Here is a 72,089-nt window from a genome sequence, read left to right on the forward strand (position 1 = left end):
CATCACCCGAGCCACAGACTTTTTTTTTTTTTTTTTTTGGCAAATAAGAGATTTATTACCAAAAGGAGGAAATAGGCAAACTGCCTCAGTTACAGCACAAGCAAAACAGCAACACAGCCCCTAATACACTTATCTACTCAAGTTTAACAAAGTAGAACTTAAAGCATCAGAAGATCTACTAGCTACATGGAACTGAATCTGCCTAAACAATCTCTCAGGAGTTTTACACACCTGATTGTACACAACATCATTCCTGTTCAACCAAATGAAGTAGATACATTCAGCAAAAAACATACCCAACAGCTTGTGTCTGCTTCCACTTCTTTTACAGCTCTTAATCAACCATTGCATCTCATTATCAAAGGATTATGGCCTTCTCTTGAAATGCAGCAGATCCAAAACTTTCTGCCAAACTCTGCAGGATAGGGTGCAAGCAAAGGACAAGTGCTCAATAGTTTCAGTACCCATGGAGCAAACAGGACATACTTCAGAATCAACAACCCCCCATTTAAACAATATGTCCAAAGTAGGAAGCCTTTTCCAGATAGCAATCCACATGATGAAGATACTTTTAGGGATAGCCAAGTTGTTACATAAGAGTCTTCTCCATGGAACTTTAGGATGATCTCCACACAGCTTTCTATACATCAGTTTGATTGAGAAACAACTACCCTTCTCAACAGCTGACCATCCACCTACATTAGTGACCAACTCCTGACAACCAATAATCTTTTTAAGTGACCAGGACATAGTAGAAGGGCAACGAACATCAGCAATAGACCTCCCTTTCATATAATACCCATCTACCCATCTGGACCACAACCTGTCTTTCTTGTGAGTGATGGCCCATAAAAGCTTACACACAGCTGCCTTATTCCATATCTCCATATCTTTAATGTTCCAACCACCAGCAGTTTTAGGCAAACACATATGAGACCAAGCAACAAGGGCTTTCTTGGAGCAATCAGTACCACCTGTCCATAAGAAAATTCTGCAGTAGCTTTGTACTTCCTTAATGACTTTCTTAGGTAACACAAAGATCTGACACCAGAAGGATTGTAGGCTAAGAAGAATGGTTTTAACTAGCTGCAGCCTGCCAGCATAGGAAAGATATTTAACAGTCCAAGTCTTAGCTCTACTCAAAACTTTATCAACTAAGGGTTTACATTGAGCATAGGACAGTTTCTTGGTAGACAAGGGAACACCCAAGTACCTAAATGGAAACTCACCAGAAGGAATATTCAAGGTGAGCATGATTTGATGCTGAATGTCTGAATTTACACCACAAATATAGGCATTACTCTTATCCAGGTTGGCTTCCAACCCTGAAGCTTTTGAGAACAACAGGAACTTCTGAAACAACATATTAGTTGAAATAGGATCTGCTATGGCAAACATAAGCAAGTCATCTGCAAACATGAGATGAGTGATATTCAGCTTCTCACATTTTGGATGAAAGTTGAAGTTAGGATCAGCTTTCAACTGGCTAAGACTTCTGGAGAGGTACTCCATACCAATAGCAAAGAGAAAGGGGGACAAAGGATCATCTTGTCTTAACCCTTTTTTAGCAGGAAAGGGAACACAAGGCTGACCATTAATAAGAATGCTATAAGAAACAGAAGAGATACACTCCAGAATCCACCCAAGAAACACCTCTGGGAAGCCTAATTCCTTCATAACATCCATTAAGTAACTCCATTCAATAGAGTCATATGCTTTCTTTAAGTCAACCTTAATCATGCATCTGGAAGAGAGGTTCTTCCTGTTGTAACCTTTCACAAGCTCAGTGGCCAAAAGAATGTTATCTGAAATGATACTTCCTGGGATAAACCCTGCTTGACAGTCACTAACAATAGAGCCAATCACCTTTTGAAGTCTACTAGTCAAGATTTTAGAAATAATCTTGTAAATAGTAGTACAACAAGCAATATGTCTAAATTCCTTAACCTTAGAAGGGTTAGGAACTTTAGGAACTAAGGTCACAGTAGTACAATTCACTTGCTTCAACATCCTCCTATTATCAAAAAAACCCATAATAGCAGCATACATGTCAGTTTTAATTATCCCCCATGTCTTTTTGAAGAAGACTGCATTGAATCCATCAATTCATGGTGCCTTATTGTCATCAATCCCCTTCAAAGCTAGATTAATCTCCCCTTCAGTTACTGGCTGGCATAAAGAAAGCCTAGCAGAATTACTCAGTGTGGGCCCCTCTCTCATAGTGGGAAGATCAATCAAAGGCAAAGAGCTAGCCCTTGTACCAAGCAACTGCCCATAGAACTTCAAAACCTCATCCTGAATAGCAGCTGGTGTCACTAATTTATTGTTATCATCATCAATTAATTAAGTGATCCTGTTGATCCTGTGCCTCTCCTTGACTGAAGCAAAGAAGAATCTGCTATTAGAATCACCCACTTGTAACCATTGGAGCCTAGATTTCTGTCTCAAAGCCACTTCTTCAATTCTCAACCACTTCTTCAAATCTGCAGAGCAACTGTGTTCCTGACTCAGCAGGAAACTATCAGAATGATTCTGCTGAAGTTGATTCTGAATAGAATCAAGTTGCACCCTTGCTTGATCTATCTTATTTGCAATACCTTGGAACTCCTGTTTATGAATGGACTTCAGTTTCAGTTTCACCAACTTCAGTTTTTTCCACACAAGTAACATACCAGATTCTGGCATAGATTCCTTCCAACAATGCTCCACTGAAGGAAGAAAGCTATCATGATCAACTAAATAATTTAAGAACCTGAAAGGCCTACCACCACCAAGAGATTCTGGAATGCACTTAACCAAGATAGGACAATGGTTAGAAAGGGAGGAATTAAGGTATTCAGAACACACATCACCCTTCATACTCATCCACTCCCCATTGCCTAAACATCTATCAATTCTGCTAGCAGTTTTAGTATTATCTCCCCCCTTATGCCAAGAATAAAAGTGATCTTTGCTCTGCAACTCATAGAGCTGATAGGCATCCACAAAATCAGCAAAATCTTTAATTTCTGCTAAAGTCACAACCCCCCATTTACTCTCTACTGGAAACCCATGATAGCATTAAAGTCACCAGAAATCAACCAAGGAGAACTACCCATTGTAGCATTAATATCACCTAAATCATGCCACAAAGCTTTCTTGTCATCTAGTTAGATGATTAAACTAGTACGTTGAACATTTATTAATTACGCATTATAATGGATAAATATTTCAATTAAATATTTTACAAAAAAGATGGTCAAATAATAATTTTCGAATATTCGTGCGTGTACGAGACCTAATCTAGTTATGAAATAAAAAGGTAACGGATAAGCATTTTAATTAAATGATTTCCTTTTTACATCATTAGTAATTTTGAATGAATAATTGTTATTAAAATAAAAATAAAATTATCACTAATAAATACATAAATTTTATACATATTTAGGGTGAGTTTGAGTAGATACTCTTATTTTCTCTCGAATCATAGTAAGGCTCTGTTCTCTTCACCTTATTTTCACTTATTTCAGGTCTGATAAGATAAGATAAGATAAAATAAGATAAGTTCAGGGTCAATAAGATAAGATAAGATAAGTTCAGGATCAATAAGATAAGACACTACAAAAAAAAATCTCGTATAGCAACGGATATTTAGCGACGGATTTATATCCGTTTCTAATTTAGAGACGGAATATTCAACATCTGTCTCTAAATTTATTTAGAGACGGATATTGGAAATCCGTCGATACTTTTATCGAGGGATTTATAAATCCGTCTCTAATTTAGGGACGGATTTCAAATCCGTCTCTAAGTTAGGGACGGATTTTGAAATCTGTCTCTAAGTTAGGGACGGATTCCAAAATTCGTCTCTAAGTTAGGGACGGATTCCAAAATCCGTCTCTAAGTTAGGGACAGATTTTAAAATCCGTCCCTAATATGTTTTAGCAATTTCAAAACGTAAAGTCCACTAGCAATTTCTCATAGACTCTTCGTAGAAAGTTAGATCTAAATTAGAGACGGAATTTTAAAATTCGTCCCTAATGTGTTTTAGCAATTTCTCTAAATTAGAGACAGACTTTTATATCCGTCCCTAATTTAAAGACGGAATGTTAAATCCGTCCCTAGTTTAGAGACGAATTTTCTAGATCCGTTTCTAATATTTCTTTTAATTATTATCAATTTTACACATAGAAGTATACAAGTTGTATTTGGTGTAGTTGGTTAGAGTTTCTCCTCGCGACTTTGAGGTCACAAGTTCGAATCCCCTTATCCCTTCCCCTTGCAAAGCTGGACCGGGTTAACCTAAGCGAGATTTCGAACCGGTAATGGGACCGAGTTGAACCAAACATCTAACAATAGTTAGTAATTATTTTTACTTGCTAAATTTAGAGACGGATTTTTGAATCCGTCCCTAAATTTTAGAGACGGGTTTTGGAATCCGTCCCTAAATTTAGGGACGGATTTTAGAATCCGTCTCTGAATTTAGGGACGGATTCAAATATCCGTCTCTAAATATTAGATACGGATTTTATGGAATCGGTCCCTAAATTGAATTAGCGACAAGGTTTTTAGTAACGGATGTAATCCGTCCCTAAATCCGTCCCTAAGCACACATAGCGACGGATTTGACCCATTTAGAGACGGATTTGGTCCGTCGCTATATGAGCTTTTTTTTGTAGTGAGATAAGATAAGATAAGATAAGTTCAGGGCCAATAAGATAAGATAAGATAAGATAACATAAGATAAGATAAGGTAAATATTACATAAGGTTATACTATAAGTTTCAATAAGATAAGGGTCAATAAGATAAGATAAGGGTCAATAAGTTCAGATAAGATAAGATAAGATAAGATAAGATAAGGGTCAATAAGATAAGATAAGATAAGATAAGATAAGTTCAGGGCCAATAAGATAAGATAAAATAAGATAAGTGAAATTCAGGTGAAGAGAACACTACCTAATATTTTACAAAATTGATCATACATTTGAATCATTTATTTCTCTTGAAATCTCTTCAATTCTTTTTTCTAGACGCGTCTTTTTTTAAGAGGCCTACAGCCATTATACGGCATAGGGATTACGTCTCGCACGAAACTTAATAGTATACCGCTTCTACGAATAGTCCTCTAACACCTTTAAGAATTTGGGTAGGAAATAATCCGTTATTTTTCCCTAACGCAATTTCTAATAGAACTAGAGCGATTTCCTTCAATATTGCATAAAGATCCAATAATTCCCTAAATACGTTACTTTTTAAGTTATTTCCCACCATACTGTCCACGTAAGCAAGGGAGAAAGAGAAGTAATTTTTTTTTTCCGGTTCAGCATTGAACCGCCATATGAGATAGCGATTTCGTTTTAAAGCAAACCGCCATCTGAGATGGCGGTTCAATGTTATAAACTGCTATCTGAGATAGCGCTTTGCTTTAAAACAAAACCGCTATCTCAGATGGCGGTTTGCTTTGTAAATAATTTTTAACATGAATTACAGTTTAAATAGAAATATAACTTAGAAGTAACCTCTCGTTACATCAATTGTGTCTGTAGCTCAGTGGTGGAAAGATTATGTTTCTAAGCGGAAGGTCTTGGGTTCGATCCCTGTCTAATGCCTAAGTAGAAGGTCCTAGAACTAGGGGTGTCGTAAATCGTAATCTATAGGTTATCTATAAATATATCTCCTTCCTCATTAAAATCCTCCAACAAAACCAGTAGCTTAATGGAAAAATCATGTCGTATTTTGTCGAGAACGCTTCCATTGACTCCTTCGCTTTTGATCAGCAGTACAACACTTTTCACTCACATGGTTACGCTGCCGACCCTTCCGCTTCCGCCGTTAACCGTTATGTTGGTGATTCCGACGCTTTAAAGAAGAAGCGGCGTCGTCTCGAGAAAAAGAGGGTTGTCGATAAGGAGAAGGATGAGGTTCTTGATAAGGAGGAGGTTGAGAATCTTGCAATTAGATTCTTCCCCAAATATGGGCATTTGATTTTGTCAGCTGGGATGGATACCGAAGTTAAGATTTGGGATGTTTATGGGTCTGGAAAGTGTATGAGGACTTACATGGGGCATTCGAAGGCGGTGCGAGATATATGTTTTTCGAATGATGGCACTAAGTTCTTGAGTGCTGGGTATGATAAGAATATCAAGTATTGGGATACTGAGACTGGTCAGGTAATCTCTACTTTCTCTACTGGCAAACTTCCTTATGTTGTTAAGCTTAATCCTGATGATGATAAACAGAATCTACTTTTATCTGGTATGAGTGATAAGAAAATTATGCAATGGGATATGAATACTGGTGAGATTACACAGGAGTATGATCAGCATTTAGGGGCGGTTAATACAATCACCTTTGTTGATAATAATCGAAGGTTTATTACCTCAAGTGATGATAAATCTCTTAGAGTGTGGGAGTTTGGTATTCCTGTTGTGATAAAGTATATTAGTGAGCCTCATATGCATTCCATGCCGGCTATTTCTGTGCACCCTAACTCCAATTGGTTAGCTGCACAGAGTTTGGATAATCAGATTTTGGTTTATAGCACTAGTGACCGATTTCAGCTTAATAAGAAGAAGAGGTTTGCAGGCCACATTTCTGCAGGGTATGCTTGCCAGGTGAATTTCTCGCCTGATGGTAGGTTTGTCATGTCGGGAGATGGTGATGGTAAGATGTGGTTTTGGGATTGGAAGACTTGTAAGGTTTTCAGGACATTGAAATGTCATCAAGGGGTTTCTATTGGTTGTGAGTGGCATCCCTTAGAACAGAGCAAGGTGGCTACATGTGGCTGGGATGGACTGATCAAATTTTGGGACTAAAACATTCAATTGGATGAGTAATTGAGCTGTCATGATATGTACTTCCTCCTTTCCTTTTTAGTTGACACGTTTTGATCTTTGACGCTATTCACATACACTACTCGGACTATATTTTGTGACTTAGAAAGAATATAGTCATGTGAGATCTTGTTAGATTCTTCTCATTGTATATACTCTATGTTGACTTTACCACACAAAGCTAATAGTAAAATCAGATTTCGTTGAATTACTTGTAGCTTTTAAATGGTGTTTGTGTCATGCTAATTTTATTTAAAGGGATTTATTTTTCCTGTGGTGTGTGATGTTCAACCTCTGCCTAGCTGGTATATGCTTTATAATACTTCTGTTTAGACTACATCTAAAGTATTGCCAATAATCACCTACTGTAACCTATGTTGTTATAGGAACTCTTTATTGTTCATGTTTTTGTGAATTGTGAGGCATTCGGACATAAGATGTTGGCTTTATGAAGTGTCGTTTAGAATGAGGTTGTTAAAACTGGGATCTAGCAGTAGATTAGTAGGTGGATAGACTCTACAGTTAAACCTACCCAAATCTCGCCTTTGTAGCTGCAGGATTGAGTTGGTACCAGGAATATGTGTAATATCCTCTACATAACTCTGGTTTAGCCTAAAACGATCACGAAGATCACAGAACTTTAATTACCCTTCACCCGAAATCTATCACAGTTCTTTTATATATATATATTTTTTTTTGAGATCGGAATGTGACAAGACTGACTAGAATAGAAAATTTTATCATCTTTGATAAGAAAACAAATAACTCATAGTCCATGTGCAGACCATCTTACAATAGAGTGCTAATAACAGCCGTTATAGTAACTACGGTAACTTATTGGTGGAGGTAGACAAGGATTATAAAACCCAAGTTGGTATTTTTTTTTTTATTTGTTTTATGTGATGGATTTTGTCCCTAGATGACATATCAACTTGGCTGTTGTCTCGACATTTGTCTCAATGATTCTTACTAAAGCAATTCACATCTTCTTTCCGCCGTCCACTGAACTATCAGCACCCAAGATAGCAACAAAAGAACAAGCTTTTTGAGAAAACAAAGTTGACAGCAACATAAGAGATTCTAGTATGGGGGTGGGGGGGGGAGATAATTGTAATCTTTGTACTCTTACTAACACTTGGAATGATAATACAAAAGGGTTGCTCAATTAACAATTGATGTATGATTTGTTACGTACTTATGCATGACTAGTCTTTGCAGACTTAATAGAAGGCATTTTGGGAATCTTGAGGATTAGAAGGTACGCAGTTTGGTTACTCGGGGCAACAATATGTAATTACAGCTTTCAATTTGGAATTTCTCTTATTCACTAGTTAGGTTTTCCTTTCTAACTTGGTGTTCTTGTGGTCCAAGTAGCAACATTAGCAAAGGGTAAACCTGTGTATGTCTGCGTCATTGAGTGGTCATGTGCGAGTTTTTCTTTTTTACTGCAGGGTTACTAGTTGTTCTTCTGACTATTTAAGAACCCAAAAAAGATTCTATAAAAAAATAGGTTTTTGTCTACTGGTCTTATTTCAGTTGATAGTTTGATACATATAAAACAAGCATTGATATTGGTAGGCCCTAGTGCAGTGGTGATAGTACAAAGGGCAATAATTCAGATTCCTATACCATCAATATAACTCCTAAAACTCTGGAAGAATTTAAGCCTTCCTCAAATGTATTCATTCTTCATGTTCTTCATGGTTCTGTAGTTACTCTTAATTTCAATTCTTGCAGTTTTTTTTTTGTTTTGTTTTTCTTCTTCTGTTTTCTGTATGTGGGAAAAAGAGTTGAATTTTTCATTTTGCAGCAAAACAAATATCATTATTATCAGTAATTGATACTTTCTTGTAATAAGTATTTGAAGTGTACCTGATGTTGCAGTGGAAACTTGGATTTGGCATGGCATTGTCATTTTCATTATCTGCTTCAAATTATCCCTTGAATGTTGTTAACGATGTAAAAAACAACAATAAAAACAAGCGTAGTATGATAAGATCACTTCCTTTTTCACCTTGGTCTTCCCTGCTGTCATCTTCTCTTCCTATCAAAACTGGCCAAGAAACGAAAAGCTCAGAACCTCAGAAAATTTACAGCTCCTTGAGTGGTCCTCTTTGTTACAACCAAGAAAATACTGTCGGGATCATTGGAGGTGTGTCTGTTCTTTCTACATTGATCTTCCTCGAGAAGTTTGTGTTATGGAGTTCAAGAGATAAACATGAAACTGTCCCTTTCATTGTCTGCAGTGATCCAGCATCACCTTCGAGGTGTGACTATATTTCTGACAGCAATAATGGTGGCATCTCTTCAGGATTAGACAAAATTAGGGTGGTTGAGAATCTAAGATGTAAGAGGATGTTTCTTGAACAAGGGGGAGCGCGATGCATAGTCATGCCTTGTCATCTTTCTCATGCTTGGTACGGTGAAATATCACAAGGGTGTAAGCAGCCTTTTCTTCATGTTGCTGACTGTGTTGCTAGGGAACTTAAGGAAGCAAGATTTAGGCCTCTGGAGGCTGGGAGTAGTGTCAAAGTTGGAGTTATTGCAACTGAAGCTACTCTAATGGCAGGATTCTATCAGGAAAAACTACAGGATCAGGTTAAATTCTTTTTCTGAATTATTGTGTGATACAATACTGATGTTTATGCTGTTGATAATGGATTCTATATCTCAAGTCAAATTTTGTAGTAGTATAATTCCTCTGAAATAGAAACGAGGTTTGTGAAAAAAAGAAATAGCTGTCTATTGTAGACTGATTTGAAAAAGATATACTCTGTATCAAATATTACCTAAAATTTCTTAGTATGAAGCATCAACCTATAATCTGTTTTCAATGTTTTTCCTGCTATTTTAGTGTGCTGGATCAGTTGTGTGTCTGTCAATCTCCATTTGGGTTTGAAGTCATTCGAGATGGATCAGCTTTTTGTCTTGATTATTATTATAGTGCATGTTAACCATTTTAATTCTTGACACAACTAGTCATCTTACAAAACATTGACTTCTGAGTTATGACAATTAATAAATACAGGGGTTTGAGGTAATGTTGCCAGATAAATCAACAATGGAGCACATCATAAACCCGGCTATAAACTCCTTGAAGAGAAAAGACATGAAGGGAGCACGTAACCTGTTAAGAATCGCGATTCAGCTCCTCCTAGTGAAATCTGTGAATACTGTGATCCTTGCCTCCCATGAACTGCAGTGTTTGTTACCTCATGACGACCCCCTTGTTAAGAAATGCATTGATCCTATGGATGCTTTAGCAAGATCAGCTATAACATGGGCTAAATCTGCACAAGGGAGGAATTAATCGCGTGTTCTTGCTAATTTATCTTGTACAGTTTGCCCAACCACTGTGGACTCTCCTTGGTTCAACTGGATGCTGGCATGCTGCCCTTTCTTCTGAACATAAGTGTATAAGTTTAATTTGAGTTGCCATTTCTATTTGAAGGTATACAAACAGACCTTCCTCATCAAGCTTGTTCTAGTTGGTGAGGTTAAATAGATATCGAGTGCCATCTTTCCCCAATTAGGACAGATTTCCTTATCCCTTCCACTCATCTCAAGGGCGCAACATGTAAATTTGGGGTAAATTGATCCTTGAGAGGGCTTGTTTAGCCGTCATGTAGTTTTTGGGCCCCTATTTGAAAAATGTACCGTTTATATAATTATATCACCTATATAATGAAGAAAATTTGTGTGCGAGCCAAAAAAGCGACTTTATATGAGAAATTATATTCATGTTATTCTTTTGCTTTTTTCGTGTCAAATCATATTTTTTTGTATGGTGTACAAGATGGGCGTTGAGGCTGGGCTGACTTAGTGCTATGTCTAATTATATTGGATCCATGTACATCTTCTCTCTGCAATCTCGTTGTTCTGTTGTAGTTGATGGCTTGCAAATCGACATTAGAGTAAGAAGAGAAAATCCTTATGTTTAATGATTCTAGAAAGTATTCCGAAGTAGATGATGATATCATAAGAGACGCTATGAGAGAGCAACAAAAAGTAAACATATATAGACCGTATTTGGTAGTTGGTACACATTTAGATTCTACTCGGTCAACCCGGCATCTGATGCTCCCTATATTTTTTATCTTTTAAAAAAAAGTACCACCGCGCCACGGGTTCACGTGATGTAGCATCCCTAACCCAACCCGTACCTACCTGAAGTTACTAACAAAAAATCCGATTATGACCGAAATGACCCAAATTGATCCATTTATCATATTTTGTTGTAATCCTAATGAGCTACCCAAATCCTCTGAATTGTATTATTTCTGATATTTTTCACAGCCCAAAACGGACCAAAATTCAAACCCGAATTGACACCCAAATTAACCAAGCTTTTACTACAGTGTGCACCAGATTTTTTTTTTTCCCCTTTTTACACTCTCCTTTGATCTCTTTATACGGAGTACTCATCATTTTTCTCTTGTCTTCTCCAGCTTAAACCCTCGTATTTTCTCTTTTGTGATCTGAGAAAATGTCGCTGTTTTTCAGAAGATTAGCAAAAGCTGCTCCCTTTACATTCTCAAATGCATTTAAGGGTTCTCAAAGCTCCACTAAAACCTCTTCTGGAGTGATTGCCGCAGCAATTTCTGGTGGAATCTCACTTTACTACTTTACTTCTTTCCCTAATTTGGTAACCTTTCGACTTGATTTCATCTGCGTTTTCCTTCCATTCCTCATTACTATGCTATATCCCTATTTTTGGTTGATTTTCTTGATGTTGTTTAATTGAATGTTGGACGGTTTTCAATCCTTGGTATGTTGGTTTCGATGGATGATTTGTGTTTATTGTGATTGAATGTGGAAACAGAAAAATGGGTTAGTGGTTAATCGTATTTGGTTGAATTTCGCATTACTGTATTTTTGTTGTTTGCAATTCCAGCTCCTTTGTCTTTGATTTGTTAATTTACAAGGTTACAAATTCTTGCTTTTCCTGTGAAAATGGTATGTATAGTTGATGTATTGATATGATTAGTGATGATGGAACTGTTATCTATGGTGTTATGTTCCATTTCGGGTTCTGGATGATTTGTGAGAACTGGGAAGCATTTAGGTGTTATTTTGTTGTGATATCAAAATGGGTACTGGCCAGATGATTCTTGGTTAATTTGACAGATTCTAGGAATAAATCTTTTAAATTGCGGATACTTATTTCGCTTGTTGGTGCTTATCTTGTCAGGTTGAGTTTTCGATAATGTTTCTTGCCCTCTTTTCAATACGATATTTCCTGACCCCTTTGACCGGGGTTGCAAAGTTATTTGGGGGTGTATGATCAAATACATTACTTCCTCCCTGCAATTATCCACTGTACTAGTTTTGGAAAAAGAAATTGAGCTAGGATTTGTTTGGTTTCTTTTGACGTTTATTGACTAAGTCACATAATGGCTTTCATAATTTACCATGGGTTTCCGATGTATGTTTTTTCAGGCTCATCTAGATTCAATAAATGAAGAAACACAGAAGAAAATAGGTGAGTTTTCCATAAGCCGTGCTTAATTGTAGTGATTTTCAACTTCTATGATTCTATTAATTGTTTTGCCTATGATGTTTCAATCTGTAATTGTTTATAGGGAGTCGTACAAGTTTCTGTAAAGAAGCTGAGTTATTTAGGTTGCCATAGATAAGCTTAATTTTAGTGATTGACGATTTCTATGATTCTATGAATTATTTTGTCTATCAATCTATCATGTGTCAATCTTTGATTGTTTATAGGGAAGTCTTACACGTTTCTATAAATAAGCTAACTTATTTAGGTTGCTATAGATGCATTTGATGCATTGTTTTTGTTTTTCTTTCTACGTACCCCTCGTTACTTTATTCTTACAATGGCTATTGCTTTCAGCTGTAAACAAGATTTATAAGTTGTGTGATTTTCAGTGCTGAATCCAAAGGAATGGCTTGAATTCAAACTTCACGAGACTGCAAATGTCAGTCATAATACTAAGCTTTTCAGGTTAGTATTTGAAAGAATTTCATTTGCTTCTTATCGATCCAGAAGAGTATTTGGAACAATTCCTTTTCTTTTACTTCTTAAATATCAGAAGAATATGTTGATCAATTTCATGTAATAATGCTAGACAAGGATGCTATCATCAACTAATGCTTTAATTGTACTCCAACAAGAAGCACAATTCAATCCAAAAATCCCCTAATCAATCATTAACCTCTTGATTAGACTACTTACTAATCATGGTGAAATCTAAAATTAATCAACAATACATTAATCACGATTCTAATTGAAAAAATTAACAAGAAGTAAGATATTAATTCAAAGAGATTTTCCCATTACCCCAAAAATGTTTAATGGTGGATTGGATATTGGGATTTCAATATCGAATGAGTTTCAACTTACTTAGGTACATTTATTTACCACCTCTCAGAGATACCTATTTGAGTATAGTAGAAAAGGCATATTTGATTCATGAATTAGCCTTATGGCGATTTTTTTGATATGCTTTGCTTTTGTTTCATACTTATCTTTGTTAAGTTTTTATTTTTGGAACAATTAGTAAGAGCAAATATTTGCTCAAGTTGCTTCCGTATTTGATGTACATTGCTCAAAAACATTATGGATTTCTTTATTATGATTTTATTGAAAACAGGACAAAAGAATCCACGAGATTATCATGTTGTTGCATGTATCCTAAGCTATTCCTTTTACTACCTCCTACTTCACTGGTTGCATCTGTACTTATTTGGCATGTAACAAAGCCTAACTTTCTTTCCGGAGAAGAGCAATCTCCATAGTTCTCTTCCCTGTAGTTTGTCTATGGACTAGTTGCCTCTATGGTAGTCATTTCTTCTTTCTAACTGTGTTATAGTTCAATGATGAAAACTTTGGAAGATAATTTGAATATTTAAAGAAAATTTCACTGATGTGCAGGAATATGTAAAAGTTATAGGTATGATTTTCAGGAATGAAAGGAACGTAGAGAGATATATTTATCCCAGTTTTGATTTTAGTAAGGAAAGAAATATAGAGAGATTATATCTATCCCAACCTGACTCTGTTACCATGAAAACAAAAACACATAAAAGATTCTTAAGTATAAGTTGATTGCATCAAAACCAGCCTTTCATTCATTCATTTTGTGATGATTATTACTATACTGTTTTGTGCCTTAAATAGAAAAACAACTCCTTTCATTCCAGGACTACTGTCCATTCCAGGATCTACCTAGAAGAAAATAAAATAAACGGCCCTTAGATCCAGCTGCACACTGTATGCAGCTTTACAAGCTGGAAAACAAATTTAATAAACAGTTAATCATTTGCTGCAGTCTGCTGTACAAAATATTTTCTTGGAAGAATCTTTTGAAATAGGTTCACTGATCCTTTGCTGCTTTGTCATGCTATGCTGACTGTATTGCATACCTTGGTCTTCAACAGCTATCTGACACCTGAACATCTGATGCAGTTGTAATATCTTATGTCTGGTGTTTTGATATTGTAGATTCTCATTCGATTCGGATGCCGAGTTGGGTCTTGACATTGCTTCTTGCATCCTCACAAGGTACAGTTGTCAATTCCAACGTGTGGAGCAACTGGGTGCATCAGTTTGTTCCATATTAAAACGAGAACTTGTTAGGCATTTGCCGCCACTTCATTCTTTGCGTGGATATTTTTAACAAACATGTTTTTTGTGTGTGTAGAGCTCCCACCGGGAAAAATGATGAAGGGAAAACAAAATATGTCATTCGACCGTAAGTTTCTTTTTGAACCAACATGCGTTTTTATGATTACCTTCTCCCTTTATCTCTCCTGCCTTAGAGGTCTAAGACGAGTATATTGTACAGCATGTCTAAAATGAATCACGAGTCTCATGATTCATGAACTGTTTTTTCATTTGTTCAATATATACTCCGTATCTGACTACAGCTTGCACTTACATTCTGTATTTCCATCATCATGGACTTGAACTTGATTTTCTCGTTTTGTATATATGTATCCTCTGTGAAAAATCTTGGATATGTACAGCTTGATTAACTCAACACCAATAGTTATCATTCTTATGTCTCAGGCTCTCGGCGATTATCCAAAGATAATTACACAGTAACACTCCAGTAGTCCAGTTGTAGTTCTTTATCTGCTTCTTAGGGTCATAATCATCATTGTCATTCAGGTTGAACATCCTAATTCTAAGAATTAACTAAACATAAGCAATAGCTGTGAGTAGGACGGTTATCTATTTTGACTTTAGTCTTGTATGCGAGAGCAAAATAGTAATTTGGGATGAGGAAGCTTCTTTCCTCTATGGAATTCTTGAAGGTTGGTTATCTTCATTTTTTAAGAGTGAAAAGAGAGTGGCAGGAGGCTCCTTGTACAACTTTGGTACTACTATCTTCAATTGCAGCATGTGGATCTCTATTATCCAAATGAACGCTTTCTATAAGCTTACCGAATTACGAGTTCACCTTTGCTTTACTAGTGCACCTTTCAGGGCCTTTTTAATGAGATACTCTGGAAACTTTAGTTGTTACAGTCTTTCTTTAATCACCTGGTTTTACAAGGTAGAATTTGACTTTTGACTCTCTTTTTTTGTTTCAAGGAAAAGTACACAAAGTTAGGATAGTCTTCTCTAGTTTTTTTTTATCTATTGAGGGGATTGGGAAATGGCACAAACAGACTAACGACTTTTAGGCAAGTCAAATGTCCATATTCATCTTTGGTGGGTACATGTTTAGTAGCATGATTGTTGGTAGATCTGTAGAATCACTTGAAAATGTCATGCGCTTCCATTTCTTTTCAGTATCACATTATTCTGTTAGTGCTTGAAAGTTGAAACTAGATCTGAATTTCTGTCCATGGTAAGTCAGAACTTTTTATATTAGAGGCTCTTCAAAAATTGTTGTTAGACCAATGTTCAGTGGAAACATTTGTCATTTGATGGAATGCCCTATTTCTCCCTGCCTTACTTGCAGAGTCATCAATTAGGGTTCTGTATCAATAGCTTTCTGTTATGAGTATCTGATGCACTCAGCTAGAGAGGTGTTAAATGGATGGTATTTTTGGTCTATAATTTAATTCCTGATATGCAAATTATTTTCAGGTACACTCCCATTTCTGACCCAGAAGCTAAAGGCTACTTTGATTTAATGATCAAGGTCTGTCGGTAACTTATATTGTAGACCTATTACACAATTTATTTTTATTTTATTATTTTATTGTTGGCTAACTACTCTAATTTGTCCAAATACAGATGTATCCAGAAGGTAAAATGAGCCAGCATTTTGCAAAACTCAAGCCAGGAGATGTTGTGGAAGTCAAAGGGTAAGCTGTTCCACCATTTATATTGTTGTTTAGGATTACATTGCAATTTTTCATGGAGATGCTTATTTAATTGTGCAGACCCATTGAAAAGCTCAGGTATACTCCCAATATGAAGAAACACATTGGCATGGTAAGAAATGGTTATCCTGAAGTTGTAGAATTCAATCAAAGAGAATTATTGTGATTTGTTTTTAAATCATAAAATAAGCAATTGAGCGTGGAATTTTTTCTGTGTATTTAAAAAGAACAAATGTGGTATCCTTTCTTGCTATGTGTATTTGAGAGTATGTAAGATTTGATTTCAGGTGTCAGATGACTAGGAGAGAAAAATATACTTCGTATTAGTCCTTTTTACTTGCATACCCCTTATTATAGTGAATTGGCTCTTATCTAACTTATCTAAACTTATTCATAGTTGTGACTTGAACTTATTAGAACCTATTTTTCTTGAAACTTTTCTTGTAAGGTTTAAAGAACATGCCTCGATCTTGCCTTTTAATCCGCTAGCTGTACTTATGTTAAATTTTCATCATCTTAAAAAAAGGAGCAACGGCTCTTGATTCCATAATGTTATTTGCTTGTAGTGATTCTCTTATAATGTTGAAGAATTGAATTCATTAAAAAATATACGTCGTACTTCGTATTAAATTAGAAAATAACACATTAAGCTGAGACTTGCATGTTTTAATTGAAGTGTTTTCTACTTTTACATTGATGTGATGCTTTGTGGCGCAAAGAAAAGCCATCGTAGTAGGCTCCAGGCAGTATCTGTGGATTTGAATGTTGAGCCAACTGGAAATTTGATTTTTATATTCTGATGATTCACCTAACTCGTAAAAGTTTAGGTGTGGGTGGGCGAATGTTTTGACAATTGATCTGTGTCCTATAAGGAGATAAAGTTTAAATTTTAAAATAGTCTGAGCCAACAGTGTAGAGGACCCATTCCATGTACCTGAAACTTGGAGAAAAAAATTAGAAGTAGGTTGTCACTGACAGTGGAACCTGTAAATGGAATGGCTAATCTTATATCAAGTAGCACTATGTCGTGAAGATGGCCTTATTATCCACATCCCTAGTATGGAAAATTGTGGACCAACCGAGACCCGTGTTCTCAAGAGCATTGGTGGGTCCTGGAGTGCGTTATTTACCAAAAATATGATATTTCAGTAGTGATCTTCTTAGGCAAGTTGAAGTAGCAGAGATGTGTATGTTAATATGGTTTTGAGGGTTCACCTAAGATATTAGGAGGAAAGTTGGTGTTGCAGATAGTAAGGATAAAATAAGGGAGAACCAAGTGTGCTTGTTTGCAAATGTAATACGGATGTTAGAAGATACGCGGTAAGGAAAGTAGAGGGTTTTGATCAAGGGAATCTTAGAAGTAATCGAGGGAGATCGGAGATGTCTTGGATGGAAGGAGTTAAGAACTATATGAAGAAGTTGGGCATACAAAAACGTATAACACTTGATAGAAAGGCATAGAGGAGAGGATCATGGTTGACGATCACAACAGACAAAATCTTAAAATCTTGGTTCATGTAGCGGACCCGTCGTTGGGATTAAGGCTTCGATATTGTAGTAGTGGTCTTTCTTCATAGACCTGGTTTGTGTAAACTCTTTAATATTCTCATGTCTGCATTCTCTGTTGGCGTTCAGATTGCTGGTGGAACTGGTGTTACTCCAATGCTTCAAGTAGTTGAGGCTATATTGAAGAATTCAGATGATAAAACCCAGGTTAGCTACCCTTTTGCCTTTGGTTCTATGAAAACAATACTTTTAGCATTCCTTTTATGGGTTAATACTTCAAAAAAAAGGACAAATATTTCATATATATCTTCTAAAAAGATTGATCTTTGATGTCAATATTATACCAGTTATGAATGACGCTTTTGCATAGTTATTAGCTATCACTTGATGTGACAGGTGTCACTAGTCTACGCAAATGTCTCTCCTGATGATATTTTACTGAAGCAAAAGCTTGACATTCTTGCCACGAGACACCCTAATTTTAAGGTACTGTTTCATTTCTAGTCAACTTCATTAGACAGAATGCGATGCTGAAGGTTTCAGTGAAAAATATACAGGTATTCTACACTGTTGACAATCCATCAAAAGAATGGATAGGAGGATTAGGCTATGTTTCAAAGGATGTGGTCACAAAAGGCTTACCTGGTCCTGGGGACGATACTCTAATCATGGTAAGATAAAAACAGTTGTTTCAACTAATAATCATTTTCTGACTTTGATCTTTGAATCTCTGGAACTGGTGAATTGAAGCCATTGTACTCCGTAGTAGTTTATACTTTGGATATTAATTGTTGTCTCTCATACTATTTTTAAATCAGGTATGCGGTCCTCCTGGGATGATGCAACACATATCTGGTGACAAGGCTAAAGATTATTCACAAGGAGAGGTATCATCAACATTTCCATTAATTAATTGTCTTCAAATTTTGCGTAAGCTAAACTACAGTTCTGGTTTAATTTTCTACCCCCTCCGCCCTAGCTAATAGGAAATGTTGTCAAACACCATAACTTTACTATCACTTATTGAGATTTTATATAATTATATGTCCACAACACTAATGTAGTCTTTATTTGAAATTCTTGGTTAACGGTGTCATCAAGGGTAACATAAGAAAGTGATTTACGTAATTTAGAAAGTTGACATAGTATTTCGAGATTTGTAGCCTGTTATTTTTGGAGTAGGAGTAGTATTTGGTTGAGTCACGTAAGGGCTTTCGCTTTTTCTTAAATGCACGAGTTTGTTGACCGCCTACATTAATATTCGTATTTTGTGTCAGTATTATAAAGTCATGGTAATGTTTTGCTGTTTTGCAGCTAACTGGAATACTCAAGGAACTTGGATACACAGAAGAAATGGTCTACAAATTTTGAGGGATACTACCAATTTACACAAGTAGGAAATCAATTTGGATAACGCAATGCATCTTGTAGCTTGAGAGCACGAATGTGTCGTAACTGGAAATAATTTGTTCTTGGTGTGTTGTCAGTATGGGTTTCATCCCGTACACTTATTTCAGCGCATTTTTTGCCCTTGATAATTGTTAACGTAACGTTATACGTAGGTACGGAGTACTTGGTAAGTAATGCTACGAATTTGACTGTAGTCATATTTTTGTAGCATGACACAAACTTACAAAAAAGACTCTGATGGCTGTTTTAATATCCGGATAATGTCTATATTTGTTCTCCGTTGTTACTTTTATATACCCTTGCCTAGTCCACTTAAATAGTTTTATGTTGTACTCCCTCTGTCCCTTAATACTCGCACCATTTTGATTTTTTGCACCATTCACAAAATTCACTTTAACCCTACTTTATTTCTAGTATATGAAAACAAATGTTAGTATATATACTCCCTCCGTCCCGGAATACTCGACCCGGTTTGACCGGCACAGAGTTTAAGAGACTTGAATTGACTTATTTAATTTAATAGGTAGTAGTTGATAGTGGGTATTATTTTAATGTAGTTAGTGGGAGGTGGGTTAAGATGTGGGTTGGGGGAGAGTAGGGGTTGAATTTTTAATTATTTTTTGTATGGAGTAAGGGGTAGGTGGGTTAATAGGGGTGGAGTGAGAAATAATATAATATTGTTAGGATATTTTCATTTTTAGAAACAGGTCAAGTATTAAGGGACGGCCCGATAAGGAAAACAGGTCAAGTATTCCGGGACGGAGGGAGTAAAATATTGTTGGCTTCATCTTAATATATATTTTCAAAGTATTAGAACATCTCCAATGGTTATAGCTAGGGACTAGCTTGAAATTTATAAAAGTTTCAAGCTAATAGCTAGACCATTGGAGTGAAACTAATAAATTAGCTTGACCAAGCAAATTAGCTAACTAGCTCCCAAAATTGTCAAATAATTAATTGACAAGTGGACAAGTGGGACAAATTTAAATAACAAGCTAGTTGCTAGCCATTGGAGCACAAATTAGCTAAACAATAAAATAGCTTGAAATCTTATGTGGCATAACAAGCTAATTATCAAATTAGCTTACCTATGTAGATGCTCTTATATTTTTATAAATTTTTATAATATGTAGTTAAAGATATTGATGGTCAAAGTTGTGAATTGGCAAGCGTGTCCAGTCAAAACGGTGCGAGTATTAAGGGACGGAGGGGGTAAACTTGTAATAATGGCTATTTCTACTAAGTATTGCATTAGGCCTTCAAATAGTTCAATCATGTACGGAGTAATTGGTTATCCTGCACTCAAAAAGTAGGCATGAAAATGTAGTCCGAGTTTGATTCAGATTCAAAATTACGGAGTAGAAAATTTAAAGGATTGCTCGTTGCAAATTAAAATCCAAGTTCGATTTATAAAAATAAAAGCAAGAATTGGACAAAATAAGAACAATTTCGAGGAATCTTGATGTCCAACTAGGTCATGACATTTCTTCTTGCTTTCAAGGTACATTTGTCAAAGAATACGAGCAACGCATTATTGTTTTTCTGTAATCAAAAGGTCTTGTGCGCACAAGATGTACAATAAATTTATTGTACACCAAGATAACTTTTACCTATTTTTTTGTATCTTTAACCTAATTTTAATTAACTTTTATATTAATAAAAAAAAAAAGTTGATATATAAACATTTTAAAAGGTTAAATGATTAATGTTATACATTATTAGTTATTTTGAAGAAATAAGTTTTACTACAATGAAAAAATTTATCACTAAAAAGTAGATAACTTTACATATAAAGCTTAACTTTTAAGCATTTTGAGTTAACTTTTACTCAGTTGTACAATATTTATTTTACACCCTTTGTAAATAAGAATTTGTGTTCTGTAATTTGCGTGAAGATTTGGAGTCCGGATCCTCTAGAGTTTTAATAAAACTCTACAAGGTAGAGTTGTATCTAAACCGTACATTTTAAAACCAATGGCTCATATTGATGAGAAAAAATAGGGGAAATTTTGGAAAGATAATATATGAACCATTGATTTTTCATTCAATGGTTGAGATGTTCAAACTCTATCTTGTAGATTTATTTTAGAACTCTAGAGGATCCAAAACCGAAGGTTTGTAGTAATTGTTGTTTAGGGCACTATTGTTCGGGACCCAACAATGTCTTTGGAGTGTTGGTGGAAAGTAGGAGTATTCGTGGATTAAAGAACGTGTGAGAACAATTTTTAGAAATTATAGCCCACTGCTCTACATTGGGCACGACTCACCACTACCCTTGAATGTACTTGAATATGTAAATACTAATCTTATATGCACGCGGTAAATGCGAAGATATGTGAAAAAGAAAAATGAGGTTATGTGGAAAAAATTATTCACAAAATTTCTCTACTGAAAAAATAAACATCAAAATGATTGGGCGATAAATTTTAAATTTTTATTATGGGATAGTACATTTGTTTGATTGATTTTGTTTAAAAAATATAAATTAAAATACGGATTTTTCATGAAATACCCCTGAGTTTTGACGTAATTCACCAAATGCCCCTCGACTTTCAGAAATACACCAAATGCCCCTCACAAATAACTTAATACACCAAATACCCATAATGACGTCATCATCCCCATAATCAACCAATTATGATCTAATAAACCCATTAATCCCCCAATTAACTCACCTATTGACCCATTTACCCATTTACCCATTTATTGTTCTCTTTTCTTTCTTTCTCCATGGCTTCCATGGAAGCCACCTCCAACATCTTCCAACCACATTCCGGCCACCGGCCACCACCAACACACCATCCCCCTACCACTAATCTCTCTCTTCTTTCGCTCCATTTGCTCACACCAAACCCCGATCGACCAACCACTGCACCGTCGCCTACCTCACACCATACCTCCTCCCTTTTTCCTCCTCCCTCCTCACCCATAACAATCAAGAATCACAGGAAAAAAAACCAGCCCCCTAGCTAATTCTCCCTCCTATTTTTTTCCAGCACCCTAAATTTCTTTGATACTCTCTTTTACTTTTCATACATCCATCAATTTATAAAGATATTATTGTCAATTCAAATACAAAAATGTTAATGCATTAAAAATTAGAAAATTTTATCTAATCCTCAATTCAGTTTTTATTCCCAAATTACACAAACCATAATTTAGGAATTGAGCACGAGACATTTCCCCAATTCAAGTGAACCACCAAACACAACAAACCCATATGAGCAATTACGGGTCAGGACTCATGATGAAAGCTCCATCAAAATTGGGCTATTGGGTTGAGAAGGGAGATACGGGAAGCAGTAATCCCACGCCGGAAAATCAAAATTCGACGGAATCTTGCCACAAGTGAGGTTGCAATTGGAGGTGGGGCTGCGTGGAGCTTCGAGCGATGATTTTGTGGTGGAGGAATTGGTGCAGAGGTTGAATGAGAGTGGATTTGAGGCGAAGAAAAGAAGTGGTGGTAATGGAATAGGAGAGAGAGTGAAGAAGCGGAAAGAAGCAGAGGGAGGGGAGGCGTTGTGGGCGGATTTGCTGCTTTGGTGGGTGTCGACAAGGGTGGAGGTAGAGGTGGCCGGAGTCGGAGGTAGGGGGATGGTGTGTTGGTGGTGGCCGGTGGCCAGGTTAATGGGTGGGTTAATTAGGTGGGTTAATGGTGGTTGATTAGGGGGGTTAATTAGGGATTAACTGGGTTAATTGGATCGTAATTGGTTGATTATGGGGATGATGACGTCATTAGGGATATTTGGGGTATTAAGTTATTTGTGAGGGGCATTTGGTGTATTTCTGAAAGTCGATGGGCATTTGGTGAATTACGGTAAAATTCGGGGGTATTTCATGAAAACTCCGATTAAAATATGATTTATTTGTGACAATATGAAAATGTGGCATAAGTATGGGTGTTTTAGACTAATAGGGGAATACCAAAAAGTCATTTACAATAAAGACCTTAGGAGTTCCCTTGTAGAATAGGGATTGACTAATTTTCTTTAATATCTTTTTATTTTATTTTACAATTAACCTAATATTATTATTTGTAAGTAGTACGTATGGGCGTTTTAGATTATTCTATAGTAGAACACCAAAAGATCATTTATAATAATGACCCCGATAGTTCCCTTATGGAATAGAGAGTTTTCTCGTGTTGTTACACTCAATCAATGGGTCTAGTAAATTTTTACAACTTTTACAAATGCTTAAATAGAGTTATTAATGTCTAAAGATCTCTATTATATGAGGAACGTTTGAGTCAATGTAAATATAAATTGAATATTTTACCATTTACTTAAATTAGAAAATAAAAATAAATTAAACACAAAAACATTATATAATACGGAGTACAATATAAAAGGAAATCAATTTAAAGAAATTTATTAAAATCACCAAATATTAAAACTTACAAAAAAATTTAATTAAGTATACTCCGTATATTTTTAATTAATTAAAAGCACGTATCAAGTACATATTTCGTAGTTTATATTTCCTTAATACAAATACTTTATTTTTTAAAACTCAATCGCTCTTTTAATTTTGGACTAAAGTATTTTATCAATATACTTTGTATCTTTCTTCTGCATACTTGACCTGTTTTCTTTATCGGGCCGTCCCTTAATACTTGACCTGTTTCTAAAAATGGAAATATTCTAACAATATTATATTATTTCTCACTCCACCCCTATTAACCCACCTACCCCCTACTCCATACAAAAAATAATTAAAAATTCAACTCCTACTCTCCCTCAACCCCACCTCTTAACCTACCTCCCACTAACTACATTAAAATAATACCCCACTATCAACTACTATCTATTAAATTAAATAAGTCAATTCAAGTCCCTTAAACTCTGTGCCGGTCAAATCGAGTCGAGTATTTCGGGACGGAGGGAGTAATTATCTGGCTAGTACGAAGAGAAGAAAAAAAAAAAAAAAAAAAATTATATTGACAGACGTGAAAAGATAGAAAAGATAGAGGGTAACCATTGTTTGGAAACATGATGAGTACCACTAAAAGCCCAAACCCAAATTCGTAAACACAAAACCTCTCCCCATCACCTCCTTCCCCTACGCAAATGTTCTGAATCAGTTTCTCGTAACATCCATGAATCCCCTTCCTTTCTCCAATTCCACTCCTCACTAACGACGCCCAACAAGATTTGTCGAAGAGAGAGAAAATACAAAAAGCTCCAATCAACGACAATGGAGGACGAATTGTTGAAGCGTAATACTGATTGTGTCTATTTCTTGGCCTCCCCTTTCACATGCAAGAAGGTTTATTCTTCTCCTCCTTTTTGAATTTCCCCTCCTTTTAGCCTTCCACTTTAGTTTTCGTTCATTATTTTTTGCCCTTTTCCTTTGAATTTATTTGATTGCTTAAAATTTGATTTTTTCCCGTTAAATTTGTTTGTACTAGATCATCTTCTAATCTGTTGTTTTTTCGGGGTCTTTTTGGTGTTCTGTAGGGTTAGGGTTTCGGTTTTGAATCATACAATTGAAGAATTTTTTGTTATTTTATCATACATTTTGTTTCTATTTTTGGATTGTTTGAAGTTAGGGGAGAATGTAGCGGTTGGCGGACTTAAATTGTTGTTTTTACTGGTTAATTTTGGTCGTATGAGTAGATTCTGCAATTTATGTGATAAAATTATGTAGTTTTCCGGTGTGCATTAGGGTTAGGGTTTTGATTCATTTGACTGAAGGTTCTTGTGTTATCTTGTCTTATTTATTGTTTGATTTTTGAATTGCTTGGAGTTTTTACAGATTATAGCCGTTGGTGGATGTAAATTGTTGTTTTACTGTTCTATTTTACTGAGGATTGAGAACATTCTGCGTTCTATTACATTGACAGGGTGTAGAGTGTGAATATCGGCATAGTGAAATGGCGAGGTTGAACCCACGGGATTGTTGGTTTTGGTTATCTGGGACTTGCTTCAATCCGACTTGTGCATTTCGCCATCCAGTGAGTTTTCTGTATTGTCATTTTAAATTTGTCGAATTTTGGTGTATTAGGAGATTATAATGAATGCGAAGTTGTACAATGACTTGATTGAAGTGTTGACTAGCTCTCTTTGAACTAGTAATACCATATATGTGGCATGGGTTCATGAAATTTTTGGCATATACTCTATATTGCTTGGACTGAGCTGGATATGTCGTCTACACTCTACAAATCTACAATTATACTCGTGAACTCGTCTACCAACATGTGTGCCATGGGTTCTCTGATTTTGTTTACATAAGTTTTGGGTCTAATCTGGAATTTTTATGAGTTATGCTGTGTTTAAATTAAAATTGCTTCTCACATAATTTGGTGTGAATGAAGGTTCTTTAATCTAAGTCGAGATAGATGAAAAGATAAACAGTGTCCACAATATAGACGCATAAGAAATTATAGTATAGCCGTCTGAGTCATGGTGTCCATGTTCTTGTTATTCGTTCTCGGCCTTAGCAACTCTGAATTACCCACATTAGCTACTAGCTACACATAATTTTCTTCTGCCAAAAGCTTGATCACTCCTTCTTCTGAAATTGTTTGTTGGTGACAAATGACAATATGGCTCATATAGTTGGGTCTTCTTTTTTGCTCTGGAAATTGCATATAACATACATTATAACCCTTAGGGCATGCTTGGATCGAGGGTAATGCATTAAGGGGTTAATAAAAGTCAAACTAAAAAAAAAAGGTAATTGAAGGTGGTGATGAGGGGATGAAGTGGTGGCAAAGATAACAAGCTAGTGTTGGCAAGAAGAAAATAAAAGGAAAGGAGGAACAAATACCCTCGTTAGGGGGGAATAGTTTCCCACCATCCCACTAGGGTGATTTTTACCCTCATTTTGGGGGTAATAACTTCCCTCTTCCTCCGTTCTCCTCACAACACCACCACTACCACAACTTCTCATCACAATACCACCACACCATCCTCCTTGCAACCACCTCAATTCACCTTCATTGTGCTTTTATTAAGGTGGTTTGACTTTTATTACCACATAATCCATTACACCCAATTCAAGCATGCCCATAATATAATAAACTAGGTAAAAGATACTACTGTATTAGTAAAAAAGATTCTGAACAGTTTCATCTTTCTCATGTCCTTTCTTGCTGTATCAGACACTATCCCTTATTTAATTGACTCTGGTAAAGAAATCCTCTTGGAAGTTGGAACTCTTGTGGAAATCACCCCTTTGTAGATCTGTACATTTGGTATCCTTTTGCCTGTCATGATGGGCAGATATATTTTCCGATCCCTATTTCTTTTTAAGGTCTTCTGTTTCTGAGGAAGTCCATTTGGAAACAACTTGTTTGTGTTTAGAGGTAACTAGGTAAGGTTGATTACATTGGCCTCACAAAACTTGCTGGTACCTGGAAGGACACGCACTTATTGTACGTAGTATAGAAGAACTGAATTGATATAAGAATGAAAGTTGATATGTTTGAAGCATACGAATAAACAATTAGCATGTAAACCTATATGCAGTTCTAGAGGCGAAGTTGCACTGATTAGGTTTCTAAGGTTATTGCATGACTAATATATTGGCCCTTGAATTCATATGATCCTTGTTATTTCTAGTACTGTTTTATTGATTAACCTACAATCAACCAGTGAAATGTGCTAGTTGAATCTTGCTTCATACGATAAAAGAAACACGGCTTATTCTCTTAGTTGTGTATGTACAGCCCTTGGAATCGCATAATGAAGCATCAACTGATGGTGCTCCACCTCTGCTGAACCAGTCATCTGTGCCTGCAACAAAGACCAAAGTCCCATGCTACTATTACTACAATGGATTTTGCAACAAAGGTGACAGATGTCCATTCCTACATGAACCTGGTGAGGCAATAGGTTTGAAAACAAAGATAGCTAATGCAGTTGCTGATTCACCAGTGCTTCCCTTGGATAGTAAGACATCTGGAAGAGCTGATAGAGAGCCTGTAACAGCTGAAAAACATTCAATTCTATCTGAAATGGCAATGAAAAGTAGCAGTGGCTTGCATAATGGGCATAAACAGCAGGCTCAACATCCAGCTAATGCTATTATTCCGGAACCAAGTATATCAAAACAAACTTATATTCCTCAATGTGAAGAAACTGTTGCTGTTAAAACTGTGTCTTTGGAGCCTGCAGAATGCTCAATTAAGAGTGAGTGTGAGCCTAGCTTGGATTCTGACCAAAGTTCAGAGGGGATAATTGATGGCAACATTGTGCGAGATGAGTGGTGGGAATCATCCCCTGGTTTTGATGTTCTTGTTGAAGGGGAGGATGAAGAAATGATGGATGACCCAGAGTATTTGCCTGCCCTTGATGGAAATGATGGAGATAGCAAGCATCTATTTATGCCCCATGATTTTGCTCATCGGGCTGAGTATGATGAAAGAGTGTTCTTTGACAATGGACATTATGAGCCTTCTGAATATTTTAAAGATGAGCTGAGAAATAGTGTTCCAGAATATTCTTCAAGACGCACACAAGACAGAGAGGCAAAACGCATTGTGGAACGCAAGAGAAATATTTTGTGTGTGGAGTCCCCAGTTGGTGGCCGCCATGATGTTGATCTTCGAGACTACTTGAGTAAACGAAGGATGCATGGTGGTTATCAGGAGACGTGTGACTTGAGACATGTAAGAGATGGCAGGCCAGAGAGCCTTCAAAGGCATGCTTCAATTCCACGATTACATGGAAGGATAGCATCAAAGGTGGAAAGACATGGTGTTAGACTTTCTAGGAGAATGAATGATGCAGAACATCGAGGCAGACCTAGAAACTCACATCATAATGGATACAGGCAGCATAATGGGATGCATTCGTGGCAGTCTTCATCTGAAAGAAGGTCATACTCGAAGAGAGATAGATATGCTCAGGAGTCCACAACATTCTGTGAACCCAAGACTCTTGCTGCGACTAAAGTAGACAGGAATCGTTCAAGCAACAATTGTTCTGCGGACTTTGAAGGTCCCAAACCTTTGAGCGAAATCCTCAAGGATAAGAAGAAGACAGTCTCCTCTGCTGATGTTTAACAAGCAGTAGTACTTGACCTTTGCTGTCTATGACAATTGACAAGTAAGCTTACTAAGTAGAGGCTGCTAAGTTGGCGTTTTGGCTTCAAGCTACAATATCTGGGTTAGTTTTTTTTTTTTTGGGTTTACACTTCACTTCTGTGTGCAATATATAGTCAATTCTTAGCGAATGACTTGCACTTCCTTTTTTATTTTTCAAATTTTAGGTATATGGGGTTGTTTGTGGTTGTTGCCTGTATGCCTATGTGGCAGTATTTTGTCGCCTCTATTTTCTGTAGGTTCAGATTTCGGAATTTCTTTTATTCCATTTAGATGTGACCAGTTGTTTGGATTGCTCATAAGGTACAAGCCTGTAAATAAGCTAATGATGAGTTTTTACTTTTTAGTAATGCATTTATGGAAGAGAGAAAGTAAATCAGTGGGACTTTTGTGTTATCTCTTAGATGTTTGATACTGTTTGTTTAAAGATTTTCTGTAGTCTCTTGTCTCGAGTATTTGGTTGAGCAAAAATGTCAGAAAAGGCCATACATGGTATATTTGTATGTGGAACTTTCGGGAACATAATAGGTCTTCCTTTTGTCTTCCCTTGACACTTGTGTGTTTTTGTGCTGGGAAATTAAATTTTGTTTGCAGTGTTAGGCCATGTTTGGTTTACATTTAGGTCAAGCGAACCGAGAAAACATGCTGCTTTAGATTATTTTGTGGAGAATACTGTACTACACTGTGACTTAGATAGTTAGATGTGTGGATAATTTTGTATGTCTGTAAAGAACTTCATGAAAAATATACCATGATACCAACATGGCAACATCTATGGAACCAGAAATGTCTTGTATAGTTCTCTTCAGTTTTATTTATTTAGTTCGTTTTAATGTATTATCCTCTCCTGTCCCAAAATACTTAAATGTAAATCTTTTAGGGACGGAGGGAGTATTTTCAAGTCTAGCTATGGGTTAGGTTTTCACCCACCTTCTGTACCTACTCCCACCCTCTAAGCCCAAATTGGTTAGGTTTTCACCCACCTTCCGTGACCTGAGTCAATCCAACTCTCATCGACTTGTTACACTGTATCTACCTTTTAATTTTTTTTTTTTGGCCTTGCTCCATCTTCCTAGCACACAATTGAAACCCTTCATGGTTTAGATGTGTGTGGAGACCGAATAGGTCAAGGGTTGGAGTTGGGATCCCGAGAGATTCTGGAACATAAATTCTTAGGTGCACCAGGGTTGCAGATGATAGCACGTACCTAAAGATGGTCGTGGGCTGGGCTGGGTCGGGCTTCGGGTCAAGCCTACTGGTCGTGGGCCTAACTGGGCCACCTTTACCAGGCCCGTGTTGTATCGGGCCGTGCCGGAAGTTAAAAACAAGGCCCATGCTCGGCCCAAGTCCACCGGGTTTTCGGCCGGGCCATGCCTACGTGCCTAAAGCTAATTTTACTAAATTTAGCGTGTTTTTTTGGTAATGTGCCTTGTCGTGCTTTTTTCAAAAAATTAAGGCCCACGGCCCACGACTTCGTGCCTGTGTTGGGCCGTGCTTTTTTTGTGTTCGTGTCGGGCCTGGTTTTTTCGTACCGGGTCGGGTCCGGCTTCGGTCCAGCCCGTCCCGATCCGGCCCACAACCATCTTTACACGCTCCTAATCGATCCATTATGCTTTAAAACTTTTTCTTTGCCTCTTTCGGTTTCCTACCACTCAATCGAAACACTATCCGTTAATTGATCCGAATGCTCAAAACTTGAGTCTGAATTGTTTCGGGTAGGAAGGATCAAGATTTGGGGTCGGGGGGATCTTGAATTCATTCAATATATGCAATGTTTATGAAAAATACATAAATATAGCATGTATTGCATTGATTAATTTATGCAACCAATATGCCCACCATACCATAATATCCAACTTTGTTATCTTTTTGGATCTTTGGAGGATTTGGTATGTTCCCCTAATTGCTGGCTGATTTTTTATTTTTTTTGGTAAATTAAGATTGTTACTAAAACCAAAAATATTGAACCATTTAATCTAATTTATCAATGTTCAAAAATTCCGCTAGGTGGCGGGTTTGATTTTCGGAAATAGCCTCTTTATAAAAATCTAATATATATATATATATATATATATATATATATATATATATATATATATATATATATATATATATATATATATATATATATATATATAAAGGAGGCATATTTGCTGAACTATTAGAGCGCCACCTAGGATTACTAATGGTTTCGGCCAATGAAAAATAAGATTTCTAATTTATTTTTGAATTAAAAAAATCGTGTGCCACGTAGATAATTAATTAGGTGCCACCTAGATATTTAAATTAATTAATAATTACTAATGTATACAATTCCATCCAAAATCAAACAATCTAATAATTAAAATAAATCTAAAATAAAATTTATCAAAAATGAAACACTAATCTAAAATAAAATTCAATCCAAAATCAAACATTAATCCAATATTAGAGCGCCACGTAGGAAATCTAATGGTTTCGGCCAATGGAAAATAAGGCTTCAAAATTATTTTTGAATTAAAAAGTCGAATGCGACATAGATAAATAATTAGATGTCACGTAGATATTTTTATTAATTAATTATTAATATTTCTTATAATACAATTTCATCCAAAATCAAACACTATAATAATAATAATAAAAAATCTAAAATGAAATTCAATCCAAAAATAAAATTAAAACCAATCTAATCTAATATATAAAATATAGCAGTTGATTATATATATATATATATATATATATATATATATATATATATATATATATAGGAGTTTTATTTTAACTTAACAATTAAATAGAAATCGTGCATCACACGGGCTAAAATCTAGTACTTATAAAGGTAGACTGCGTATTAAAACTTTTATTAAACGGTGCACTAAATAGCAGAATAAGCACTTGATATGACCTTGGTAAATTAGGAGTACGTTAAATCTTTGTTCTGTATTTTTATTGGTCAAAGTGCCAACAACTGAATCTGGTTAGGTCAACGGAACCTAGGGGTTTGACCACCTGTCCCAAATTGTAACTAACTACTCTGTTAATTTATTTGTCTTGGCAAAAACTAATCACTAACCGATTTGGGTTAGTTCTGCCTAAAGCTGAAATAACAGATATGTACCACTAATTTCCTGGCAATCTACAATGTTGAGAAAAAACTATTTTAAACTATTTAATGTATCTTTTCTTTAAAAAAAAAGTGTTCATAGTATTTTTTGTTCAAATGCTTTGTACATGAGCATAGAGCTTGTTTATGAGAGGTGGATGTGCATTATTTCCGAGTACATATAAAAAACTTTCTTTTATTAGGGCATATATTTTAAGTGTCCAATGTCGATATTAATGATTAATCCTCCCACCTCGCATGCTTCAATTAAGGGTACAAGGTTGGTCCAACAATGTTTTTCATTCTCAGAAGTCAAAATTCGAACCCCTGACCATTTAGTTAAGGAGACAAGCGAGCAACCATTATACCAAGATCAACTTGATTATATAAGAGATTTCTTTAATGTCCTGATGGTTTAATATATGTTGAAATTACAAAGACAATAATGTAGACAGATTTGATGTTGCTAATTTATTTAATTTAATAATAAAACCATATTAGTTGTAGTGGGATTCCATATTTCTGTTTCTTCACGAGTAGCATCCTACACATAATGATTGTAATAATCTCCCCTTTTTTCAACTTCCCTTTTTTCAACTTCCCTTTTGTTGTCCAAATTATAGAAATGGAAAGTGGGAGTAAGTAAATTTTGTGTAATTGTCCAAAAAATATTTATAAAAAAATATATAAAAAAAATATTTATAAAAAAATATATAAAAAAAATATTTATAAAAAAATATTTAAGCCTATCTATCCCCCCATCTCATTCCATTGTCATTACTTCTTGGCTTTCTCTCTCCTCCCTATAAAAGTTTCATTTATAAAAATGTAAAATAAAAAACCCATATTTTCTCCAATTCATATTTCAACTCCCCCTACCACCCCAATAAGATTTCTCTACACACCCACCAAATTTTTTTTAGAGAGAGTAATTTTGTAGAGAGAGAAAATGGAAGGATTACAAAGGTCAGCAATGAGCTTCAGAAGGCAGGGATCCTCTGGTTTGGTGTGGGATGATAAGTTGGTACAAGCAGAGTTGAATAAAGAGAAATCAGAAGGTGGAGATGGATCATCAGTAGATCAGAAAGGTGATGATCAGAACCCTGAATTGAGAAGAAGTAAATCAGACGGTGGAAACAGGCAAGCGTACCGAACTGTTAAGGTCGAGCAAGCAGAGGATCCTCCCTCTCCAAGACTATCTGCTTGTGGGTTTTGCAGTGTTTTTGGTAAGCCTGCTGCTAATAATAATAAAAATATTAATAATAAAAATAAAATTGACAAGAAAAAAACTGGTAAGCCAAAGAATAAATAATATTCATAAAGATTTAGGCTTTTTTTTTTTTTATGTAAAATTGTTATGAATTTTGATGGGATTTAATGTTTTGTAATACTATATGATATGTATAAAATGAAAGCATATATTAAAATTCAATATATCATATAGTTTTAGTTAGTGTTATGTTATGTTATTTCCCATCATATTCTAAGAAAAGAAAAAAAAGGGTTTCTTGTAATTGAATGTTTATGGGAAGTTTGAGTCTTTTTTTTTTGTTTTTTCAATTTTTATTTTTAAATTTAAATTTCAATAGAAGGAATTGAATGTAATTTTGATGTCCAAATCTTTGTGTATATGACGATGTTGAGTGTCCTACAATGTACAAAACCTTTATTTTTTGGGGTTACTCTATCATGTTAATGTTTTGGTGTGCTTAATGGTATATCTAGAAGTAATTCGATCTCAAGGATTCCTCGAGTAATATATTGCCATATTTGGGTGTGAATATGATACCATGTGATTTTGGTATGATTCTTAGATTCACATGGAGTTTATGATTAGTTCCTTTCTTGTTCTATATCTTTGCCTCTTCTTTAATTTATGGAATTTCGACATTAATGATTCTAAATTAGTGCAAATCGAGTTGTCATTAGACAGTGATTATCATGGCTAATGATTTCATTATGGATGCTCTCCTGTTTTTCACAATCCGGAATTTATATTAATTGAAATCAATTAAAGTAGTGTCATCACCATTGATAAAAAAATCTTTAATAGTAGCACTAGTTTACTATTTTGTCTTAAACCAGCTTAAAAGTGTACAATTGTTTTTTCCATGTAAATGAACCACAAAAGCTATATAAGTTATAAATGGGGAAGGATGATCTGAACGCATGACATGTTCTATGCAAGTCCTCACTCTTAACCATTAGTTAAAAATTTCATTGGTATAAATCTTTGCTCGTACATGTTAGTTGTTTTTTAGGAAACTGACTTTAATTGGGCATTTCTTATGTTGATATTGGCACACACTTTTGTAAGTTGAGCAGGAAAATTGTCTCACGATGAATTTGCCGAAATGAACTTTTGGTGTGCTAGAATCATTCCCTGATCTTCAAGTTCATTAGGCCTCCTTTACATATTTAATACTCCACCCTCCACAAGAAACCTCCTTTGAATATTTAATAATCCACCCGCCTCAAGAAAATAGGTGAGACCAGCGTAATATATACCTAGGCCCTGTTTGGTTAGGAGTTGTTAGCTGTTAGCTGATAGCTGGTTTGACTAGCTGTTAGCTGTTGTTAACTGTTTGCATGATTTGACTAGCTGGTTGCATTAGCTGTTTGTGTAAAAGTGTTTGGTAATTAGCTGATAGCTGTTAGCTGTTTAATATGTAAAATGACCATTAAGGACATTGACATACTATGTTTCTTATTAATATTAGACAAATATTTTTATTGTGTTAATTTTTCTCTCTATATTTTTCTAATAAACATTGACTAAATAAAATAATTATTTTAAAAAATTATTCTTTATTTAATTTTTTTAATAATATATATTTTTCAAATAGATAAATATTACTGATAAAATTTTAAGCATGATTGCAATATACTTCAATTGCTTCAAAGTACTAATATAAAATTTCTTACAACAAAAAACGAATTTAGTAAATATGGTGAAATGAAAAAAAAGTGTGAGTAATGTTTTTAGGAGAAAAATATGTAGAGTAACAAGGTTGTTAGTAGTTGTAATAATAGGCAATAGTAGGACAAAATAGTCATTTTCATCCACTTTCTTAAACTTCTAATTGCAAAAAGCTCCTATATTGAGCTTTTTCAAAATTAGCTTTTTCACCCCAAAACTCTCTTCTAATCATCTTCTAACCAAACACTCCCAATTAGCTTTTTCTAAAGGTCAAACCTCTAATTCATCCCAAAAAACTCTTTTCCCTCAAACCTCTCCTAACCAAACACCCCCCTAGTCTGTACCTAGGAACACCATAGATTATTAGAAGCCATGTGGCATCTCATTATTAAAAGCCATGTGGCATCTCTCCTTTCATCCATCATTTTGTTTTGTTTTTTTTTTCAATTTTTCTTTATTGTTTCTATGATTTACAACTTCTAATGCCAATTCGTGGACTATGGACCATGGTGCACAGTGAGCATGGTGCACCATGTGCACCAAAAGAACACATGTGCATAAACAAAAGAACATGACACTACGACAAAAGAACATGCAATATAATGTTTCACTTTTTTGTATAAAAAATAACATATTATTTCACTATTTATTAAAAATATAAAAAATATATATCCATGTTTTTTTTCACGTAACCGGATGTTCTTTTAATTATATACTAGTGTTCTTAAGGTGCACCATGCTCTGTGTGCACCATGGTCCACCTTCTAAATTGCGTCTAATGCCTCTTCCACTCCATTTTCCCTTATTCAACATCAAGTTATTAATAGTCTAATATACTCATTAGTCTCTTCCACTCCACCCCTTTAGCATCCAATATTTATTCAACATATAATCTATATATTTTTCCAACCTTCACATTACACCTCTATTTAATTCAAATATTACCAAAAATCAGAAGTACTCACTAATAAAAAACTTCAAAAGACATCTGAACAACCACTATACAACCGCCAGTTCTATGAACGGGCTCAAAAGCTAGTTTTATTTAATAATTAAACCGTTCCTAAATAATAGACTCATATTTTAGATGAAGGTCCAAAATGAACACAAATATACTTCATGAAGGTCTAAAATGAACACAAATATACTTCATGAAGGTCTAATAGGAGTAGTCTATCTCAAATCATGAGTTCATGTTAATTGTGTAATTTGTTGTAAAATCAATTAATGTACGATATTTATTGAAAATGAAAATTAACCTAGTTCCCAACTAGAGGAGAATTCGAATCTACATCTTGAAAGAAAACTAGGAACGTAGACGTTTTTTTGTTTTACATGAGCTTAAAGAAAACCTACAAACTATTCCTCCGTAGTAAAATAAATTAGAGAGGTGGCCGCATTAGTAGCAAGGTGATGTGCTGGTAGTCCCCCCATTGTTTCCCATCCAACAAAGACGACATTTCTTGAGGGAAAAGTAGGGATACATATATAAGTCTTCCCAAAAGAATAAGGAACCCATCCAATCTACTACGTACATCTCAGGGAATATATGTACATAGCGATATCATAACACATTAACACTATTTCCGAATTCTTAGGGTTTATTCTCTTCGCCTTAAAAAAATAAGTTCAAATTAATTCTAATAGGTTACAATCGTGTTATATAAGGTCTATAAGTTTAAATTATGTCCTATAAATTTCAATCAAGTTCTATAAATTTAATTAGGTTGATAGGTCTAATAATTTTCAGTCAGATCCTATCAAATTTAATCGATCAGTTCTAATAAATTCTTATAGGTTCATGTTTCATCCAGTGACAATGATGCTCCATTAGCGTCCTCTAATATTAGCTAAGGTTCCAAGCATTATCTTGGTAATTAAAGTGCTTATAAGATGGTGACATGTTACTTCTTATATCTAAGTATTAATTTAACGTAACTAATCCATCATAATTCATAATTGATATGAGTCTGATGATTTTTTCCGTTTCTTAATACATACAACACGTTTTATCGCCAACAATAAACGATAAAAACAAAGTAACAATCAAGAAGGAGAAGAACACGAACTGACGGCTATTATTTGACATTGATGAAAATCATCCACCAGACCACCAGAGACCGGAGTAGAGCACTACCATATGTAAGAAAGTGCCAACATCAACATCCAATTATATCATTATAATGTTGACAAATCAATATTGAGGAGCCTCTTTTTATTATATATTTGTTTATTATATTTATTATAATGATGTTTTCTAATTAATTGTTGCCGTATCTGACCAATTGTAATCCAACTCTATCATATTCTTATCACTTTGTTGTGTTTTATGCAAAATTATTGACATTCAAGTATGGTCTTACACCTTTTCTTTAAAAAAAAAAAAAAAAAAGTATGGTCTTACACCTGAGTTTTATCGTATCCTCTTCTTCCGTTTCGTCGTTTTTTAATACTAGTTGTTGGATCGTGCACTAGCGCGCACGATCCCCCAAGGTATACAAAATTATTTTTGTAAAAATGTTACTTAAAAGCCCTAAACTTACAATTTATGGTAAATGCTAGAAATGATATGTTAAATTTAGATGTTGGATTTACATGTAACAGGAAATAGAAACCATATGCGTTTTAATTGATAGTTCGAAGGTACAATATATAGGAAATTATACCCAAAGAAAACAATACATTTTGTATAACAATGGAAGGGTGAAACCGTAAATGCTCTATTGTTAAGAATAAGACAAAATAAAACAAAGAAGGAAATGAGGGGCATGCACGTAAATGCACTATTGGGTGAATAGTAATCAAAGTATGAAGCTTTATAAGTGTTAGGATTTGGTATGTGTATTCTCTTTTCTTTTTTTTAACATAAAACCTTCGATATATTAATTAATTAGGGGTGTAACCATAAGCAAAAGAGTACCCCATATTGGTGATACCCAAAGAGTTCCCAATCCAAAGGTGCAAAATCAACCCTAATTCTATACTAGGATTCCCATGATACCCCAAAAGCTGATCAAATGGGAAGATGTACCCATCTTCATTACAATGAAAACCCATGAAGCCTAAAGCTTTAGCTAGAATTACACAATTATATATACATATGACATACGGGACGCCAACTGTTGTTCTTGAAAAAACGTGCATCCACCAAAAGAACTGATCCTCCAAATCAGTTGTTGGTAACTTCTCCCTTAATTATCTTCTTCATCTTCAATTTCAACAATTTCAATAGGTGTTGCCATTGTTGAACTACCAACAACAAATGGAGTGAATTGTTTTCCTTTACCTTTATCATGAGATGTTGCATTATTGCTTGCATTTGAAATCTGAATAGACTGCTTAATAGTTGACACTATAGAACCAAACACGATCTCTGAAGCTGAAGAGCTAGCACCGACATTGTTAAGAGTTTCCACATTCCTTTTCTTAGCACTATCTAATTGTGTCACCTGCTCACGTGCAATTCTTCTCACTTCTGCTGCATATGCTGGATTTGCCTTCTCAAAATCACTTTCATATTCATCTTTTGCGCAGGATGGGATGATATAGTGAAGCTTATTCCCTACTGCCATTATCAATGAGTGAGCAGCCAAAGCATGAGCTACCCTGTTAAAAGTCTTGGGAATATGTGAAAAACTGACTATCCAATTCTCTCCCAACAGAATGGCAACCTCTCTAAGAACTGGCCCAAGCTCATGGTGTGGATGATCCTTAACCTTTGCTAAGAGTAACTTAAGGTTCAAAGCATCAGTTTCCACCTCCAATTTATCAATCATGAAATCCTTTGCATTCTTAAGACCTTCCTTTAGTGCGTAAAGCTCAGAGGCCAGAGGGGACTGAACATTGAACTTACTTGAAAACCAACAAACCAGGAGCCAGTATGTCTTCGAAAGACACCTCCACCCCCAGCTACATTCCTTGATCTCCAAGCTCCATCAATGTTCAGCTTCATGAAGCCTTCTTTAGGTGGACTCCAATATTTCTTGTTGTTTGCAAGATCTATTTTGTTATCAGTAGCCTTACCCTGCAAAGCCAAATTAGTATTCTTCCGATCTATGAAAAAGGAGTTGTACAGAGAAAAAGCACTTTTCATTTTGAGATCAAAAACTGTTTTATTCCTAGAAATCCAAATGTGCCAAATAGCGACCACAAAAATGACTTTCCAGTTCTTTGAATTGTGGAGATTAAAGTGGATCCAACCCTTCCAGTCAGAGTTATAAAAGACATTGAAATCAAATCTAGTACATTTCCATATTCTTTCAAAAATATAAGACCATAGTACATTAGATTGGGGGCAATCCCTGAAAAGATGAAGATGATCTTCATTGGCATTTAAACATCTAGAGCAATTTGGATTAATCTCTTGAATTTTACGATTTAAATTAACCGCAACAGGAAGAATTTCATGACAACAATTCCATAAAAGCATTTTATATTTATAGGGGGTTTTAATCTTCCAGATTGAGGTCCAAGAGAAGAAAGAGGAATTAATTGGAGGATCATCTTGAATTTGAATATGATAAGTAGATTTAATCTCAAAATTTCCTGATTTCGAAAACTTCCATCTTATGAAATCTTCTTCATCCATATTAGTTGAAAGAGGATAAGCTAAAATTAGGTTTTGAATATAAGGTGGAATAAGGTGTTGAATATCATATAAGTACCACTTCCCATTCTTAATAATCCTATTCACAAACCAATGAGCCTTTAGCTCTGGAATTCTAACCCCCTCAAGAGTGTAAAGAGGAGCTTCTTCAATCCAATGATGATACCAGAGTGAAGTATTCTTTCCATTACATATTCCTATAATTAAACCCTTCTTAAGAACTGGAATTCCTTTAAGAATGTCTCTCCATAAAGGTGATTGATTGTAATTCGGAAAACAATTGAAAAGATTGGACTTGGTTAAGTATTTATCCTTTAAGATTCTAACCCATAATTTATCAGGTCTAGCAAGAATAGTCCAACCTAGTTTTGCCATAAAAGCTAGATTCCACTCCTTCAATCTTCTAATACCTAATCCTCTAGAAGCATTAGATTTTGTGACCCTATCCCATGAAATTCTAGCTATGTATCTGCTTCTATCAGCTTTATTCCACAAAAATTTCCTACAGCTTTTCTCAAGAGCATAGGTAATAGTAGCAGAAAGTAAATTAGTCTGCATTGCATATAGGGGATAGGAGTTAAGAACTGATCTAATAAGAGTACAACGCCCAGCCATATTAAGCAATTTAGCTTGCCACCCTCTAACTCTGTCTAAAGTTTTATCTAAGATGCCCATATAATTAGTAATTTTGAGTTTGTGAGGTCTTATATCCACCCCCAAATATTTACCAAAAGAAGTTGAAATTTTAAATCCATGATTTCCAGCAATATCATTTCTTACATTATGATTTAAAGAGCTAGGAAAGATTAAGGTAGATTTAGACATACTAAGTTTTAATCCTGACATCTCACCAAACTTATTTAAGATGTTCATAATATTAGTCATATTAGTGACTGAAGCTACACTAAACAAAAAAACGTCATCTGCATAGAAAACGTGTGAAATTTTTATGTTTTTTGTTAAAGAGATTGGATACCAACAACCCTCAGTCACCATATTTTCTATCATGGTAGACAATCTATCAAGACAAAGGACAAAAATATAAGATGAAAGAGGATCTCCTTGCCTTATTCCTCTAGAAGGACTGAAAGGATCACAAACCTCTCCATTCCAAAGAATAGAAATTGAAGCAGAGGTAATACAGGACATAATTAACTTAATAAGAGTAGCAGGAAAGTCAAAGTATAAAAGAGTATCCCTAATAAAATCCCATTCTAGACTATCGTAAGCTTTAGTAATATCCAACTTAAGAGCCATGATTTTATTTCGTTTTTTAGCTTTATGAAAATGATGCGCCATTTCTTTAACTAAAATAACATTATCTTCTATTCCCCGACCTTTAATAAATCTAGATTGTAACGGGTTGATAATGCGATTCAGAATGGGTTTAAGTCTTGACGACACAATTTTCGTAAGTAGCTTGTAAATAGTGTTACACAGACCTATTGGTCTGAATTCCGTTATAACTGAGGGAGAAGCAATTTTAGGAATTAAAGCTATGTAAGAGTCATTAATATCCTTAGGTATATAACCTTTAGAAAAACAAGACAGACAAAACTCATAAATAACCGGTCCTAAATTCTTCCAATGTTTTTGGAAAAAAATAGGCTGAATTCCATCAGGCCCCGGAGTTTTAATAGGATCCATTAAGAACAAATTTTCTTTCATCTCCTCGATAGAAAGAGTAGCAGAAAGATCTTTGATCTCATCTTTATTCAAACTTAAATTACTCTTAGCATAACAATTGAGATTTCCAGCTAGATGATTGGATCTAAAAAGAGATTGAAAGTAAGTGGTAGCCATGATTTTCAAGTCCTGCTGATTAGTGATCCATACATCCAAGTCATTTTTTAGGGTTAGGATTTGGCCTCTAGATTTTTTAATTTTGGCTATAGTGTGAAAATATTTTGTATTATAATCAGCATACTTTCTCCAGTCTAAACCCGATTTCTGCGCCCAAATAACCCTTTCTTTCCTATAAATATAATTAAGCTCCTCAATTAAATTCGCTTCCAATTCAACTAAAAAACGAGAATACTTTTTACTTAAAGCAATCTGAATCCCATCAATTCTAGCAATAATATTATTTTTCAACTTATTAAGATTACCAAACACATTGTAATTCCAGTTGGAAATCGAATTCAAAAAGTTCTTTCTACCATTTAAAAAATTGTTATTAGGAGGAGTCCAATTATTCACAAAATACTCAGAGAAATGTGGGTGACTCAACCAAACTTCCTTGCATCTAAACGGAAAAGGACCCTTAACAGAAGGATTAGTTAAAGAAATTAAAAGTGGTGCATGATCAGAGTAAGTACGAGGTAGATGGTGAACCTTAGTGTGAGGAAAATTCTCCATCCATGGGGAATTAGCGAGAGCTCGATCCAAACTCTCTTGAACTAGCTCCATGCCTTCTCTTGCGTTAATCCAAGTATAAGGACATCCATTATACCCAATGTCAACCAGGCCTGCATCATCCATGAAATTGAGCAAATTTTTTCCTTGCGAAGAGCGAACTGGTCTACCCCCCATCTTTTCTGATTGTGTAGTTACTTCGTTCATATCTCCTAGAACCAACCAAGACGTACTAGGAGGTGGAAGGACTGAACGCATATGATCCCAGAATTGGTTCCTCATAGCAGGAGAACTCGGAGCATGCATTGCTGTAATTAAACCCCCCTTGCCCAAATTTTTGAAATGAAAAAGGCATGTAGATAATTCGATTCAGCATCAAACAACACCAAATCAACATAATTCATCCAAAATAACCAAATTCCTCCTCTGGTTTCCATTGGACGAATAACCCTATAATCATGAAATTTTAGCTCCATCATCACCTCTCTTGCTCGATTTCCATCTGATTTTGTATCCAAAAAAACAAAAATATCTGGATGATGCTTACTGATGACCTCCTTTGCATGATCCATAAAAAGATTTCTACTCGCTCCAAGAACATTCCACATACACACTTTCATTTGAAGATTCGGCAAAGGAAAAGTTGAGTTAAGACGAATGAGATTACTTGGGGTGGATGGTTGACGAATCAAGAATACCTCCCAATCTTTCCAGAATTGTTGTGCTCCTGTTCGCGGAATGTCCTCCAATCTGACCGGAGTCAGATAGGTGAAGATTTGTTTCTGTCCCAACGCCGGATTCCAATATCTTGCTTTTATTTGTAATCCCACCACCCCCTCCGTCGTTATATACATTGCTGTAAGGCGATCTTGATGCCCCATGTCTTATCCTTGTGTTTCTGAGTGCAAGGGAGTTATGTGAACCCCTCTTGGCAGTGGTGGTAGTGGCTGTCTTTGATTGACTGTAGTTCGGTTTGTTGGGAAAAATTCCCAGTTCCTCCGTCCTGCATGCTGCCTGGGACCCACTGGAATCGGCGCAAACGGCCCCACTGGCTTGCTGAAAGTTTGTCTCGTCGCAGATAAGGGAGGGAACTCCTGGTAATTCAGAGAGTTGAGGGTTGTGAGACTGCTCCTTAGCTCTTCCGTCGTTGCAGATCGAATCCTGGTTATGGTGCATGGAGTTTTCGGCGAAGCTGGAAACAGATTGAGGGTGCGAGGTGGTTTCATTTCCCATGGATCTTGAGGTAATCTTTCCAAAATATTCATTGGGACCTGACCATATTCCTTCCGCTTCCGAAACTGAACCGGTCGGCGTTGCTAAGTGGTTATCGGCATTTCGTTCAGCTCCATGCATGTCGATTTCTGGGACTAATTTGGATCCACCGGGAGCTAAAAGTGAAGAAGGGGAAGGAGATTGAGAAGAACCAGAGGAGTCAGAAAAAGGAGGGAGAGTTAAAGGAAGTGAGAGAGATGCATTTGAAACTGGGATTTGCAGAGGGTTTAAAAGAGCATCAGATAAAGAAGACGAAGAGTTTAAAGTATCATCACCCAATGAGGGACGAGCCACTTGCTCCGAAAATTGTGTCACGTGTTGAGAAGAACCTTTACCCTGCTCACTGTCATTACTTGTTGTGGTAGACAAAAAGTTGGGTTCATTATTATGGACATTAATTTGGTTTTCCATAAGAGTAGAGATTATTTGTGATTGGGTAGAAGATGAAGGCAGTTTACTTTTTCCATGCGAAGGGGTATTCACCGAAACATTTCTTGAGCCATTAAAAGGAAGATTTTTATTTCTTTCATACTCATTAATTCTTGAGTTGTTTAAGAAATTTCCAGTATTTCTTCCTCTGGGATTATCTATCTTCTGTTTATTATTGTTATAAGTTCTCCTATTGGACACCAAGGTCCATGGGCCATAATCTTGTTGCTCTATATTCTTGTCAGGTTGCTCATTTAATCTTCGAATACTAGTGTCTATTTGATGAGCACTTGGGCCTTCTTCCCCATTAATGCTAATACCATTACTATTGTTATCCTTAGGTTTTTCCGTATTATTCGTATTTTTAGAAATCACACAATTTTGCCTAACATGGCCTATCTTTCCACATTCAAAACACAAGGTATCTATATTTTCATATATTATTGCTTGTCAATCTCCTCCTACCCAAATTTTCATTATTAAAGGCTTTTCCAAATCGATTTCAAGACAAACTCTAGCATACCTTGCTCTAGTAATTTTATCCGTCGCATTTTCCACCCTAATTGGTTTACCAACAATTTTGGCTATAGTGAACAAGGCTTCCTTATCGTAGTATTCTACTGGCAACTCCGAAAATCTAACCCAAACTGTGATTTTATCAAAGGTGCTTACCTATGATCTAAAATTAGGTTTCCAAGTAGTTATCATAATATAGTGATCAAGGATAAACCACGGTCCTCCAAAAAGAGCTCTCTCATAATCCTCCTCCAATGAAAACTTAAAGAAATAAACTCCCCTTCCCACATCAATGGTTTCCATCGATCCTTTGATTCTCCACATAGATCTCACCCTTGTATCCTTATAAGTAAGTTTCACGTTAATTCCCAAACATTTTCCCATGAGAGTTAATTTCCATGGTGATCTTAAACGAGCTAGAGTATTTCTATCAAAAGTAACTGCCAGATTGCTATCCGGCGCAATATTTTCCTTCTCATCATTCCATTATTTTGAGATTGTAATAATTTTCTTAGCTTCTTCGAACCATTGAGTTGATTTTGACACTGCATCACGTAATGAAATAGCACTTACCTTATTTGATATAGCCTTAACTTAAATATTCTGATCTTGAGATCCATTTATTCCATCATGTCTTTGATGACTGTCTTGTTGATTTCCTTCCGCATGAGATCCAATCTGTATAGATTCATGCATGTCCTCATCATGATGCTCTTGAATTGGGGATGGAGACGGCGTCTCCTCCTCCATTCTCTAGGGTTACCAAATATACAAAAGTAGTTTCTCTTCTTTTTCTCTCTCTATGACTTTCTCTCTCTATGACTTTCTCTCTCTCTCTCTATGAGATCCATTTATTCATCATGTCTTTGATGACTGTCTTGTGTATTCTCTCAATACTTTTTTATTCTTACATTTGCGATACTTTAAAAGAAAACTGGAAAAATATTTAAGGACGGAGGGAGTGATTAAAATAATTCTTGACATATTTTTTGTACAAACTTTTATATAAGGCAGTTTTACACAAAAGAACACAATGATGTCCTATAAATTAAGCAATAGAATCAATTAATTAAGCAATAAAACCAATTAGTTAAGCATTGGAACTAATTAATTAAGTAAAACCAATTAGTTAAGCAATGAAACCAATTAGTTAAGCGATTAAAATAGTCTATTCCGTAAGGCGGTCTTACACAAAAGTTATCGTGATTTTTTTATAGAAATATTAGGGGCATTTATGTAATAATATAAAAGGAAATATTCCAAACTTAACGATTAATATGGGACACCAAAAATGGAAGGATGGATTAACTATTTAGAATTTAAGAAAGTGTATTTATACTTAGGTCATGTTCGGCAAAACTAGCGGTAGCGGATAGCGTTTAGCGGTTGAGTAGCGGATAGTTGTAGGAGTAGCGGGTAGCGGTCAATAGTAGCGGATAACTGTTAGCTGTCAAAGTAGCGGGTGATGTTTGATAAAAATAGCGGTTGAGATTGTTAAATACAATAAAACTATATACTCCGTATATTGTTAAAATTTTATGATAATTTTATTAAATGCTACCCGCTACCTTCAAACGCTACTATTTTTAACGTTTGACAAAAGTTACCCAACCGCTATTTTCTACCATTAACCGCTACCTCACCGGCTACCACACCAAACACTTACAAATTTTACAAGTAGCGTTTTGAATAGGTCAAAATGCTACCCGCTACCTCAAACGCTACCGCCGAACACTCCCTTACTATACACTGCAACGAAAAACATAATCACGTGTGATTTTATTTGATTCGTCGCAATAAGTGTTTTACGGATATCGTATTTTCTAATTTTTACGAATACTTCTTTCACCTCTACAAGGTTGCTGCATTTGACTTTTCATGGTCTCCAAGACATGACTTAAACGTAAATATCTCTAATTTTACACGCGTAAAAGTTATAAAAAAATTGGTAATCCAAAAAAACAAAAATTGAAAAAAAAAATCTAACAAGATATATCTCACATGACTATATTATTTCTTACAAGCTAATGAAATTCATGGTCAAAGTTTGATCCCAAAATTGCAACGGGTTGATCTTTAAGGATGGATGGAGTAAAATTAAAGACATTAATAACTAAATACATGAATTGATAAATATGCACAGTCAAAGTAGAAATACCAATAAGAAACGGGGTTTTTTAATTGAAGCCTACGTTAACTAAAAACGCTCACATATTTGCAGTGAGATGACAGAATTACCCTTTAAAAGAAAAACACCCCCTCAGAATCTCCCTCACCTCGCTGGTTTGCTCGACACCATCAACTCTGGTGTTTTGCTCTATTTTGCTCGAGACCCTCCAAATAACAGGAGCTGCAAAGAACTGAAGGAAATATGTCCTTCACCCAAGGTGCATTAAGTCTAATACCAAGGTTCAGATTAATTGCGAACAATTAATTCAGTGAGATCAAGTGATCGGAACAGCTAGCTGGAGCAATGCTTCCGATCAGTGAGTTCTAATGGATATTGAACTCACAACTTACTCTTGACTGAACCTACAAGGTCACACCAATGACACGTAACAGATCACCGGATTAAATGAATCGGAAATTCATTTAATAGCTTTTCGGGAATTAGTTGGAAACGTATTATACGATACGACCTTTGTCGAAATCGTATATCGTATCGCGAATATTCGTAAGCTGGGCGACACGAATAAATTGTATCGTGCGACGGTGATTCGTCGTATACGAAACGATAAATAATATATCGGAAAAATATTAAATCGCGAATACGAAGGGCATCGGAGTTGCCGGCTCGTCGAGCCAAGCACGTAAGCGTGCAAGGCCCAACGAGCCAGCAAGCTCGCGAGCAAGGCTAGCCCATTGGGCGCGAGCACGCAACAACACGCAATAGCGCACAGCAGCGACGAGCGAGCAAGGCCCACGGCCCAGCTGCTCGGCGCGCGCGTGCTGTGGGCTTCGGCCTGCATTGTGTCGCTGGGCGCGGGCGTGCGGTCCGTGTTGCTTGGCTTGCACGGCTTGCTAGCCGGCCTTGCTTCTTAGCTTGGTCGGTTAGTAAGGTTATGAATATAACCTTACAACCTAATTTCCAACACAACACAATTCATATTACTCAAACCCTAGAGACACAGAGAACTCTAATTCTCTATGTGCCTCCAAAGTGAGTTCTTCCCAAAAGCAAAGTATCTTGATCAATTGTCTAAGCTACGATTATCAAGACGGATCTGATCGTGTCGGTGAACCAAGTAGAGGAACGACAAGTGGAGTTCTTTGTTCGTGTTCATTGACAGATTATTGTGGAAAACACGCTTCGAATGTAAGTTTGCTTAATCTGTGCTTTATACATGTTTCCTAGCTTTGGGGATTGTTCCGCACATGTTATTATGTTTAACTGTATTCCCCTACAGTGGTATCATGAGCCTTATGTATTCAAAGCATGAATTAGCATGATTATTATTGTTTTTGCATCTGTCGAAATTTTGGATTTTTTGTTGATTTTTCGGAATTTTTTCGAAATATTGGATGAATTACGTATAATCAGGTCCGAAATCAAAAATCATCGCTTTTTCGACTTTAAAACCCTAATCTGTGGAAAACGATTTTCTAAGATCAACTCAGTAGAATAGAATTGCGAAAACAGGCCTCGAAGTATCGTGTTTTGGGCGTTTTTGTTAATTTTTCATTAAAAATTAAAAGTGTCGGACAGTTATTCAATTAAAAGGTCGACCTAAACTACTCGGAATTTCTTGAAATTTTGACACAATGTTGCTAGGTACATGCTTGATATATGGTAAAATTTTCAGATTTTTCCGATAAGTATAAAACCTATTTTGCCTTTCCCCAATTCGTAAAATTTGCAACACTAATTGAATTTTAATTAATTTTGGTTTAATAATTCGGTTAATTGGGGAAGAGGGTATAATTTCATGGGTCAGTGGCTAATTTTAAAAATTATTGGATTAAAATTTTGAATGGTTTCGTTAATTTTAATCGCACTTAAACCAAATTATTAAAAATCTGAAATTTAATTGTTTATGAACGATTTAAAGCTTCGGATTTTATTAATTAAAAGTTCAAACTTTAATGTTGATTCGATCATTCTTAAAAGTTTGAATATTGTTAGCCCTTGATTTATTAATTTTACGAAATTGGGTTGTCGTTAAAGTTTATTAAATCGTTAAAAATCGTGAATTAAATTTAATTTTAATTAAGTTGGTCCGTATTACGAACCAAAAACACGAACATGAGCATGATGGAAGTACGGATCGTCGAGCCATACGAGGCCATTGCGCTCAGGCCGAGCCACGCGACACGGGCAGCAGCAGCTGTGCTGCGTGCCTCGTGCGCGCTAGGCGAGGAAGGGGCAGGCGAAGGAGCTTGCGGGGCTGCGACGAAGCGAGGCGCAAGCCTTGCAACGTCTAGCACACACACGATGCACAACACGCAGCGCAGGGGCAGCATGGCTGCGGGGACGCGGTGCGCGCACGCGCGATGGGGCTGGGGGTGCGCGAGCTTTGCTCGTGTGCTCTTGGGCCTCACGCAAGGCGGGGCTGGGCGCAAGCCTAGCCCGATTTAGTAATTGGACTTTTTTTTTATTAAAAATCGTTTAATTCGTTGGGCTTCGTATATTTGCATTAATTTGGGCTAACGGGATATTTAATTTTAATATTTTATTTGCTTGGGCCGGGCCGCGAGATTTAATTTAATATTTCATAATTAATTATCCGGAATAATTATTGGTTTGAGTGGGAGCCACTAAATGAAATTAAAATGAAATAATTATTTTTAATTATTTTCGTAGGTCGCAGTATTTTAATTAAATTCAATTTTAATTAGAATAAAGTCTAAGGATTAATAATTTGGAAATTGATTAATCTCTTAGGACGCGTTTATGTGAACGTGAATTTTAATTAATTCACGTAAATACTTGCATATTAATATGGGCCATTCGTTTTAGCACACAAATGGGTGAATGCATAGAATATATATTTTATGTAATGCAGGTACTCCAAGTGACTAGTATGGCCAAATTTAGGATAGTTAAATACGGTCTGCGTACCGTTCTATCTTTGAATGTAAAGTTTTAAATATGGTCTGAGTACCATGGAAATTTTGATGTAATTTATTATTTTCAAGTATTTCTAAGTTTAGAACTTTAAGTTAGCATTTGAACGAAGATTCAAGACGATGCCAAGCTAACAAGGAGGTTATGAAGATTGGATGTTTCAAGACAAGATGTTTTGGGCCATACTAGATCACCATTTATTTATGCACTTCTATATATATATTATGCGTGAATGTATGAATGTATGTATGCTTTGCATGAACAGGTTGTTTCCTATGAATCGATTAGTTTTAAGTTCACTAAATAATCGAACCAACATAGAAACAACTAGGTCCAAGTAATATTGAGTTTAAAAATTGCCTTCCAAATCAACACTTACAAAAATCTAGGGATCTAAGATAGTAGGTTTACGCTAAAGCGAGGTGCTATTTTAGTTGACTTAGGTGGTAAGGCGTCCTAAAGGAGCACGTTGATTGTGGTTACAACTCAAACAACAATGGCATTAAGTTGTGGCAATGGGATAAATTATGACATTAATTTATTAACCAAGAGTAATTTGGAGATTACTAGCAATAGGTTTTGCTTACCTAAAATCTTAAACTACTTAAGACATGCTAAAGCTGCTTAAGGATTTAGGACTTTTGGGGTCTTGGGATCGTTTCATTCATTTTGGACCATGTTTTATTTTTTGCATGAATGAAATGTTTAATAGCTTTGATGATTGCATGAATGCTTTTATTTCAAGTTATTAAGGTATGATAAATGTTTTCTTTGCTAGTTCATTTTGTAGAATCGTAAATCTTCAAATTTATTGCGTTCGGACAATAGAACTGCGATATTTCCTCGATCGATTGGTAACTATTTTGAGAGCGATTCTCAAAGAAAAGGAGAGTGAGAGCGTATCTTGAATGCTATTTTCTTATAGTGATCTTCATGGTTGTTTTCAAACTAAAATTTGAATGGTAGACCAATTGGACCTCATATATTCAGAATGCTGGGTAGTTTTGAAATAATGAAGTATTGAGTTAAGACTCATGTATAACCAATGGTTAACAACCAATTTTCTTTTGATTCGATGATGAATTAGACTCATTGGATGTTGTCATTCAAAGTGAACAAAAGAAAGGGACTTTGTAAGCGTAACAAAGTAAGAAGATCAAGCAAAGAGTAAAATCTTTAGGACTATAAGAAAACGTGCTAGAAAGGATAGGAAAGGGGAACAAAAGAAATGAATTCAATATTCAATTTCTACCTAAAAGTTTGTGATAAAGAGAAACGACTTAGCAAATAAACTCCTATGGTATTAGATTACCGCTTGAGGTTCTAAACTCTTGTTAAGAACTCAAATTCCGGGAGCTAAGTCTGGTAATTGACCTACAAGTGGGATATGAAGCAAAGTTGTGCTACATTAATTGTACGGTCATCATGTTTGTTTTAAAGTTCTTCTAAAGGCTGGAACTTAATGGTATTATGTTCCATTAATCATCATAATCAATTTCTGTTTGGACAACGGAAAGACTCACATTCAAAGTAAACAAAAAACCTTCGTTAAGTGTTTATTTGAATGAAATGGTCATTTAAGGGTTGAGTCATATGATTGATTAATAAACAAACGAATCTCTTCACACTCAAACTTCAGAAGGTTCAAATCAAACACTTTAATTTGTGTTCCACATAACTTTGGCAATGTCATACGACCATATCAACAAGTCAACATTCTAAGATTCCATGGCATGGATTTCTGAAAGTTGGTTAATATAAGACACGTGGGTCTTGCTTGTTGAACATGACATAGAAATGGACTATTGTTAGAAGTTTCTAGACAATGAAGTTCATGGGCCAAAGATGGATTTTATGACTTACCTATTTCACAAGAATTTGAGAAAATATGGCTATATTTACTCAAAGTGAAATGTGTGAAATGCTTCAATGCAATTTACAAAAGGGTATAAAATCAACTTGGCAAGAATTTTGGAACATCTAGGCTGGATCAAGGTGATGTTTGCATGAGCCAAGAAAAATTATCTAGATTGTTTATATGGCATTATAACAATCGAAGCTCCATACGAATATGGTATGTCCAAATGGAGAAATCGGAATCTATTTCGATTAACGATAATCACGACTATTTTCCTATATAGTTTCTAAATGATACTCTCAAGTGACTATCACACTAAACAAGGTTGTCAAAGCTAAGGATAAGATGTCATAAGGATTGAACTTCGGTTCAGTACATCTTTTCAGTACATATATATATCTAGGGTTGTCGAAACCCAGTGGGAGTTAGTGTTTCATCAAACAAACTCAAGGATAGATATATGTTTCTTTATGAGCGACTCATAGAAACAAAAGGTATTGATTCTACCACAAATATGAGAACATATGGTTGTTGCTTAAGATAATGTCTTTTAGGAAACCATCATATTTCCAAAAAGGCAAGTGGGAGAAAATTGACCTCGAATGGACTTCGAGTCAAGCAACAAACAAATGTAGGATACTTAGGATTCTTTGGAAAAGCTCCGTACTTAGAAGCCTTTGGAAGAGCTTCAGGAAGACTTTAGAAGTGCTTCAAGAGAATCCTAATACTCAAAGGACTTGAGTAATGTCTTTATAGACACTAACGTTTATGTTCAATACCTAGGTAAATCGTATAAGGAATAGAATTCAACCAAGATAGATACATAGATATCTTGAGGATGAAAACTATGGAGACTTTGGAAAGTGCTTCAAAAACATACGACTTACAGGTTAGCTACGACGAATTAAAAAATTCCCAAGTATGGTTTGAGGCCATCAAAAACATAAGTATGGTTCAAGGCCATACAAAATGGTTTGAGGCCATTTATCCGAAATATCTTCATCTTAGAGAATCAAATCTATGATTTGGTTGATTTGCATAAAGGGTTCACTCCCATTAGTTGCAAACATGTTTTCTAAACATACAACGTTGTTTTGCATAAAGGGTTTACTCCCGTTGGTTGCAAACATGTTTTCAAAACATACAAAGATGATATTGTATACACATACAAAAGTGAAGCTAGATTGGTGGTTAAAGATTGTAAACAAATTCACGGCGTTGATAATGTTGAAATCTTTTTCACCAAGTCGAAATGCTTGAAATATTTTGGATAAATCTAGCAATCATTGCATATGGCAATATGGCAATTGGAAAACGAAACACCTTACTCAATTGGACTTGTAGAAAGGAATTGTGTACATCACACAATGTAAAAGTTTTGGATGCTAGATAAAAGAGCAAGCTTAAGAAATCTATTCGTAGATTAAAGCATGCAAGTGGGAATTGGACCATATTTGTCTAAACGGCTATTGAGCAATCATAGCTTTATGAAAATATGGATCATCTTATAGATGAAGAGTTTAGTGGGAGCTAAGTCTAGTTTATTGGTTCTATATATGAGATACATATCTCTGTATTGAAAATGACATTCAAATTCAAATGGTTAGATTTGAAAGTATTTGTCAATATTAGAACCATGGCGAAACTTAGAACATACTGGGTTAAAGATCTATTGGATAGGATCTAAAGCGTTGTTTGGATTCTGTAAAAGTAATTACTAAATAAAACACAATGGAGAGACTCAGAAGAGACTCTCAACCCATATGAGTAAGTCTAAGTTATGAATGCTTTAACTAAGTATAAACCTAGGCTGTTATCACTAAAGTTAAGCATGAAGGACCTTGAAGAGGTGCCTTCACCTTATATCACATGGCAATGCCAAGATTTTAGCAAGATTCAGTGTCTCTTGAAACAGAATGAAGCTAAAGGTTACATGGATGGATTTTAAAATGCGAATGGTTTTTGCATTACAATCAATCATGTATAATGTGATATATAGATCGCCAAGATAACTCGTGAACATTGGATCGTGACGAGTTTACACCAATCTTTATTGATCTGGATCAAAGATCATTGGAACAGTATCAAGAACATCCAATACATTTGGATATGTAGGATGAGCACTTGATAAGAGGAAGTGAAGATAACTAAAGTTTTGATGCTACATGCATTTGCCTAAGCAAAAGTTGAATCTTGTTGTTAGGCAAACCATAAACATACACGGGCAATAGGCGTCGTGATTAAAAGGTGGTAACATAGGTTCTAAACCATATGTGATGCATGGGAAACTGAATCAATGATTAGTTTACAAGTTCTCAGTTGAAAGATGTATCTCCCACATCTATGTGAACTGGTTGGAGCATTCCAAAAGGAAGCATCATTTGAAATTCTACATAATTGAAATGAATTCATTGTTGCCTAAGAAGCAATGAAAGGGAATTGTTTTTAGTGGGAGTTCTTCAATGAACTCAGGTTGATCACAAGTCTACTACCTGGATGATTTTCTATTTTAGATATTATTATCATTCTAAACAGCAACGAAAGACTAGATCATTCTAGAAACATATTCAAAGATCTTTTCATATTACATCGAAGGGCTTTCGATAGAAAATATGCTAAGGATAGCAAAGTATGATAAACTAAACCTCTGCATTGAATGATACACAACATTCATATGCAGATATGGAATCAAGTTTGAGTTCCATGAATGTTTTAAGTATTGGGTGAAAGGCCTATATCTGTAAAACATTAAATGCTTGATTTTGGGTTAGAGGCCCACAAATTGGTAAGCATTTGGTTTAAACATTTATCATTTATGAAATTATATTTCATAGTTCATTTAATCTTGGTTTAGTATTAAATGATAAGTCCATGTGATTCAAATCATTCAAATGGGATGTCAAGATGGATTCTTCGACAAAGAAACACCCATAAGTGAACTTGAATATTGAAGTCACAAAGGATCCCTAATCCAGGTCATTGAAAGGTGGACGACCAATGACTAATGAAGATTAGATTGCAAGTAGATTACTTAGTTCTGTTTCTTGAACTAGAGTGACTGGATGTCAGAATCTTTTGCATAGATACTTATTGGATCTTGTATCGGATTGACCATGAGAACACTTTAAGAGATTAAAGTCATGTCATAAGTAGTTCTCATTAATGGTGATTAGAAAACGTTCCTCAGAACATGAGCGATTATGTCTGCTCGTTTGAGAATTAGTTCGCTTTGATACTAGCTAAACGTCGCACCGTAAAAGGAGGCTATAAAAGCAGTTATTGGGCGTACTATGAATCAAAGTGAGTGTTCATAGATTGCAAGAATGGATTGTCCTCCTATCTTTGATAGGATATGGTGTTGTTGTGTAACAAGGCCTCTCGGAGAGTTAGATACTGTAAAATGCATGGCCGTGCTCAGAATGGTTAGGCTTAACCTTCTGCAAAAGTTTGACAGTTGAACTCTGTAATCAGAGAAACACTTCTGGACCTAATAAGGATGGCTTGGATCTTACCTTATGTTCAGTAAGTAACACTAAGTGACAAAGGAATGTGGATGCACACTTGTCTGAATGACAAGTGGGAGATTGAAGGAAATATGTCCTTCACCCAAGGTGCATTAAGTCTAATACCAAGGTTCAGATTTATTGCGAACAATTAATTCAGTGAGATCAAGTGATCGGAACAGCTGGCTGGAGCAATGCTTCCGATCAGTGAGTTCTAATGGATATTGAACTCACAACTTACTCTTGACTGAACCTACAAGGTCACACCAATGACACGTAACAGATCACCGGATTAAATGAATCGGAAATTCATTTAATAGCTTTTCGGGAATTAGTTGGAAACGTATTATACGATACGACCTTTGTCGGAATCGTATATCGTATAGCGAATATTCGTAAGCTGGGTGACACGAATAAATCGTATCGTATGACGGTGATTCGTCGTATACGAAACGATAAATAATATATCGGAAATATATTAAATCGCGAATACGAAGGGCATCGGAGTTGCCGGCCCGTCGAGCCAAGCACGTAAGCGTGCAAGGCCCAACGAGCCAGCAAGCTCGCGAGCAAGGGCGAGCAAGGCCAGCCCATTTGGCGCGAGCACGCAACAGCACGCAATAGCTCACAACAGCGATGAGCGAGCAAGGCCCACGGCCCAGCTGCTCGGCGCGCGCGCTGTGGGCTTCGGCCTGCAGTGTGTCGCTGGGCGCTGGCGTGCGGTCCGTGTTGCTTGGCTTGCACGGCTTGCTAGCCGGCCTTGCTTCTTAGGTTGGTCGGTTAGTAAGGTTATGAATATAACCTTACAACCTAATTTCCAACACACACACGATTCATATTACTCAAACCCTAGAGACACAGAGAACCCTAATTCTCTCTGTGCCTCCAAAGTGAGTTCTTCCCAAAAGCAAAGTATCTTGATCAATTGTCTAAGCTACGATTATCAAGACGGATCTGATCGTGTCGGTGAACCAAATAGAGGAACGACAAGTGGAGTTCTTTGTTCGTGTTCGTTGACAGATTATTGTGGAAAACACGCTTCGAATGTAAGTTTACTTAATCTGTGCTTTATACATGTTTCCTGGCTTTGGGGATTGTTCCGAACATGTTATTATGTTTAACTGTATTCCCCTACAAGAACATGGTTGCTCTGTTTTTAGCACAACAATTATTAGAACAGGGGCATGTTGCTTTATTTTTGCCTCACCAAATTATTGAACCGGCACAAAGAGAGAAGGAATTACACAAAAATTCACAAAGTAATTAAAACAATTAAACAATCAAAATGAAAAGCAGCAATAATATGTCCACCATTGTGTGAGGGGGTCGAAAAACACGATGGGCGCCTCTGAAAGAGTGTACATCCCGTACGACCTTTTTCCTCTGGATGTGGCAAGCAATATTAAGTAGAATAGGGACTAACTATGGCATTAGCCTCTTTTTTACTAGTCTATAGGAGTCGCTATTCAGTTTTCAACAACATTGAGAAAAACTAACAAAACCCGATTGTCGTGATATGCATATTTGACTCACAACGGCCATAGGTCCGCTGGTGTGGAGATCGTTCAACGTACATCCAGCGAAGTAGAGATTGAGAGTTTGGGGGGCGTTTACTAATACGGGGAGTGCCCAGCATTAGCCTACGCGATGGAAAACAGAGAATTTCTTTTACATATCCACCTAGAAGGTACGTTAGAGCTAGAATCAACGGTCTTTTTATTTTAGAATAAAAAAAAGGCAATTCCTTATTTTGTATTTTATGTGCTTTCTTGTTATTTGCCGGTGCAGTTGCTAAATCAACTCAATTTCCCCCTTCATGTATGGTTCTTCAACAAATTACCTGAGGCTTACGCTTTCTTGGGGTTACAATTTTATATAGCTCGAAACATTAGTTAATATTAATAAATGCAAACCGCAGACCTTAACAGTTCAATGCAACGATGAAAGGGACATGCGTTATGCTACATTACTAATCTGAATTGATTTTAATGCACAGATATTAACTAAACAATCGCCAAAACGGTAATTTAGATTGATTTAAGGAGCCTAGTGATCTTGGAAAACTAGGTCGTTACTAGTCTCTCCTAATCAAACAAATTACCTAAACTAACCACTAAACACAAGTAAAGCGGTAAGCAAGGGTCGGAATCCACAAGGACTAAGGTGCGCTAATTTATGCTAATCGAACAACAAGCTAGGTCAAAACGAGTTGTAAAGTCAACTAACCAACTAAAACTAAATCAACTAAACTAAGAAATCAAAAGTAAACGAGATTAGGGAATGGGTCAAACAACAACAAATCACAGGATGGACATAAAATAATTGAAAATGGGGAAGATTCACAAGCACTACATGAATAAGCGTTGAATTCAAAAATAGCTCCAACTATCTCCCGACATGCGAGCAATTTCCCTAAGCACCAAGGATGAACTCCCGTTCTACCCTATCATACCCGAGGTAAATAAAAGTCCCAATTCAACCAAATAGTCAAGTTTAGGTCTTTAATCCCTTTCCAATCCAACTAAACTACTCCAAGCAATCATGAAACACTTAATTGATCAAGTTAAATGCAACATGTATTGGAAATGCCTAAACATGCAATAATTTAATCATGAAAATCCCTAATTTCCAATCACAAACACCCAAACCAATCAATGTTGAGTTTTCACCAAACCCTAATCAATAAACTACCCCATAATCATAAAAACACAAAATTTATAGAAATTAACAACTAAAAACATGATTCTAAACAATAATAACAACTAATCTAAACATGAATCATTAAACTAAGCAAAAATAATTAAACTAATTAAAACAATAAATAAAGTAAGCAAAAATGAAGAAATAAATGAAGAGAGAGATAGAAATGCTCATTGATTGATGGTGGAAGTCTCTAATACAAATTGCCATAGTTGATGTTTAACCAAAATCCTCCATTTTCATTCATAATTTCTCACTTTTATCTCTCTCCTAAAACTAACCTTATGAAAAACCCTAAACACTAAAAATTGAGAGAACTAAACTAAATATTTACATGGTAATGGAAGTTGGTCCATAAAATTAAAAGAACTAACACTATTTATACTAAAGGCTAATAAAGAAAATAAAGAGAAAAAAAGAAAAAGAAATTAAAAGAAAAGAAAAGAAAGAAAATGAATTAAAAAGGGAGAGAAAGAAAAAGGGAAAAAGAATAGAAAAATAAAAATCTAAAAACCTCAAAACTAATCAGCTACCCACCTAGCTTCCTTTTGCGCTGATCTCCACCCTCCAAAAACAAATCACACCTTCATACCTATCTTCGCAGCACCCTTTTCGATTGCCTGCCATCCTCGCTGCTCATCATCGTCCATCCGCAACAATCATCATCCATCATCACCATCGTCCATTATCCTCGATCATCAATCTATCAACGCATCATCGCACCATCTTCGCTTCATCTTCGATCAATCAACCATCACCACCGTCGATTCATCCATCAATTAATCAACTCGTTCAATCCAAGGGCCAAGACTCGCTTGCTCATTATCAATCAATCGTAGCCGTCGAGCTTCATTAATTCCGTACAAAATTTGAGCGCTCAAATGTTCGACCGAACTTTAATGGAGGTTCGGGCGAACCCGAGTCTGGTTTGGGCGAACTTCAAATGGACAGTAGCTTCTGTAAATTGGGTTCGGTCGAACTCCATTCGGGTTCGACCAAACCGAACTGCTCTGTATTTTACTCTGTTTTGGTGCGATTTTGGGATGTTTTCTGCTACCTTTCATGTTGTTTGCGGTGCTATTGTGCGAAGGTGGTGAGGTGGTGTTTGCCTTGCGTGGCTGCAGGTGGTGTGAGGATGGTGTTTGCCTTGCGTGGCTGCAGGTGGTGTGAGGATGGTGTTGGTGAGTTGATAGCTGCAGCACGTGTGGTGATGGTTAAGGAGAGGGTGGTGTAGTATAGGGAGGAGAGGTGCATTGGTTTCTCATTGTTCTTTTAAACAATTGACTTTCCTTGACCGCCCTTTGAAACCAGTAATTCCATCCCCGAACAATATGCACCTACACAAAATAAAAATAGAAACTAAGAGAAAAATAAAATAAATAATAATAATAATAATAATAATAATAATAATAATAATAATAATAATAACTAAACAAGAAATAGAAAAGGAAATAAATAGAAAATAGGAAATTAATAACGAAAACTATAATAATTAAAATATGAAATTATAAAAACAAGGAAAACAAACAAATTACGAAATTAAGGCCTAAAAACAAAGAAAAATCACTAAGTACGCTAATTAAGCTACAAAATATAAAATAAAATAAAGGCTAAAAATGATAAAATTAGATAAATATATAATAAAATAAGCTAGAAAATTACCTAAAAACTACCCCTAGGAGTGACATAAATGTCACTCATCACCTAGCATTATCAGATTTGTCCAGAGATTATCTTATTAGGCGTGATTAATAGAACAGATTATGTGAACATATTTATGTGGTGATGAAAGCAATAAAAATGTAGATTTCAGGTTACAGTATAGCGTAGGCTATCTAACGGTTCTCAGGAACACTAACCACTTGACTTTGCTAGCTTTCCTTTTAGCTTTCGAACCTCCTGGTAACTGACTGACTGCGGGACGAGATTCTTCCAGAGTTTTGAGTGTTTAGGCTGGGTATTGGGTCAGAGCTTCGGCAGTACTTGGACTTAGCTGGGAGATTGTACGGACAGAGTCTACTTAACAGTGTGTTAGTGCGGAAGACTATTGAAAACGCGAGACATAGAGAGATGGTTAAGTTTCGGTCAATACTCACGCTTAGGGTTTTTGAGGGGAATTGTGTGTATTTTCCATGGTCTCAGAGGCCTCTATTTACAGTGTAACAAGCTGAAATAAGATGAGATTGAAGAAATGAGAGTTTTCCAGTAAAGCACATAGCAACGCTGAAAAGATTGTTTTAAGTCACAAGTTTTTTTTTTCCGAAAAGCTTTATTCGCCATCTTAAAACCTTCAATGACTTTGTAAGAAGGTATAAGTTCAGGTTAATAGATTTCCAATGACTCTGAGGAAAAATGTTGACATTCCAAGTAATGACCCTTAAGTCAAATGTTATCACTCGGGGGGCTCGTGAGACCTCGCATCTAAATTTGGTACACTCAAGGCTGGATTCCTAGACGCACCTCGTCAATACTTTAATCATCGTCTTAACCAGACTCAATCAAAATGGGGGCTAACTGTAGACGCCTACATTAGAACCTTGTCACGTGCCGGGAGGTTCAATGATGAAACTATAACCCACTCGTTAACAAAGCACTCTGATTAGCTGAAACGACCATCGACTGACTGAAGAGGCCATCCAGAGCATAGCCTGTTAAATATTGTAACTTCCACAAAAAGAAATCTTCCTAAAATAGACTAGACACGTACTTAGTCTCATTCGCATCCCGATACGACTTAATATGTGGTTGCACATCGTAAGAACGGTAGTATAAAATGGTCTGCGTTACAACACACTTGTACACATCATAATATTCTAGTGCTTGACTTCATGCTCTAGAAAAGCATAGCTCGAATGATAGAATTTCACGAACTCATATTTATTGGGCACAATACATGTAATGTTAATCCAAGTTACTTAAACATGCTTACGAGTGCCTGGAATATGTTCGTTAGCTCATTTAGAAAATGATATGTCCTTACAAAGTCAAATTTTTTTCTTATAAATTATTATTAGTATTATGTATATCACATGGTTGTATAGGCCTTGGAATAATCTTTTCATAGACTTAGCATAAGCCTAAATCTGACTTAAAACGAATAAGTTTTAGGGCTTTTACTTGGGCTTTTCCAAAGCGGACCAACCTTCACTATTTGGGACATAACTCGAGATTTACAAATCCTAATGATGCGACATTGGCGGAATTGGAAAGCTGGATTCCATAACTGTCCAACAATATATTATGTGCTAGAATCCAAGTTTGTATGAAGGAGTTATGTGCTGTTTAAGATCGAAGTTTCTGGAATCCGTGGAACAGCTGCCAGCACTAGACAGATCTAGCGTTGATATGGCAAGCGCTGGTTTTTTTTTCTAGCGCTACACATGTCAGTGCTAGTTTTTTCTAGCGCTTGCACAGTTTCAGTCCTAATAAAATATGTTTACGCGTATGATTTTATCGAACCTGTTACAGTTTTCGTCGGTTTCCAGTACGATTCAACTTACAATTTTGTCTAAGTTAGAATGTTAATTCTACCCAAATTCCCCTCAGGCTACACTATAAATACAATGAAGGAAATAATGCCCTTGGTCCAAGTATGCATTCAATGATAAGTCTAATAAATGCGGTTCAGTATTAATTAATTATACAAGTTAATAATTCAGTGAGATCAAGTGAACTGTATGCCTAGCTAGAGGCCGCTTCAGTTCAAGTGGAATTAATAATGTTAATCCACAACTTACTCTTGACTGAACCCGTAGGGTCACACAAATAGTACGTGAACAGATCAAGTATTTAAGTGAATTAAATACTCCATTTATGGATATTCAGAATTGACGGATCTCGGTTCCAGTGGGAGCTGAAATCGTCAAAAGGCAAATTATGAATACTCCGGAAACGATAATATTGCCGGAAACGGGAATATGGATCGTATCGGAAATATAAATATTATCCAAGTCGTAGATGTTGCCGGAAACGGAAACTTGGTACGTATCGGAAAATATTATCGGAAATGGAAATATTGTCGGAATCGGAAATATTGCCGGAAACGGAAATATTGTGGGAATCGGAAATATTATCGGAATCGGAAAAATAATTCCGGAATCGGAAATATTAAATATTTGTTCGAAACGGAAATTAATTCCGGAATCGGAAATATTAAATATGTTCGAATCGGAAATGAATTCCGGAATCGGAAGCGCATCGTACGAAATAAACATCAGACGAGCTTGCTAGACGCAAGGCCCAACAGGAAGCCAGGCCTGCGCCTAGCGAAGCCCGCGCACAGCAAGGCGAGCCAGCAGCTCGCCAAGGCAAGCAAGGCCCAGCCAAGCAGCACGCAAGGCCAGGCCCAGCGAGCAAGGCAAGGCCAGCAGGCTGGCGCGCCCAAGCATGGGCTGCGACCAGCGCTGCTGGGCCGAGCTCCGCGCGTGCGCGCCCAGCGCCCTTCGTGGGCTGTGCGTTGAGTTCGTGCATGCCTCGAATCCTTAAGCATTTAGGATTAGTTCGATTAAAGATTATTTTCCTAAAACTACTAGAATTAGTTGTTGAGTTAAATACTAAATTAATAGATTTAATTAGTATCTAATTCTAATAGAATTAGATAAGTTGAATCCTAGTAGGTTTCTAGTTCCGATAATCCTACCCTATAAATAGGTGATGGCATTCACAATTTATAAACACATCAATTCAAGTATTCATATAGTTTTAAGTTAAAAACTAAAGTTAATAATTTGCCACAAAATTATAACCGAATAAATAATACCTTAGGCTAAATTCTAGTTAATTGAATCTAAGGCGGAGCCGAACGTGCTGTGGACTATCTACGGAGGGACTACACTTGGAGTCCTAAACTTGTTCTTGTTCGGTTTGGGAACAGCTAGGGAAGGCACGCGTCACATGTATGTATCCTAGATTATGCTAATTGACTATGTGGCAATTAATTTGGATTCCTGGCTTTACTCTTTTCCCTCTCCGGTATTCTAAATCTCTACTAAAGTCTCGTCCGGCATATTCGTTCCTTAGGTCTTATTCTTAGCCTAGCCCATATTTAAATCTTCTAAGAGTTACTATGTGAAATAAGTACTTTAGGATAATAATTATAAGGTTACTTTGCCGGAATAGAAGGAAGGATAAGGATCTATTAGTCAGTACAAAGGTCGTTCTAAAGCTAAAAGGAGAGTTCTGCTAAGGCAAGTGGTAAGTGTTCCTGAAAATCGCAATATAGCTTAAGCTATATTGTAACCTGCAAATATACCATTTTTTATTGCTTTTATCACCACTACAAATATGTTCACATAATCTGCTATATTATTCACGCCTAATAAGACAATTCTTGGACAAACCGGTATTGCTAAGCGCCTTTAATCAATCCAAATCATTATTTTGACCACTCGTTAGTTATCTGTGCATTAAAATCAACTCAGATAGTAATGTAGCCTAACGCATGTCCCATGTCGTTGTGGTCAAATACGTTCGCATGGGTTTCGCCCCTACTTGCATATCACAATAACCGTGTTTTGTCAGTTTTCCTCAATGTCATTGAAAACTGAACGGTGACTCCACGGTCTAGTAAAAAGGAGGCTATAGCGCACGGTTAGTCCCCTTTCACTTAATATGATTTTCACATCCGCGAGGGTAGTCGTTCGAGCCCTTTCTTCGTAAAAGTCTCGTCTTTTTGACCCCCCTCACAATAGGTTATAGGTTTAATTCTCTCATCTCATTTTACATTTTGTATTGCCCTCCTAATTAATTCTCACAAAAAATTACAATAGCCCTATAATACCAAAATTGCAAATGAACAATAGAGTTACCTAATGGGGTCTTGGACAAAAAATTATAAAAAGAAAAGGTTTGAATTAAAATTTAACATCTTACTAAGGCCCTGTTCTTTTGGACTTTTTTGCAGTTTCATTAAGTTCAGTTCAGTTCAGTTCAGCTCCATTAAGTTCAGTTCAGTTCAGTTCAGCTCCATTAAGTTCAGTTCAGCTCCATTAAGTTCAGTTCAGTTCAGCTTCATTCAGTTCAATTCAGTTCAGTTCAAAAGAACGGATTCATCTTTCTTTGTAATTATTTTTATTCTTGATATTGCAATTAAAATTGACATTTATTACTTATACATATAATAATTATTATTATCGTTATTATTACTTAAATATTACTATTATTATATTACTATTATATGTAATTATTGTTATTAATAAATAATTATGATTATTGTAGTTATTATTTATTATTATGAGTATTGTTATAAATATTCACATTATATTTATTATTAATTACTAACTATTAATTATTTTATTATTTTATTATTTTATTATTTTATTATTAATTATTAATTATTAATTATTAATTATTAATTATTTATTATTTATTATTTATTATTTATTATTTATTATTTATTATTTATTATTTATTATTTATTATTTATTATTTATTATTTATTATTTATTATTTATTATTTATTATTTATTATTTATTATTTATTATTTATTATTTATTATTTATTATTTATTATTTATTATTTATTATTTATTATTTATTATTTATTATTTATTATTTATTATTTATTATTTATTATTTATTATTTATTATTTATTATTTATTATTTATTATTTATTATTTATTATTTATTATTTATTATTTATTATTTATTATTTATTATTTATTATTTATTATTTATTATTTATTATTTATTATTTATTATTTATTATTTATTATTTATTATTTATTATTTATTATTTATTATTATTATTATTATTATTATTATTATTTATTATTATTATTTATTATTTATTATTTATTATTTATTATTTATTATTTATTACTCCCTCCATTCCTTTTTGTTGTACCCATAAAGAATGTTGGGTGTTTTTTAAGAAAATTGGAATCTTGGGTTGTATTGGGATATGAAGTAATGATTGGGTGTAAGAATAATGATTGGGTGTAAGAGATTATATATTTAAAATAAAGTAAGGAGAGAGAAAATATTAAATAAATAACATAAACGGGAGAAATTAAAAAATCAAAAAGCAAACAGATTTGAACTCAACAACAACAAAAAAATCACCCAGATTTCGATTAAAACTTTTCCCAGATTTCCCTCTAAAACTTTACATCCAGATTAAAAATCACCTATCTTCGGATCTTAAGAACCCAGCCTAAGACAAATTCGATTTCGATTAAAAAAATCTTAAGATCCGTAGGATCAATACGGATAGGTAAAAATCACCTATCTTCGAAATCAACAAACAAAAATTCAACCCAAATAACTCCGATTTAAAATCAACAATATGGGTGAATTAAACCCAAATAACAACAACAATTCGAACAAAAAATCAAGAAATAGTGCGCCTCAATTCATGTAAAACAACTAGATCTTCATTTCTTAAGCAACTTCATACGGAAAAACAACTAGATCTTCATTTCTTAAGCAAGATCCGTCCAAATGAACCCAGAAATTCGAGAAAATTCAACCCAAAAATCCAAAATTAAACCCAAACATTCGAGAAAATGAACCCAAAATTAAACCTAGAAAATCGAGAAAATCAAACCAAAATTAACCCAAAATCGAGAAAATTAAACTAAAAAATTCGTCCAAAATCAACCTAAAATTTCAACAAAATTCAACCCAAAATTCGACCAAAACTCGACTAAAATTCGACCAAAACTCGACCAAAATTCGACCAAAACTCGACTAAAATTCGACCAAAATTAACCAAAAAATTCGACATAAATCTATCCGAAAAACTCGACCAAAACTCGACTAAAAATACACCAAAATTAACCAAAAATTCAACCCAAAAAATTTGAAACATGAACACAAAAATAAATTCATACCCGATTAATCTCAATATCACGATTTTGAGGATTTCGAGGTCAAATTCGACCATGAAAACTCTAGATCTAGAGTTTTCATGGTCGAATGTCAACATCTAAAGCCATAATACGTATTCCGGAGGGTGGTGGCGGTGGCGGAGGACCGGAGGTGTGGTGGTGGCAAGAGAGATTAAGCGAGAAAAGTGTTCTTGAGAGATTTAGAGAGAGAACAGTGAGATAAGAAGGAGGAGAGAGAGAAAAGAGAGAGGAGGAAGATAGAAAATGAAGAAGGATGTTCTCCTCAAGAGAAACAGAGAAAGAAACAGAGAGAGGAAGGAGGAGAGAGAGAAAAAGTGACGACCGGTTGAAAATGAAGAGAGAGAAGGAGATAGGGATGGGTGAAAGTGGGAATAAAGGATGAATAAAATAATGAAAGTGGTGAAATTTAGGTTGGAAAAAGGGTAGAATCTTAGGGTTTTTTGGTAAATAGTGGGGAATCTTAGGGTAAATTGGTAAAAAAACTATGGCCAAAAATAGTAAAGATTCAGTAGGGGAACAACAAAAAGAAATGCCAGAAAAGGAAATGGGAACAACAAAAAGGAATGGAGGGAGTATTTATTATTTATTATTTATTATTTATTATTTATTATTTATTATTTATTATTTATTATTTATTATTTATTATTTATTATTTATTATTTATTATTTATTATTTATTATTTATTATTTATTATTTATTATTTATTATTTATTATTTATTATTTATTATTTATTATTTATTATTTATTATTCATTCAGTTCCATTCAATTCAATTAAGTTCAGCTCCATTCAGTTCAGCTCCATTAAGTTCAGTTCAGTTCAGTTCAGTTCAGCTCAGCTCCATTAAGTTCAGTTCAATTCAGTTCAGTTTAGTTCAGCCAAATAAATCTCAGAAGATCAAGGCCTAAATACAAAATGCACTAGGTCAATTTAGGAATTTCGACCGTGCTCGTTCAGTTGAAACAATATGTTATCACTATTTCACATGTATATTTTAGCTTCTATGGTTAATAATTTCAATAAAATTTTTACGAGTTTGGCCCCTAAGTAATCTCAGTAGAGGATCTTCCCCTAGAATTACCAATACGAATTACTCCGTATTATTTTTTTCTCTATGTTGTGGGCATGAAAAGTATCGCAATCATTCTATAATTAATGCGGCATGAAAGTGGAGAAATAAATGGCAAAAGAAGAGGCAAATGACAAATGCCAAACGGGACCAAAAATAAAAATGAGTAATGGAGAGTCGAGAGAGCTGGCAGGCAGCCACGCTTGACTTGACACTACTCTTCCAGTCGGCACCCTTTCATCATGCATATCTTTATATGCACCTACCCCTTAAAGGCCAAACCCTTTTGTAACACATTACACGTGCCTTTGTTTCTAATTCGTCGTTGTACTCGACTTATTTTAATCTTTAATTAAAAAAAAAAAAGTAAACATCTAAGAAGAAACACAAGATTTGAGAGAGGAAATAAGTTTTCACTAAAAAAAATAAGTTCAGGCAAATCATTTTAATAAACGTACCCTAATTTTGGAAATTTTCATTTTAATCAGTTTAATAAACGTACTCGTAGTCACATGTGAAATTTGGGTGACTTTCAAACTTGACAATGCAATTTCAGTCATTCTATTAATATATAAATTTTATAAAAGTTGGTATTTTGAAAAATAAAATGATTTAGATAAATTTAATAACACATTTGTTAGGAATAGTGCAAAATCGAAGGATAACTAAAAAAACAGAAAGATTGTCGAATATGTTAGGAATATGCAATCAATTTAGAAATATATTATCCAATAATGTATTTTTAAAGGATTATCCGACATTTAAATCATAAAGTGTAATCCTAGAAGTCATTTTAAAACAAATTAATTTGACTTGACTGAATTCTCATGTACCTCAAGTTTGTTAAAGGTGCCTTTTATTTGAACTAGGTAGAGCCGTAGAGGGAGTATAACTACATCCGATCCTCACAATTTAAATGACAAATATTTTCTTAGTGATGTCAAACTTCAAATTTGTCAAATAATTCATCTTGACAAAGACTAAAGAAAATTGTTTCTTAATCATAACAAATAAAAATTATTACTCCGTATTGTTTTGGTGTAAACAAGCCATAAGGGTGATACAAATTACAAATACGAGAGTATAAATTTGACATGTGATTATATTGCACACAAGACCTTCACATTCTCAAATATTTCGTAATTTCTTAGTGGTAAAAATTGAGAACTTATGTACCATAGGTCACAAATACCTATCCCTTTCCCATTTGTAAATGGTAACGCCCGCGTTTGAGTATTATCAGTGAAAATGCCAGAATTTTAAAATTAGGGTGTCATCAATTGATAAAATTACAGAGTATCTATAATTTTGGTTTTTATTTGGGGTTGTTGGTCATTTAGTAAACCATCCATAATCCAATATGACTTCGTTAATGAGTATTATATGTTGCCGTTGTTTTGGAGAAGAAACAGAAAAGGTCAAAGGTCAAAGGTAAATATTACAATTGATTGGTTTGATTTTACAATCATATACGAAGAATTATTCATAGTAAACCAAAGAAATTTAATTAAGTCAAAATAGACTAGTATTGATTTATGAGTGTTGGCTTGATACTGGCGACATTTTATTTGTTTATTATCCAACTATTTCGACATCTCCACCGTGCTGTAGTTTTAAGTAAATGCCCATTTTTGACGGAGTATTACTCCTTTAACAAGTCAAAATTAGCATGCAATTATTACAATCGTTGTTTAATCGGTCAATTTAGAACCATGACTATAAATTTATAATTGATTTAAATAATTCATTTTGGTTCAAAGAAACCCGTAAAGAATTATGTAGACGTGATTTGTATCCTAACTCTACCCAATCCTGTAGGTCGTGATGTGCCTCGGTGTCCCGGCGATGTCCCGGGTTACTATTTTGAATATCATATATGTGGTGTATTATATAAAAAGTTTGGTGTATATTATACGCTTAGATGTTTCATGTTATATATATTCATGTACAATAAAGATCACATCTAATGGTTGGCTAATATGATAAGATATTAACTTTTCATTTGATAGATCGCACATTCGAATCTTATTACGGTTCACACTGCATATTGCTATCACATGTCAATTGTAATCGAAATAAATTTAATGAGAATTATGTAATTTATTACTTCCTCCGTTCCGTAAATATCGCACCATTTGTTTTTTACATTATTCACATTCGACTTTGGCCATTTTTTGTGATTCATACGTAAGGAAATTTTAGTCATATGGGGTCATGTTAGATTCGTATTGATATATATTTTCTAAATATTAATTTTTATAATTTTTACTTGCACGCGATTAGAGATATTAAGAGTTAAAGTAATGATTAAAATAAATAAAAGTCAACCATGGTGCGATATTTCCGAAACAGAGGAAGTATAATTCTGGGCGGTCTTCAGAAAGATTGTCTTTTGACTATTGCTTGATGGTCAACGGAACAAAGTTGAAATAATTCAGACACGAAATTAATTGTTTCGCAAAAGGTTATTATTACAGCTTACAAGTCATGTTTGGCACTAAATTTTGAAAGCAAGTGTTACTAATCTCCCAAGGTTTTTGGTTCCATATTGATCAAATATGATGTATATTGGGCCTAATATCTACTCCCTCCGTCTTCACGTTTTTTTTTATGGGTGTTTTAAAATGTTCTTTACATTTTCTTTTATAATATATCATAAGTGTTTTAATATTCTATCAAAATTTGTGTCCCATAATTATTTTAACCTATTAAATTCAATGGGTCATTTAATCTTTCACACTTTTCCATTGGGACATTAAATTTTTCTCATTTTTCCAATATCAAAATTTTGATAAAAGTGAAAATATTACAAATAAACGTAATTTGACTTGTTTAAATAAAAAAGATAGAGGAATCTCAATGCCCATTAATTAATCGTTAAAACTCGTGCAAAACACCAAACGTAAAGAATAAAAAGAGACAGAGGGAGTATCACCCTAAGTCTTATACTCCCATAGTCCGATACAATAAATAGATGTCGTCATGCCGGCAGTTTGGTCAGCAATAAAGAACATTGTTTTTTTTGTTTTTTAAAGGTAAAGAGAATAATACATTTGAAACCTTTATGTTCGAGGGTCAATTAAGTTGGTGACATTCGCATCCATTCTGCTACTCTGTTTGTTTCTCTATTAATATTGTTGAGAAATGAAGGAAGAAATGAAGTCCAGCCCACTAAAGCAAGCCCAATCAAACATTCAGCAAACTGCAATATTTCCTAAAATACTCTACTACTTTTTTGTTTTCATGCCAATTATGGCAATGCTGTTTTTGTTGTTTTCAAAGTTGATTTAGGACAGCTGTAATGTAAGGTTGGTAAAGGTGTTGCCACCATCTTTGGAACTGCAGTCTGCCGCCTATATAAAGACATGTAATGCTCATTTAGAGCAACAACAAAAATATGAATGAATGAGAATGGCTGGCTTGCTGAAATACAGTGTGAGCACTAATTCTGTAATCTGTAGCATGAAAATCAAAGACCAAATGTCTTCAAATATGCTGGATTTCCCAAATATCAAAAGAAATGAGAAGGCTTTTGATATCTATAATGATGTTGTGAAGCTCCCATCGTATAGAACAAATTTCTTCACTGAGTGAGTTGATAAGAAGAAGATAGTCACCTTCAATGAGTAGTTTTCTAATGTTCCTAAAGAATCCATATATAGATCCATTGTCATTACAGTCATGTACTAAAGTTTATTGAATGAACCACACGGGTTGACTTTTAAATTGGGTTATGTTGTCGGGCCTTTTAGCATTTAAGACTTGGAGGTTAATTGGGGCCACCTTAAAGAAAATGGGCCATTTTTTGTCTGAATCCGACCCATGATTAGCTCTAGCCTCATCACTCATGTCATTGACTTGTCATTAGTAAACAACACATGTGAAAAAATGTCAAACAAGTGTGCCTCATAGAAGCAAAGGCCTTACATAAAGATCACACCTTTTATATCATATGAAATCTATATAATGTGCACGAACTTTGCATTAATTTGTAATCATTTACAGATTTGAAGTGATCAAAAGAAAAAAGGAAAAGGAAAAGTATATGTCAAAAGGCCTATATCAAGAAAAATAAAAAATCTCAATTGAGCTACTTCTGCAAAGCTCTCTGGACTTTGGTTCTAAACAGCAAAATGCACAATTTCTCCATTGAAAAGTAGAGGAAGCAGCCAGTTGCATGGGTAACAAATGACCCAAAACTTGAGCCCACGATACAATGCCAAGCAGGTCCATATACCTTATCAAACTCCTGCAAAAGGCCCAATATACTTATTAAACCCAATTCAGCAAAAGGCCCAACTACAGTAACTAACTGCACATGGAAGATGACTAGGATTTGGCATACACTGACAAGTTACAAATATTAACAAATGTTAATGTTAATCTTAACCTTAATCACTAATCAGAACACATGGGTTGTTGGAATTGGATCATTCTTAATGTGTAGTTAATGTTAAGCTAGGTAATTAAAGAGTTACTCCCTCCGTCTCGTTTTGTTTTTCTTATTTGACTATGCACATTTGTCAAATTACATTTTTCACCAGTAATATTTGTAATTTTTTATTAGAAGAAATTATAAAATTTGATGTGGTTAAAACACTCACTGAGACGAGTCAAACAAAACTGGCATCATTGTATTTTTTCTTACATATTAGGAAATAATTAGTAAATTTTCCATAACAAGATTCTAATAAGAAGAACATTATAAAACGGATAGAGTACTAATTACGTTGTATATAAATAGCATCTTATTAAAAATAGTAAATATTATGGGGACCAAAATATGGAGGGACAAGATTGAAGGAAAAGTTGAGATCTAGAGTGTTGGTTCAATGTTCATTATTCATCTTTAATTTGTTGGTCAATTTGACCAATTTGATTGTCTACGTACTATACATTATGTTTTTGAGGAGATCATAAGATGGGATCTTCATTCATATTTTATATTGGGAATTTTATAATTTCTAGGTCCATTATGGTTTATTAGAAGACATAACTCATGATTGGTACAATAATTCAAACAAAAGATTGAAAAATGCGAGTATATTTAAGTTTTAAAAGGTGATACCTATAATTAGAGATCGAGAAAAAAAAGTGAAGGGGGGAAATTAAATTGGCATGAAGTTATTGAAGAAAATTCGAAGCCGACCCGAATATAGCTTAAACGACCCGAATTCAACCCGATTGAACTCATTTATCATATTTTATAGTAGTATTAAATTTTAATAAGTTTTACCCTATTTCTGATATTTTTAAGCAAAGTCTAAAACGACCCAAAATCAAACTCGAATCTTTAATCCATTGACTTGAATTGCCACCACAACTTAAGAGTGGCGACCTCAACAACGACTAGGTGATAAGTTTAACGTCAATTTGTAACATAGCATGCATATTGATGATAGAAAGAGACTGTAGAACAAGTTCCCTCAAACCAATTCTAGCTTAATTTGGGGTACGGCAGACGACGGTCTATTCTCGTGCTACCATTTAATTTTGGTAGACAACAAATAGTGGCAGAGTTCAGTCATGCCATGTGATGCATTTTCTTGCACTACTTGTGAATATATACAACTCTACATGCATTCGTGATCCTTGTTTGAAACCATACAAATGAAACAACAATGTCATTTTTTTTATTATTCTCGAAATTTATACAAAGATTTCGAGTCTAGTAGACGCCCTAACGGCCTATTTTACCTCAGTACACACGTCTTGAATAACATCCTATAAAATTTTATCGGCAAATCAAGCTGGTCGGTATACATACGTATCCAATTTTTTCTTTTACTCCGAGCTTAAGAAATTACCGTGTCTATTTTTTTTAATTTTTTTTCTTTAACTCCATAAAGAAATTATTCTCAACATAAGAAAAGATCACCTAATATAAAAAACTATTCTCAATAGAATACTTTATTAAACTATAAATAAAAGAGATCCCTTAAGACCTTAAATTTTGGATCATATAGTACCCCATTATCAATTGTTAAGTGGGATATAGTGCCATTGCTTCGGCTTTTAGGTTTAATCCCTTTATAAGTGAACTTTTCACCCACTCTTTTCTTTGTCATTAACTCTATATTTACCAACATTTTGTTGTTTATGAGTCATACTTAGTCTGACGAATAAGAATCCACCATCTTAATTAAGATCATAAATTTGCCAAATACGGAGTATTAAAAATGAATTTGCAATAATTTAGACATACCTTCTTCAAGTTGAAAGCAATATGTTTGGAACTGAATTTCTCCAAAGTATCAAAAGTATTCCTTGCACATTGAAAAGCTTGAATTTGCATAAATGCAGGCATATCTGTAACCAAAACCTTCACTTGTAACAATTCTATGGCGGAAACTACATCATTTTCCAATTTTGCCCCTACTGATTTCCTTTCCTTTTCCACAAAATTCCCCACATAAGCCACATTCTTTTCTACATGGGAAACTGATTTCCTCCCCCCTTCTCCTTTCCCTTTCCCTTGCAACTCTTTAAGGAATGGGAATTCCTTTCCCTTTCCCTCTACCTCACTATTACAAACTGATTTCCTTTCCCCTATACTAGTATTTACCTTGTTCCCATTACTCTTTGCCAAACTCATTAATTTACCTTCTACACTTGACACTGATTTCCTTTCCCTTTCCCTTTCCTTTTCCAATATTCCCTTTTCCTTTTCCATTTCCTTTTCCGCACTATTGTTTGGTTTCGGTTTTGGTTTCGATTTCCTAAGACCCCATACGGTGGAAGAAATGATTCGCTTCGTGACCGATGTGGTCGGAGGTTGAT

General features: G+C 35.1%; 5 protein-coding genes across 5 annotated transcripts in view; 4 read left to right on the forward strand and 1 right to left on the reverse strand.

Moving 5' to 3' along the window:
* Positions 1 to 5,609: 5,609 nt before the first annotated feature.
* LOC110792172 (uncharacterized) lies at positions 5,610 to 10,797 on the forward strand. The gene is made up of 3 exons (XM_021996982.2): positions 5,610 to 6,151; positions 8,699 to 9,412; positions 9,843 to 10,797. The coding sequence occupies exons 1-3, from the start codon at positions 5,708 to 5,710 to the stop codon at positions 10,122 to 10,124; spliced, it is 1,440 nt and encodes a 479-aa protein (XP_021852674.2). The 5' UTR covers positions 5,610 to 5,707; the 3' UTR covers positions 10,125 to 10,797.
* Positions 10,798 to 11,216: 419 nt separating this feature from the next.
* LOC110792177 (NADH-cytochrome b5 reductase-like protein) lies at positions 11,217 to 19,324 on the forward strand. Its single transcript, XM_021996987.2, has 13 exons — positions 11,217 to 11,459; positions 12,254 to 12,296; positions 12,704 to 12,779; positions 14,280 to 14,339; positions 14,479 to 14,529; positions 15,876 to 15,930; positions 16,026 to 16,096; positions 16,175 to 16,226; positions 17,750 to 17,827; positions 18,017 to 18,106; positions 18,178 to 18,291; positions 18,439 to 18,507; positions 18,935 to 19,324. Exons 1-13 carry the CDS (start codon positions 11,301 to 11,303, stop codon positions 18,989 to 18,991), a joined length of 975 nt encoding a protein of 324 aa, XP_021852679.1. The 5' UTR covers positions 11,217 to 11,300; the 3' UTR covers positions 18,992 to 19,324.
* A 4,701-nt stretch (positions 19,325 to 24,025) lies between these two features.
* Positions 24,026 to 28,480, forward strand: LOC110792176 (zinc finger CCCH domain-containing protein 32). Its single transcript, XM_021996986.2, has 3 exons — positions 24,026 to 24,298; positions 24,876 to 24,986; positions 26,706 to 28,480. The coding sequence occupies exons 1-3, from the start codon at positions 24,227 to 24,229 to the stop codon at positions 28,041 to 28,043; spliced, it is 1,521 nt and encodes a 506-aa protein (XP_021852678.1). The 5' UTR covers positions 24,026 to 24,226; the 3' UTR covers positions 28,044 to 28,480.
* A 3,455-nt stretch (positions 28,481 to 31,935) lies between these two features.
* Positions 31,936 to 32,846, forward strand: LOC110792180 (uncharacterized protein At1g15400). Its single transcript, XM_056837098.1, has one exon. It carries the CDS (start codon positions 32,114 to 32,116, stop codon positions 32,474 to 32,476), a length of 363 nt encoding a protein of 120 aa, XP_056693076.1. The 5' UTR covers positions 31,936 to 32,113; the 3' UTR covers positions 32,477 to 32,846.
* Positions 32,847 to 69,232: 36,386 nt separating this feature from the next.
* Positions 69,233 to 72,089, reverse strand: part of LOC110792171 (uncharacterized) — a 3,053-nt gene continuing 196 nt past the window's right edge. The window contains exons 1-2 of the mRNA XM_021996981.2: positions 71,515 to 72,089; positions 69,233 to 69,558 (exon numbers count right to left, since the gene is read on the reverse strand). The exon at positions 71,515 to 72,089 is cut by the window's right edge and continues 196 nt beyond it. Of these exons, the coding sequence (XP_021852673.1) occupies positions 69,400 to 69,558; positions 71,515 to 72,089 (734 nt within the window). The 3' untranslated portion in view covers positions 69,233 to 69,399. The remainder of the gene's footprint in view (positions 69,559 to 71,514) is intronic.

Source organism: Spinacia oleracea, chromosome 2 (genome assembly GCF_020520425.1).
Source record: "Spinacia oleracea cultivar Varoflay chromosome 2, BTI_SOV_V1, whole genome shotgun sequence".
Taxonomy (NCBI): domain Eukaryota; kingdom Viridiplantae; phylum Streptophyta; class Magnoliopsida; order Caryophyllales; family Amaranthaceae; genus Spinacia; species Spinacia oleracea.

Coding starts and splice junctions, on each gene's coding strand:
- LOC110792172 (XM_021996982.2), top strand. CDS start 5,708: ATGTCGTATTTTGTCGAGAACGCTTCCATTGACTCCTTCGCTTTTGAT. Junction 6,152..8,698: donor GGGATACTGAGACTGGTCAG/GTAATCTCTACT, acceptor CTGATGTTGCAG/TGGAAACTTGGATTTGGCAT. Junction 9,413..9,842: donor AGGAAAAACTACAGGATCAG/GTTAAATTCTTT, acceptor TAATAAATACAG/GGGTTTGAGGTAATGTTGCC.
- LOC110792177 (XM_021996987.2), top strand. CDS start 11,301: ATGTCGCTGTTTTTCAGAAGATTAGCAAAAGCTGCTCCCTTTACATTC. Junction 11,460..12,253: donor TTACTTCTTTCCCTAATTTG/GTAACCTTTCGA, acceptor ATGTTTTTTCAG/GCTCATCTAGATTCAATAAA. Junction 17,828..18,016: donor ATTCAGATGATAAAACCCAG/GTTAGCTACCCT, acceptor TTGATGTGACAG/GTGTCACTAGTCTACGCAAA.
- LOC110792176 (XM_021996986.2), top strand. CDS start 24,227: ATGGAGGACGAATTGTTGAAGCGTAATACTGATTGTGTCTATTTCTTG. Junction 24,299..24,875: donor CCCCTTTCACATGCAAGAAG/GTTTATTCTTCT, acceptor TTACATTGACAG/GGTGTAGAGTGTGAATATCG. Junction 24,987..26,705: donor CTTGTGCATTTCGCCATCCA/GTGAGTTTTCTG, acceptor GTGTATGTACAG/CCCTTGGAATCGCATAATGA.
- LOC110792180 (XM_056837098.1), top strand. CDS start 32,114: ATGGAAGGATTACAAAGGTCAGCAATGAGCTTCAGAAGGCAGGGATCC.